The 58,481-nt window shown below is 42.0% G+C and overlaps 10 non-coding genes across 10 annotated transcripts; 6 read left to right on the forward strand and 4 right to left on the reverse strand.

Annotated features, from left to right (window-relative positions):
• Positions 1-7,838: 7,838 nt before the first annotated feature.
• Positions 7,839-7,920, forward strand: trnal-uag (transfer RNA leucine (anticodon UAG)). The gene has a single exon. It is a non-coding gene; the product is annotated as a tRNA-Leu (tRNA).
• A 2,971-nt stretch (positions 7,921-10,891) lies between these two features.
• trnah-gug (transfer RNA histidin (anticodon GUG)) lies at positions 10,892-10,963 on the forward strand. The gene has a single exon. It is a non-coding gene; the product is annotated as a tRNA-His (tRNA).
• Positions 10,964-11,719: 756 nt separating this feature from the next.
• Positions 11,720-11,792, reverse strand: trnaf-gaa (transfer RNA phenylalanine (anticodon GAA)). Its single transcript has one exon. It is a non-coding gene; the product is annotated as a tRNA-Phe (tRNA).
• A 2,131-nt stretch (positions 11,793-13,923) lies between these two features.
• Positions 13,924-13,995, forward strand: trnah-gug (transfer RNA histidin (anticodon GUG)). Its single transcript has one exon. It is a non-coding gene; the product is annotated as a tRNA-His (tRNA).
• Positions 13,996-28,836: 14,841 nt separating this feature from the next.
• trnaa-ugc (transfer RNA alanine (anticodon UGC)) lies at positions 28,837-28,908 on the forward strand. The gene has a single exon. It is a non-coding gene; the product is annotated as a tRNA-Ala (tRNA).
• A 1,313-nt stretch (positions 28,909-30,221) lies between these two features.
• On the forward strand, positions 30,222-30,294 carry trnak-uuu (transfer RNA lysine (anticodon UUU)). Its single transcript has one exon. It is a non-coding gene; the product is annotated as a tRNA-Lys (tRNA).
• Positions 30,295-33,199: 2,905 nt separating this feature from the next.
• On the forward strand, positions 33,200-33,271 carry trnat-ugu (transfer RNA threonine (anticodon UGU)). Its single transcript has one exon. It is a non-coding gene; the product is annotated as a tRNA-Thr (tRNA).
• A 7,281-nt stretch (positions 33,272-40,552) lies between these two features.
• trnal-caa (transfer RNA leucine (anticodon CAA)) lies at positions 40,553-40,663 on the reverse strand. Its single transcript has 2 exons — positions 40,626-40,663; positions 40,553-40,598 (listed from the first exon to the last, which is right to left on the reverse strand). It is a non-coding gene; the product is annotated as a tRNA-Leu (tRNA).
• Positions 40,664-44,242: 3,579 nt separating this feature from the next.
• trnal-caa (transfer RNA leucine (anticodon CAA)) lies at positions 44,243-44,353 on the reverse strand. Its single transcript has 2 exons — positions 44,316-44,353; positions 44,243-44,288 (listed from the first exon to the last, which is right to left on the reverse strand). It is a non-coding gene; the product is annotated as a tRNA-Leu (tRNA).
• Positions 44,354-47,932: 3,579 nt separating this feature from the next.
• trnal-caa (transfer RNA leucine (anticodon CAA)) lies at positions 47,933-48,043 on the reverse strand. The gene is made up of 2 exons: positions 48,006-48,043; positions 47,933-47,978 (listed from the first exon to the last, which is right to left on the reverse strand). It is a non-coding gene; the product is annotated as a tRNA-Leu (tRNA).
• Between the last annotated feature and the right edge of the window lie 10,438 nt (positions 48,044-58,481).

Here is a 58,481-nt window from a genome sequence, read left to right on the forward strand (position 1 = left end):
ACAGGGGGGTGCCATTTGGCATCCTACAATCTGTTTCAATTTTCTCTGGTTGAATGGGTGTGAGGAATCACAGGCTTTAGTTTGCACCTAAGACAGTGGTCTTAGGTGCGAACAGAAAACCTTTCCCATGCATAGTCACTGTCCTGACCTTTTGACTCGGTCTTCCACATGTAGCACAGGCGTAGGCACAGAATCGACAGGCGAAAGTGTAGTCGAGGGACTGGCAGGGGTCGGAGTCTGGGAAGGCGTAGAAGTTGCGTCGGTGTGGATTCAGAAGGCAGAGGCGTAAACGAAGAGACAGGCTGGGGTCAGGATCCGATAAAGCGTAAAACAGGCGAAGGTACAAAATCGAGTGGCTAAAGCGGTAGTCGGAAAAGCGGGGTCGAGGTCCAGGGGAGAAGTCGTAGTAAGGCAAAGGTGTAGTTAGTACGTAAGCTCCGGGAGAGAATCTCAATCGTGAGCAATGACCGGGGGCAGATGAGGGTTTAAGCAGAGGACTGATTGACACGTGCACGTTTGGTACGGGGAGAGCTCGTAGGAATGCGGGAGCGCTTGCCTGCGTGAGGGAGATTCGTGGCAAAACCAACAGAATCAACCTGAACTCACAGAAAAACAAGAATGCCCCCGAGACACCTGCACCCCCCCCCCCCCGGACCACTCTGGTATCAACACCCCCAAACCCATCCATACCAGCTAACAAGACTCAGAATCGGTGCAACCCTCCAACCTGGACCAAGAGCAGGATGGGACAAGAACCTGCACCACACTACGTACACAGGTTTGTATTTTTGGCTGAAGATGAAAATGTCTAACATAGATTGTTTTGGTTCTAGCAAACAATAAAAATAGTTGTTAAAATCCAAACACACATAATGAGATCACTCTCTGTCAGTATGTGTAACATTCTGGGTCTGGGCTCCTCTGTATTTGGGCTAAAGAGAGTTCAACAACATTTATTAAATGCACTGACATCATAATCTGACAAGATCCATTGTTTAGGGGAGACTTGACCACCCACTGTCCCCCTGGTATCGTGAAGCTCATTGTCCTTTAGCTTTCCAAACCAGAATCACTTGGGACTCCGGGGGGATCGGTGTATGCAAAATATGAATTCCTTATGCAAGAAATTGTATATGGTCAATATAGCGATCATAACTTATCAGCAGATGGTAATCTCCAAGGAACAAGTATTAGGTTTATTCCACGCTGAAAGATTATCAAATGATTGATGAACCCAAGTGATTTGAAAGAAATGTTAAACAACTCAAAGCGAGGTTGTATAAGGTTAGGGGAGCTGTCTGGTGTGTAAAACACCTGGTTGCAGCACTGTGGCTGTTGTGCTTGAAGAGGTATTGACTCGTGAAGAGCACGATGTACTATCCCCATGTACCGCCTGTCTAATGGTGCCATATTGAAAAACTCATAAAAAAATAAAGAAAGGGGCCACAACCACAGTAAGGTTGTATGAGGTTTGGGGGCCTGTCTGGTGTGTAAAACACTTGGTTTCAGCAGAGTGGGTGCTGTATTTGAAATGCTATTGAGCCATGAAGACGACCCACCCGTCCCAGTGTATTACCTGTAGTGTTATCTTCAGAAACTCATTACAAAATAAAGAAAGGGGCCACAGCCACATTAAGGTTGTATGAGGTTTGGGGGCCTGTCTGGTGTGTAAAACACTTGGTTTCAGCAGAGTGGGTGCTGTATTTGAAATGCTATTGAGCCATGAAGACGACCCACCCGTCCCAGTGTATTACCTGTAGTGTTATCTTCAGAAACTCATTACAAAATAAAGAAAGGGGCCACAGCCACATTAAGGTTGTATGAGGTTCGGGGGCCTGTCTGGTGTGTAAAACACTTGGTTTCAGCAGTGTGGGTGCTGTATTTGCAATGCTATTGAGCCATGAAGACAACCCACCCATCCCACCTGTAGTGTTATCTTCAGAAAATCATAAAAAAATAAAGGTTCCATAACCCAAAACAAAGCTGGGAATAGTCAGATGACCTGCTTAGTGTGCAAAACACTTACCTGCAGCATTGTGGGTGCTGTGGTTTAAATGCTATTGGTTTGTGAACCAGTGCATTGTGCCACATTAAATAAAAGCAAGAGAAAAAGAGATTCAGAACACAAAGCTGTGTCAGTGTTCTGTGTAAAAAATCGGTTTGAACATCATGGGAGCTGTTTTTAATAAGCTGCTGAGTAAAGAATATTTTAATCTTCCTGCTGTCAGTAGTATTTTCAATATAGTTGACCCTTACCTGAATGAAAACAGGACGTAAAGGAAGGGTTTCAGAAATCAAACAAAGCTTTATTCCCGTGCTTACAGTCTGGGTAATTGGAGACCGCGCTGTTCTGCTTCCTATGGTCATAGGCGGGTTTTTCGCATGAAGCCGTATTGAACAGTATTTCTCGCTTTGTGAACGTGTGCACACAGCGGTCCCCCGGGTTCCAGTTCGTGCGTAATTACGCATCGATGAAAAACCGGAGGTTTAAAAAAAGATAATCAGCTCACCAATAGATTGATGTAAAGGCTGTGGAAATATCCACAAGTCGTGGTCTTTAAAATGCTTTTGGTTTGAAGGCGTTCTGTGCTTCCATTGCGGAGATATGGACAAAAGCATATTCGTGCTTGGTCAAAAAAATGTCATAAAAACGAAAAAGTAAAGGCTGAGAAAGCATCCACAATGTATTTTATACACAAAGCACGTGTTTTTGTAACTCTAAGAGATTTCGTGAAAGCGCTACAGGCGTGCCAAAATCGTTTTCGAACTTCAAGCTAACTTTACCCCGGTCGTCCTAACCTGAAAGAAAAATCTACACCCACTTTATAATACTGAAAATGATTCAGGAAGTACAGCAAAGTTCTAAAACCAGCGAATACATCACATAAAATGTCAATTTTTCAAAAGTAAAATCTTCAGCTTTGAAAGATTACCATCCATATATTTTCGTTTTTCTCTTATTTTACATAACACGCTTTCGAGAAACAAACTGTCTTTTAATTAAGGCTTCATTAGAAAACGTGTATCTTGGTTTGCCAAGTTAAAATCGGCACATCCCAGTGGGTAAAAGATGTAGAATATACGACTATTAAACGCATACCAGACGTGTAAATGTGCTCTGTAACTGGTCTAGAATGAAATTCTAATATAAGTATATCGTTATACGTCAATTAGACATCTATGATTATATGTTTATTATACATAAATGGTTGGAGTTCTATTATACAGATAAATTTAGAAGACTATTATACATATATAGTTAAAGGTCTATTATACATCAAAGAAAGATTTTTATAGGTGTAGGAACTAGTAAATAAAGCCAATGATTTATTTTAGAAATTTATTCTTAAAATATACAATTATTTACACCTGAAAAATATGTATTTCGAATTATACATTATATACAATATTGTAATCAACAAATGTCTAACCATCATAAAAAAACACAACTAGTAAACTTCAGTTACAAATTCTAGTAACATGGCACTATATATAGTAATGACAAACACAAACTAATTACATGAACACGCTAATATTTAACTCAAAACCACATTTCGATTCAAATATAAATTTTAAAATTTACAACTTCTTTATTTTCACGAAAATATTATTAATGTAGCACAAACACTACTTTCTAATAAAGACAGAAGGAAACTGTTTTGTGTCTCATGGTGATCCTCCTCTCAATACTAATGAAATGTTTAATATGATCCCTCGAGAAAAAAAAAGGAGTCAATTTCCGCCTGGAATGATTGATGCCCCATCAAACATTTTGTAATATCCCTGGAAGTTTATACAGTAGAATTCTGGTTCGTGGCTTAAATTCAAGGTAAACAAGACTAAGGAAACGAGTTGGAAACTTGATGTCGAAGTGGGATTTAAATCACCCGGAACATTTCACTACATTGGGCAGTATGTGCCAGCGAGCCTACCGCCATCCCTTCAATAGATCAGTTGGTCGAGCGGAGGAGTGTAGTGGAATCAGCAGGGAGTCCTTAGGTCGCTGGTTCGATTCCGGTTCGAAAGAAGGTGCGTTTTGTGTACTTTAATCAAAGAGTTAAAAAAGCGAATCTGTTTCATTCAGACATTGATCAAAAGCTCAATAAACGACGAAGTAGAGGTTCCTGTTCCGAATTCAGCCCACGTCTGATTGTCTTGTTTTGGCCAAGATCTGATCTTTGAATTCAGGGACTACTCTGTCTACTTTGTACAGTAATTCAAAAGTAGATACAAATGTCACATTTTTATTGTAGATATAAAGGTGTTCTCTGTTTTCAAAGGATAGGTACTTAATTGGCTTTATGATTTGGTTTTGATTTTTTATCGTTGTATTATTAAGTTTGTGCTTTCTGTTTTTTTTATCGTATTGTGAACTTATTTTTTAAACAAATGCTTACAAAGGCAAACACGGCACACATCTGTTTATACCAGTGGTGAATTGTACATTTTTAATAAGTACAAGCTACTGTGCACTTCTGGGAGTATAACAGGTTCGATATAAAGTGGCAAAAATATAAAAGGGGAAAATACCCCAGACTGCGTGTAAAGCCCTCGTTGTGACTGTTTTAGATTAAAATGGCGTACTGTGCACGAAATGTTGCAGAAACACAATCTGATATTTTGATAATTATTATTTTAATAATTTGATCAAATTGAGGCCCAGGATCCAAATCTTCAGTTCTGATTTTTTTAAGTGATATCTTTCCTTCCTGTCGTGGAAGTCACACGATGTGAGCAATTGTTTTTTTTTTACGTTGCGATCCAAAGAGCCTCAGACTCACTGTAACCAAACCAGGATGGATTCTGCTGGGAGCCGGACTGAGCTCATTCTCACTCCCTGTGCTGAAAACAGAATTAGCTCTTCCCCGAACATCGTCTACAGCTGCTGGATTGTGCTCTGCATCTTACTGCTCCGGCAGTTACTTTGACGAAAGACAAATCACTTGTGCGCTTTTAACCTTCTCGCAGCTACGGGCGAGACTGACGCTCGCGATATGAAGGCACCCGCTGGTATACCTTCTCTAACTTTCAGTCGCGACAGACTTCGCTTTTTTTAAAAAAAAGTAGATATAGCCCTGAAAAAAGCATTAGCTTTATCAGTTTTATATTAATCTATTTTGAATCAAAGTTTGATATTTTGTTTTATTTTTTATTGCATTTTACATAATAATAATAATCATTATTGCTTACACTTATATAGCGCTGTTCTGGATACTCCACTCAATGCGCTTTACAGGTAATGGGGACTCTCCTCCACCACCACCATTCTCCTGAATGATCACAGAGAGTCAGGACCTTGGTTTTACGTCTCAGCCGAAGGACGGCACCTGTTTACAGTTTAGCGTCCCCGTCATTGTACTGGGGTATCAGGACCCGCATGGACCGCAGGGTATGCGCCCAGCGACAGAAACCAGACGTGTGTCGGGCTCGGCTGCGAGCAGGACAATGACGTCACGTGGACAAAGTAGAGGAATTCAAAACGGTTCTATAAAAGACCTGTGTCAGCTGTTGGTTTGCAGTCTGGACTCTAAATCCTCCGATCCGATTTTAAATCTCTCTAATACCTGAGCTGCGGCTTCTTCCGAGTATTTATTCGTATACTTAATATGTGTAAGTGTATAGATGAAACCTTTCATAGAGTAACGCTTACGGCCGACAGGCACTGTGTAAGAGCCGGTGTACCAGAGCAGGTGACGTCACTGCCCTTCCCTGTGATAGCAGGACCACAGCCCGTGGGTTGTGGGGAGATCTCTCTTTAGCTCACCGGGCTGGGTTGCTGCAGAGAGACATGGGAGTCCCGGGTTCGAGCCCCCGACGGTGGGGGGCCGACCTAATGCGGTGACGGCGCCCGCCTGAGCCCTTGTTGCGTTACAATATATTGTTCAGTTTAAATCAAAATGCTTTACTAATACAAGAGAGAAGTATAGTATGAAGGATGTGACAAATGTATGATTTCACGGAACAAAACGGTTTTTATTTGCATTCGAAATGAAGCGGAATTTTAGCGCAACACACAAGCCCTTTGTCTTTTTTAGTGATTTTTAAACAGACGTAGAAAACGCGTTTTTTTAACACTATAATAGCAGGGTCAGTGGCGTAATGAATAACGCGTTAGGCCTCGTGTCAGAAAATTATAGGTTCGACTGCCATCTGGCTTGTTGAGTTTATACCACTTACATTCTTTTATATAAATGAACTGCACCTGAAAGCTATAGAAAACACTTTGGGTAAGTTGTCTGCAGCCTCCTGCGTCGACAATTTACCCAAAACACTGTACTGTCTGGAGATCAGCTCCAGCTCTGAACTCAATTGCAATGAAAAACCATGCGTAACAAAACTGGAGAACAGCTGAACTTGTGCTCAGTTCGGTGATGAGGGTTCAGAACTGTCGTTGTTGTACTTAGCACGAACTGCACAGGCTCTGAATCAGACCATGTCAATTAGTCTGATCAGTGTAGGACACGTTAATGTAGAATTATTAATAGGTTTATTAGTTAGTTAGTTCAGGTTTACCCACCTGAACTAATGTAGAATTATTACTTGGTCTGTCTCTTGTTTGTATATAAATGAATGTCTCTGACAACTTAATGTTAGTTTTACGATGTAGGTCAGGAGTTGACATATGCACGAGTATACGAAATGTCTCACTCCTGGTTCAACTCATGTTCTATAGGAGATTGGCGATTCCTCCTGTTTCTCATACAACCATATCAGAACAGAAGCCCGTGTCACCCAGCTGTGATTCAAGATCGACTCGCATCTTTATCCCTTTTTTGTTCATGATCATTATTTTCTTTAGTTATGATCAATATTTAACTTTTTTTAAATGAAATGACAATAATCAAACATGCAGGCAGATTTTTGAAAAGTATTCGGAATTGACAGGGTGCCCCTTTGGAACAGTCGTCAGAAAATGTGAGAAAATGAAAGTTATGTAAGCTCTCACACAAAGCATTGAAGATTGGAATCTGAGTGTAAAAAAGCTACCTGTCTCCCAATGATAGGCAGGGATACACACCATGACTCGAATAGACTCAGCGAACTTTAACACCTATGATATTACGAGTGCTTTGCACGTGTCGAATTTCAAGAAGGAACTACTACAACAGTTTGGACATAATTCAATACCACCGGCAAAGTCCAATGCCGGCAACTTCTGAGAAAATAATGTTCACTCATGGAATTTGGTCTTTGAATGGCTGGCAGGAAAATTCATTTATACTCCTTTTGCACCCTCAGCTGAAACATGTTAAAATAACAACGCAGATTTGTTGGAGAACCTGACAAGAATTATTGGGTTAGTACTGTATGTATTCTTGTATATTTACTTTCATTTTAATATAAATGTAAACATGCATGCTGTATAAGCTATTGTAATTTTAAAATATGTTAGCTGAGGATGCGAGGGGGGCTATTATACCTTGTGAAACACGCAAGGAACTGTAAAAAAGGCTGATATTTGAATAAAATTGGCGATCACAAGAAAACCACAATTTATGTGGTATTATCATCAATATCCTTCAAAATCGACGTTCAAATGAAGGATTTGAAGAAACTATGAAAAAAGCAATAGTAGTAGGAGAGGATTTTGATTTTTGCTCTTCAAGTCAGTAGATCGACGTAGAGTTGCGCCCCTACAAACAGCACAAAGGATGAAACTCACCTCCTTCGTTATTGCTATGTTTGTGCAGGTGAAAGTAGCATTTGTGCTATTGAAAGCATCTCGGAAGATGAAGGTGCAGCCACTTCCACATGTCATGATATCATTAGATCCGACGACAAGAGCTGAAGCCCCCCCAGTCCAAGCCAGCAATGTGAGGAAGATGGGGCTGGAGGAAGGTAGCGTGGCCGAGCAGTCTAAGGCGTTGGATTTAGGCTCCAGTCTCTCTGAGGGCGTGGGTTCGAATCCCACCGCTGCCAAATGTTAATGTTTTAAGACCTGCAATACGATCAGTAAAAGTGCTTTTTGTTAGGCTGCAGGAGGTGTTAAGAGATAAACTTTCTAAAAGACAGGCTTAACATCAAGGCAGAAAAAATATTTTGTTTTCTCAACAGAAATTCTCTTTGGCACGTTCAGCTTTATGTAGGGAACAACATCTGCCAAGATCACTTTTGAGGCAGTGCACATGATAGTGTACCGGCAAGTACAGTACATTCAATATTGGCTGTGGTGGTGAGCTGCTTTTGTCTGTGAAACTTTTAATTCTTCACGCCGAATCGTTGGCAGGGGTAAAGCTTATTAAATCTTTGAACATAGCGCTCCATCAGAAGTACTTTGTTCGTGATCAAAAGAGATCAGAGGATTAACTTCATGAATTCAAATAGCATACCTTACAGGAAAGATTTAAAAGGGGAATTGATTGTGCTTCCTGATGTTGTTCCTGTGGTTTCTTTGGATACAAAGGTGAATGTTCTTTGACGTTCTGCTAGAGTATCCACTGGGTGAGCTTTATCAATTAGCTCGGATAGGTCATCAGTGCTCCGTCTCCGGAAAATAATCAGCACTGTCGATCACGAGTTTACAGATTTCTCCAAATAACAACTATACATTTTAACCCAGCGGTTAGCATTCCTTCAATCCAATAGTTTTACTCTGGGTAAAAAGCAGCGCAATCTACAGAGAGATGATATTCAAATATTTCAACGTTCTTATTGGATTACCTGTATGGAGATATCGCTCAGAATTCCTAATATGATTTTGAGTTCAGTTTTGCTTTACTACTTTCAGAGTCTTTTATTGACCTTGCTGAAGCAGAGAAATGACATAATCACAAATGCGACCTACCTGTGCTGCTGTTTCTGGTTAATAATTATTATTGCGAGGAAAAAAAAACAGCTCCTTGCATTAAGAGCAAGAGCAACCAACGCGCTCTCTTGTTGAGTTGGGTTTTTTCCGTGGTGCTCTTCCTCAGATGCAAAGTTATTTGGCGAGCAAGGACCTCTGAGAAGGAGCCTGAATCCGTCAAGAACTCTGAAATTCTAATATCGCACTACCGTCTTGTGTACAGAGATCTGCTTCTTCCTTTTTGAGTGTTTTGGTGTTTAAGAGCACACTTCCTACCTCGAATGTTAGTTTCAGGAGATGTGTTACCAGATCACAGATCATCTTGAAAAGATTTGGGATGCACTGGCTCAGTTATTTGAAGGAACCTATACCACCAACTCACTTCTGAGAAGCACCTGCACATTTTCGCAATCCTCTCTCTCACCTACAAAGTTATGAAGACACAGACGACCAACAAAAACTAATTTGATTCACTCAATTATTTGTCCATCTCTAAAGCCTGTGTGTATTGACAAGGCAATTCAAAAGCACATATTAAATAAGAACACGATCCTTCTTGTTACCATTCACGTGGTTGGAGCGTTGTTTCGCCCTTTAACATTCTTCTACAATATTTACAAAAGGGCTTTATCACTGGAGTTGTGTGCATCAGTCCATGAACATCAACTGTACTGCTGTTTTTCTATGCGTAATTTAATTGCAAGCAATTAAAAGATTCGGCTGTTAACCGAAAGGTTGGTGGTTCCAGTCCACCCAGGGACGGGGTTCTTTTGCGATATAAACATTGTCTTCAGTCGATTGGATTTCTCAGCGAAACCTTAACCATTTTAATATTTGCAGGAAATGCGAGTGTTTAAAACGTGTCAGGGTCACCGGGAAATGTCCAATAATGCCCAACATTGCAACTCCCCAGAAAACCATATTCACTCAAAAAAAATTATCGTCGAATCTTCATTTACACTCCAGTTGAATCCTCTGCTGAAATATTTTAAAAATACAATGCAGGTTTGTTTGAGAACTTGACAAGCATTCTTACAATAGCACTGTGCAGTTGGATTTTGATATTTTGACATATTTACCTTAATTTTAAACATAAATACTATACAGTCTATTGTAATTTTAAAATATGTTAGCTGAGGATGCAAAGGGGTGAAAGGGAAAGGTCAGAGGGTATAGTAAAAACAAGGTTAGGATTGGTGGAGGTGGTAGGGGTGTTGATGGTTTTTCTCTTGTCATGGAAATATAACTATTAATTTTAAAGGATCACTTACTGACGTCAGACAGCTGCCAATTCTCCAGACGCGTCTCTGGAAGGATAAACAGTTTATCCTCCGAGGTTCGTCCAATTTGCTAAAATTGTCCGGGTCCGGATGGAGTTTCAGCAGCCGTTCGTGCTCAGGTTTGTGATCCCGGACGAGCCCTCAAATTGTCATGGAAATATAAGTATCAAGGAAGCCACAAGAGAGAGTTCTCACCTGAGTAAGGTCTTTATTTCAATATTGCAATATTGGGAGCCCTGCAAAGTGCAACCAGAGACTCAATTTGTTACAAGCAGTACAGGGTTTTTATAAGACGTTGCGCTGTAAAAAAGTTCAGCACTTGGTCCCTTCTAAAACTTCCCCTTTCTCTAAGAGAAAACAGATTACATCATAGAGCGAGAGAAGAAAAACTAGATTTGTTATTCAAAGCTTATCAGTTACTTTCAGCTAATTCTAATGACCCAGACAGCATATATTGTTTTGGTACATTGTCTTCTAAACTAACCTAAACAGTGTACTTTGTTGACGAACTGTTTTCTAAAATTCTGCACGCACTGTAGCACAGCAGTTACATCCTTGAAATATATTATCTAAAAGCACCAATATATTTTTTCAAAGCTCTCTACATTTTTAAGAATCAATTTACTTATTAGATTTCCACTTCACCGGCATCATGCAAGCAAACTACATAAATATGAGAAAACACGCAAGAGAGTTGTCACTCAGAGTGTCGAAGGGTCGATGTATACTGGGGCTCAGTTGAAATGCAACGTCAGGACTTTTCCGAATTATGTCACACGAAGAGAGCACAGCCCTTTCCGCCCTGCCGCATGTGTCTCGGTAACTCGCTGTGATCGTATAGTGGTCAGTACTTTGCGTTGTGGCCGCAAAAACCCTGGTTCGAATCCGGGTCACGGCAGAATAGGGGCGTCTGCTTTTACTACTCGCACGAATGAAGGCAAAAAAAAGCCAATCGATGTGAACGAACGGCGCTTTACAGAGGAGTACTGCCTGACTGGATCGTTCATGAACGACAGAGGCCACTCCGACCTCTTCTCAGTTTTCTTCAATGACTTACTAAGGATCTTCTTCACATTCGCCCATGCAGGGGAAGCCAGTTTCACCAAAGCAAACGCAGGAAAGTGCATTTCAAGCAGAGACCAGGAGGGACTTGTTTACACCGAGAGTGGGTGGAGAATGGAACAATGCGCCCAGCCCTGTTGCTGGAGCCGATTCTTGATGAGCTCTTGGGCTCACTAAGAGGCCCCCGCTGGATGCAAATCTTTCTGTTGTTCTTGCAGGTCCTGCGCTGCTTTTGAGCCAACAGAGCTCGTCCTGGTCTGTCGGCACAGCCCAATTGCAAATGATCGGCTCCGCGTACAGAAGGAACGTGCGTTTGGTACAAGAGTGCACGAAGGCACCGGAAATACATTGGGAACAAATGACCGGTCGCTCAAGACCGCTGTGAAGTACAGGAGCGTGCAAAACGAGGCTGTTTCCGCCCGGTCTCGAACCGGGGACCTGTCGCGTGTTAGGCGAACGTGATAGCCGCTACACTACGGAAACCTGCAGGGACCGCTGCTGGTGTCTCGCTTGCGTTTCGGGCTGAGAAAGGGACGCGTCACTTTAGGCAGGTGGCGCTGGAGAGAGGAACAAAGGGAGCGATGAAACAAAATGCCGAAACCCGGGATCGAACCAGGGACCTTTAGATCTTCAGTCTAACGCTCTCCCAACTGAGCTATTTCGGCGGTGCGCAAAGCCCACAGCCACCTGCTCCAGCCTTCCTGTGTTGTGGCATGAGCGCACCAAGAGTAGCGGGAGAGTGTTGCAGGAACGTCACTCAGAAGGAAAGCCACCCAGCTGCGCCCTCTGAGCTCTGTCCAGCGCATCTTCCTCGCATGGACTCCTGCCTGCGACGGGCAGGAAACAATTAGCAAGACCAGAACGACACCCCATGGGTGTCTCATGACCGCACCTTAGGTTGTGACACGTGCAGGTGTGAGGGGTTGCCGGGCTACTTTGGAGCAGAGCTTGGGCGGAGGGGGGGCGGGAAAGCAGACAAAGAGGTGACACCTCAAGGTCTGCACGATCACAGCTCTCCGCCGCCCCAGGCTTCCGCTCGATAAGCTACTGGACACACCCGCCCCTCCTCACACAGACCGTGGAAAAGCCCCCGAGTGGGAGGGCTCTCTCTTCCTCCCAGGAGCTCTTGGACACGACGCCCAGACAGGGCGCGGGGAGCCGCCGTCTGCAAACACGGCTCCAGGCAGGACTCCACTCCGCAGGAGCCGCAGAGCAGAGGAGATGAGGGCAGCTTAGCTCCTGTGCAGAGACCTGAGCTGTTGTTGCTGTGGATGCTGTCTTTTCTGCACTCGGGGTAGGAGTGAATGTTGAGTTGCCCTTAGAAATGAAGCAGAGCACTTCAACGGCACGGGTGTGTGTGTGTGTGTGCGCCCTGGTGATTCTGGGAGACAGATCGAACCTGGGCTAAAAGAGAGGGGGCTTAGCCCTCTTCCATTTGCTAGTTCAAAGTTGTACAACCCATTTGTATCTACTAGGCGGCGCAGTCGTCGTGCACAAAGAACGCTTTGAAAAGCGTCAAAGGCAAGTCATTCCGAGTTGGTCGTTTGTGTTTTCCGTTCAGACGCGAAATGCTGAAATGATCTCTCGGCTCCTCGGTTGTCATTTCTGCTCCGTAAAGGAATCACAGCACGCGTCGGCTTCCAGCATGCTGGGTCGGGACACGATGCCGGGGGTTGGAGAGAGTGATGTCTTCCTCGTTAGTATAGTGGCAAGTATCCCCGCCTGTCACGCGGGAGACCGGGGTTCGATTCCCTGACAGGGAGTAGCTTTTCTTTCACCTCCTTAGAGAAATGTCTGCCTTTCACTTCTCTGTTTTCTTTCACAGCGTCGTGCACCTTTTCATTGCTCTCGCTTTCAGAGCCTCCGCACGGTACACGACTCGACATCAGGAAGCACATTGAAGTGAAAGCAGGAAGCGCTGCGACATGCACTGTGCAGATCCCGCCACACTAAGAGGTGAGTGGGTCTGTTCGATCACAGCGCTAGGGGAATCCCCAATCCCCTTTTGTGCCTGGCGACAAAAGATGTCTATTTCGGCCCAGTTTCGAACCGGGGACCTTTTGCGCGTGAGGCGAACGTGATAACCACTACACTACGGAAACAGTGGTAAAACGTGCCCAGCGGCCCAGCGCTGAGCTTCGCCAATGCGATTCAGCTGCTTCCAGTGCCTTTATTGGAGTGCGCTGATGGACCGTGCTCTCTCTCCAGAGACCAGCACACCTGTCATGGACGGAGCAGGAAAGGCGGCGCCACATTCTACAGCCCTCTCCACGCAATCGACGAAATCGGGCTACTGAAGTGGAGAAAATCGCCTCTCCAGAAAGTGCAAATATCATCTTGGAGACTATAAATCCTATCGCCGAAGGTCAGCCCTGTCTACCAGAGTAACCCTCCCACAGCGATGATCAGCTCGTCTCACACGCGAGAAGTTTCGGTTGGAAACAAGCGCCCCCTCTTCTCGCACGTTTTGCACGTTCGAGTAGTTTTAATGCGGCTCTTTCGTACACGGTGCTGATCTTTTGGAAAGCAGGAGGCAAAACCGAGTCGAACCGCCTGGGTGAAAACCAGGAACCCTAACCGCTAGACTATATGGCAGCGAACAACCATGCTGTTCCCGGCATCATGCAAGCAAACTACATAAATATGAGAAAACACGCAAGAGAGTTGTCACTCAGAGTGTCGAAGGGTCGATGTATACTGGGGCTCAGTTGAAATGCAACGTCAGGACTTTTCCGAATTATGTCACACGAAGAGAGCACAGCCCTTTCCGCCCTGCCGCGTGTGTCTCGGTAACTCGCTGTGATCGTATAGTGGTCAGTACTTTGCGTTGTGGCCGCAACAACCCCGGTTCGAATCCGGGTCACGGCAGAATAGGGGCGTCTGCTTTTACTACTCGCACGAATGAAGGCAAAAAAAAGCCAATCGATGTGAACGAACGGCGCTTTACAGAGGAGTACTGCCTGACTGGATCGTTGATGAACGACAGAGGCCACTCCGACCTCTTCTCGGTTTTCTTCAATGACTTACTAAGGATCTTCTTCACATTCGCCCATGCAGGGGAAGCCAGTTACACCAAAGCAAACGCAGGAAAGTGCATTTCAAGCAGAGACCAGGAGGGACTTGTTTACACCGAGAGTGGGCGGAGAATGGAACAAAGGGTTTGTGTGTCAATTGTTTCGAATTAATTTCGAACGCAAAGAAAAGTAGTTTTCTTCCAAGAAATCACACATTTGTCGCATCCTCCATACTATACTTCTCTCTTGTAGTAGTAAAGCATTTTGATTTAAACTGAACAATATATTAAATGTTTCATCTATACACTTACGATTAACATAGGCAGCCTTGAACGGATTGCGGAAATGAAATATACAGATGGATTCAGAGTGTGCTTTCCAACTTTTGTGTAACATTTTCCTTTGATAGGGCGGAGTTGTTTTTAAAATCTGGATTGAATAAAAAGGAGTGACGTCAGTGTAAAACAGCTTTCCTTCATGGGGAACAACAGTTGTGTTCCATATTTCTAATTATTTTGGTTTCAAGATAGCAATTTAGTATGAAACATAAAAGCCAGCTGGATAAATCTGTTACACGTCATTTACAATGGTCTTTCAACTAATTGCCCGTGCAGGGATCAAACCCCAACTGTTGTTGCGAGTTGCATAAGGCTCTGCAACATGCAGATGAGAAACTAACCTCCGCTTCTTCATTATATACACAGTGAGCTATATTTGCGAGCCTACTGCCCCCTGCGGGCTCTGTATTTGATTGCGGTACAAGACCGGTCGTGGAGGTAAAGTGAGATGGGTGTGTACATTAAAAGGCTCATAGCGTCCCTGGGAAGGCTCAAACCACCACCCTTTTTGTTAACAACCGAGCCACAAAGACTCATGTACAGCTTAACACTCCTCGGTCTCAGTGAAAGTGATACACTCCGTAAAATTTCTGGAGAATCATTTGTCAATTTCCCTACGGGATTAATAAAGTATTATCTATCTCTCTTAAAGGAAAATCGCCAACAGTGGCCGATATCTATTGGAGTTTTTTTCATTCTATACTGCAATTTCTGAAGGGTACAGGCTTGGGGAATTGGACCTTATGGTGAAGGCTGCGGGCTCAGCAGCAGCAGAACCTGATCAGTATCGGTTGACTCCGATATACTTTGACAACTTAACTTCTGGATTTAGAGACATTTACCTTAGTGTCGGTATACTAAGATGTTTTGGTAACGAGGAAGGAGGGACAAAGCAAATTGGCAGAATGTGTGCTATTTTGTTGACTACAAGTCCTCACATGCCAGAGGGTCAATATTAAAAAAAAACGTAACAGTATAATCTCTTGTACTTCACAATTTAATAGTGTCTGTTACATTGTGTCTCACACCTCAGTCTCAGAATTGTGAGACGAGTTTGTAATCAGGAGGGAGGGCAATAGCAATTCAGCAGAAATTGCATTCACCTTTTCCCAATGCATTCTCACATGCCATTTTCTCACATGCCATGCTCAGAGGGTCATATTTTTAAAATGGTACCGTAAAATGTCCTGAAGTTCAGGATTTTGACAGTCTGTTATATTGCGTCTCACACCTTGATGTCAGAAATATGAGATAATTTTAAAATCAGGAGGGAGGGCCCTAGAAATATAGCAAACATTGCATTTACCATTTGACAATGTATTCTCTCGTGCCATGTTCAGAGGGTCGTATTTAAAAAAACGGTACAGTACAATGTCCTGAAGTTCAGGATTTTGATAGTCTTTTCCATTGTCTCTCACACATCTGTGTCAGAATTTTTAGACATTTTTATAACCAGGAGGTAGGTTCGATCACCCTCTGCTCATCCTCAGTTAACCATTTAGTCTCATATGCCATGTTCTAAATGTCCCATTTAAAACGGCTATATTAAAATTTCTTGTAAAATGCAAGAGTTTGAGACTTTTTATGATCAGAAGGCAAGGTCGTGGAAAATATGCAGGAAGTGCCAGTGAATTTACGTTTTGCCTTTGTCTTATTTACTCGTGGTATAACATGCCAGTTTGTTTTATTGTGAGTTGTGTTTCTGAAATGTGTTTCTTACAAAAATGCAATTTGGACAGTCTCTACTTACATATTCCCCTTTACTGAGGAAATGTACAATAATACATCCGGATAAGTATTTTTTAAAATGACTGTAGAGAGCCATCTACAGGCGAAAGACGACATAACATCACAGCAGTAGCATTTAAGATGGAACGAAAAACACAAAGCAGCAGCTGGCGAATAAGAAGCCAACTTCAGCCTCGTTAATGCAATAGCATTAGGTGAGGTGGAAAAATATTTCTTGCTCTGAATCTTAACATTTTTATAGGAGGTGTTCTAGGACCTCTTGCCTCAGAAAAAAAACTGCCAGTACATCACTTATTTCTACTCCATCAATAGCAGCAGTGTTATCAGTACTGAGCCCTAAATGTAGGTCCTATCATCATATAAAAAGTCGAAAGTATCGACTGCATTCAACTGATAAAATGTATCTTCTATGAGAGTTATATCTTTATCCAAAATACATCGGAAACAAATTTGCACGTTTTTTGGGGGGGATCCTGAAGACTGAGACTCAAAACTTTTTTTTCCTTCTCTCCAGGAGGAAGGATTATTCAGATGCAAACATTGTCCCAAAATCGATGTACTTTTCAATGATATTCAAATCCTCAAATTCTTCATCTGAATGTCGATATTGAAATATGATATCGTACAAATTGTGGTTTTCTTTTTAAAGCAAATTTTATGCTTTAAATTAAATAAATTGTATTTATTATGAATGTGCCAGAATTTTTTCAGTACTTTAGAGGGTTCTGCCATTTTAGATGTTATGCTGTTCCTGTCTGATTTATCAAATGTGTCATTTAAATCTCCCGTCATTTCTATATCAGCCTGAAGGCCTTGAAGTAAAGATTGCAATTCATCCAAAAAAAGTTTCCCACTGGTGATTCATACAAGGAAATGAATGTACATTTCCCCCCCAAATCAACAAATTTAAAATCAAATACCTCCCTCATCTGCAGGTGGAGAGAATAATGTCAGAATAAATACAGGTTTCAAAGTCAGGAGCATTGATAGTCCTATTTTAAAATGACACTAAAATGCTCACAATATATTAAAAAGCTCTGTAAAATAATAAAAAAATTAAAAAAGGTAAAAAGAAATAATACACAGTTATAAAGCTCAGGAATTATCAATGGGAACTTACAATGGGTTGATATGATTTAAAAAATAAAATATTTGAAAAAATCCACTTACAATATGCTAAAAATGGCAAGAATACTTAAAACAGGTTTTAAAATTTAAAAAAAATAAATAAAACAAGTTAAAAATAAATACTAAATGGGTTTAAAATTCAGGAATGTGATTGGTCAGATGCTTACAATGAGTGTTGCTGGTGTTTCGTGTGATTTACTGAAATGAAAAAATATTCAATTTAAAAAAGGCAAGAGCTCGTATGAAAAAAAAGTTCTTAAGTATCTTTGTTGTAAGAGCTGCACCAGAACTAGTGTATTCATATACATCAGAAAAGTAGCTGAACTTGACTGGTTTCTATTCAGTTATATGCATTGGGGATGAAAAGGAGACTTACATGGATTTTATTAGGTTTTAGGAATCAGAACATTTATTTTTACACATCTATGCCTACGAGGAGAAATAACTTCCTGCTTTCAGCGCTTTTATTGTTTCTGCTTGTAACCTCGAACAGAGAAACCTAGTACTGACTCACAGAAACGCCCTGGAGTTTCTGTGTTTCTGGGATTTAAGAGGGATGTACTGTATGAAGACAGTAAAGGGAGTTTTTTTTTCCCGCTGTAGAGTATGAAGGCGGTTTGATGAGTCTGGAGGGAGGAGACGCGCATTCCGCACGGGGAGCACAGAACAACGAGTTTCACCTGCAGCTCGCCGAGTCCTGTCCTATATAACCGCTGAGCCTGGGACACACTGAGTCTCTAACCAGTGTTCGAGATGTAAAGGGTTAAACCCAGAAGTCGAGAGTGGAGTTTTTGTATAAGTGTAAGATTAAGGGAATAGGGTTTTGGTGGGTTTGGTGCACAGCAGAGGTTTCGGTTTAGGTTTACTTTGCTTTTGACACATTTGTAACGGCCATGGCGGCCTGTAGGGTCGGCATGCACCGTTACTTTTGTTCACTTTTGGTGTATAAGGGTGGTGAGGGTTCGGCTCACTCGGGTGATATTTCACGGTTGGACTTTTCAAGGAAGGTGTTACAGAAAGGATTAAGGCATTAGATGTCAAATGCTTAATCACTTTGCTGAAGGGAATTGGTTTTGACATTAGTTTCAATCGGCAAAGTTACTGGAACAATTTTGGATAAAAATAGAGTAGAAAAAAAGATGTGGGCCTGATTAGAATGTTTGAATGGCAGAAGCTGATGGATCTTTCTAATGTGGTGTGAGCCTGGTCAGTACCTGGATGGGAGACCTCCTGGGAAAAACCAAGGTTGCTGCTGGAAGAGGTGTTAGTGGGGCCAGCAGGGGGCACTCACCCTGTGGTCTGTGTGGGTCCTAATGCCCCAGTATAGTGACGGGGACACTGGACTGTAAACAGGCGCCGTCCTTCGGATGAGATGTAAAACCGAGGTCCTGACTCTCTGTGGTCATTAAAAATCCCAGGGCGTTTCTCGAAAAGAGTAGGGGTGTAACCCCGGTGTCCTGGCCAAATTTCCAATTGGCCCTCACCAATCATGGCCTCCTAATAACCCCCCCCTATGAATTGGCTACATTCCTCTGCTTTCCTCCCCACTGATAGCTGATGTGTGGTGAGCGTTCTGGCGCACTATGGCTGCCGTCGCATCATCCAGGTGGATGCTGCACATTGGTGGTAGTGGAGGGGAGTCCCCATTACCTGTAAAGCGCTTTGAGTGGAGTGTCCAGAAAAGCACTGTATAAGTGTAAGCAATTATTATTAATTAATAGGACTGTGATTGTTCGCATGTTTAATGAGATGGTGATGAAGGAAGATGTTGTGACATGGTTGTCTAAGTATTGTTTAGTGAAAGGTGAGCTTCAGAAAGTCTTGGATGATGATGGCATCTGGAACTGTGCATGGAGAGTACCTGTTTCATTGCATGAAGACAAAAAATGGTTATGGTGGATTTAAACACATTCCTTCTTTGATTGGATTAGGTGAAAATAGAGGCCTTGTGTTCTACCAAGGGCAGCCAAAACCGTGCAGGAGATGTGGGGAGCTGGGTCACTTTGTGGATGCCTGTACAAAGGTGGTGTGTGGTAAGTGCAAGGAAATTGGACATGCATATACTGAATGTACAAGTGCGAGGAAATGTAATCTCTGTGAGTGTGAAGGTCATGTGTTTAAAGACTGTCCAAATTCCTTTGCAAATAGAACAAAACTGGGAAGACCATTGCTCTTCCAATAGCCTGCCACCTGTGGAGACTGAAAGTGCTCAAATGAAATGTACAGAACAGAGGGTGCACTCTAAAAGAGACATTGGATTTAGAAAATGATTGAACTCCGAGTAGAAGAGTGAGGGAAGATCATTTTCCGAGTCCTCAGGTAGGTTCTCCCATGGGTTTAGATGTCTCCAATATATGTGATCTTACTGACCAAGCTTTAGAACCAAAGACTCAAGGAGGGCAGGTGGTGAAATATCCTATGGATTGTGGGGGTGGTGGAGGAGGAGACAATTAAAGCAAAAGGGGGGGGGGGGGAGGCCTGTTGGGTAGGTGTCACCTACTGAATGATTGTAGCCAGAGCTTTTAGTCTCCCCTGGTCCTACTTTAAGTATGGCTCTTAATATTGTGTCAATAAATGTGAGAAGCATTCGCTCCAAGTTTAGGGCAAGGACTATACTATCATTTGTGAGGAAGGTAAATGCTGATATTGTGTTGTTACAGGAGTGTGGGTTACCCTTTAAAACTGCTATAAGGATATGGAAGAACTGGGGACATTGGGCCCATCAATCTGGAGTGGGTCCAAAGAAAATAAATCTGACGGTATAGCTGTTCTAATTAAAAATAAGATGGTAGAGGTACGTCAGCACCCTGTAATGAAACCAGGGAGAGCACTGGTGGTGTATCTGGGTTTCATGAATGTCTAATTTAAACTCTTAAATATATATTGTCTGAGTTGCTCACATGACAGATATGTCCTAATTCAGGAACTGAGTATATTTATTGGGATGGGAACCAGTGGTTTTAGCTGGGGATTTTAATTCTCTTTTAGAAAGAGAAGGCAGAATGAGGGGCGAGAGACGGGTCCAATTTGATAAATCATCAATATTATTGCAAACATTATGTAAAGATTTTAAACTGAAAGATGGCTTCAAACTTCATAGTCAGGGGAGGGCAGGTTTCACATGGCACTAGTCTAATGGGACCCAAGCCTCACGCATTTTGTTTTGATACTTGCAAGACCACAGGCCTAACCCCTGTTTTTTTTTCTCTGACCACTGTCTGCTGTCATGTACAATTTTTATTCCAACGGCTGTTACTGTGGGGAAGGGTGTGTGGAAGCTCGATATTTTGCTTCTGGAAGGTGAGGAAGTGACACACAGGTTCAGGGAAAGATATAAGGAATGGCAGTCTTTGTATGACCTGTTTGGCACAAGAGCACAGTGGCCGACCCTGCGCTCTGACCCCCAGCTTCTCTCCCTGTCTGTGTGTCTCATGGAGTTAGAAAGACTACAAGCTGTGCAAACTTCCAAATCTGTAACATAATTTCAAGGGTGTATGATAGATCATTCACAAGATCAAATGGCTGTTTATTATTGTAAGAAGTGTAGTTCACTACTGTTCTTTTGACTCTTGAGCTTGCATTATACAGCCGTTGAGTGCATTTTGAACCTAAGAGATATCCAACTGATTCAACCTGTCTGATGAATGTTAAATGGGTTGTGACTTTTGGCAAAGTTTTTTGCAACATTATTTGTTTCATGAATACCATTCATCTCTATAACAACTTTCCTGTACCCTGAACATATGTTTTAAATTGCTTGATCCCATTTGGTGCAACCTTTCCGTTGTACTCGTAATGTGTTGTTTGCATTAGGAGTGTGTTAAATAAGCAGAAAAGAAGCCCGTTTCTTCTACTGCTTCTGATCTTATACAGTGGTCAGAATCTCTCATCCAAAAGCTGATGAGTGGGAGGGGGGGAAATTAGTGCGTAAAAAAACATTAAAGAGCATAAGGGTTTTCATCACATGGACTTGTTTGACTGTTTAGGATTAATGTTTCGGTGCCAGATCAATTAAAGGACAACAACCAGAAACACTGGTTCTCAGAATGAACGCATTCTCCTTCAATAATCTTTTTTACCAACAGGTGAGTGGAGTTGCCATGGGCACCAGAATGGTTGTTGGCTGGGTAGAAGAACGCTTCTTCGCTTTCTACACTGGCTATGTCCCTGACCTCTACAAGCGATATATTGATGACTGCGTCAGTGCTGCCACATGCTCCAACGATCAGCTTAAGTGCTTCCTGCACCATTTCACCAACTTCCACCTGTCCCTCAAATATATGGTTAACATATCTTCCACTACTCTTCCGTTTCTGGACATCAACTTCTCCATCAACTACCCCAGACTCTCCACTTCTGTTTATTACAAACCCACGGATTCACACAGCTATCTCTTGTTTTCACCCCAAACATACTAAAAATTCTCTCCCTTTTTCACAGTTCCTTCGGCTACAACAAATATGCAGCAACAACATCGACTTCCAGAATCAAACCCTCAAAATCTACTCCTTTTTCATCAACAGAGGATACCCCAGCAGTGTTATTGACAGGGCCTTTGCCCGAGCCAAAAACACCCCTCGGACCATCAACCCAATCAGGAACTCCCACCATAACAACCGCATTCCTTTGGTGCTTCCCTAACACACTTCCTATCCCCAGGACTGTTAACGACAACTTTTCCATCCTACAGGATGATTCCTCCATTGGGGCCCTCTTTTCTGACCGCCCCATCATCTCATATCGCCAATCACCTAATCTGCGCAACCTTCGTTTTCTCAGCTCCCTTGACCGCTCTCAGCAACCATCCACACCAGGTACTTTCCCCTGCAACAGAGCTCGCTGTATCGCCTGCAAGTACACATCCAACACCACACTCATTCAAGGCCCCTCAGGACAATTCTGGATCACCCAGATGGCATCTTGTACCTCCAGCAACCTTATTTACTGTATCTCTTGCAGTAAATGCCCAGTTTCTCTCTATATTGGAGAAACAGGAAGGAGACTTGGAGACCGCTTCAGAGAACATGTCAGGGCTGTGAAGATTGAAGATCTCTCCAAAAACCATTGTTTCTCATTTCACCTCTGATGGCCATGACCACTCTAATCTCTCCTTCTGTGTTCTCAAAGATGGTTTTCTGAACTCATACATTAGAAAGACTACCGAAACCAAACTTATCCTGCAGCTAGGATCACACCTTCCCCCTTCTCTAAACAACAGACTACTATTCTACTAAATTTTCTCCATTCATTGGAAGTTGTATTTCACACCTCTCAACACCTATTCTGACTTCACACCTCTTGATTGCCCTCTCTTTCTGTCCCCTGCTCCCATCTCTCACTCCTCCTCCCTCCCAGCCTTTGTTCTCCCACTACATTACCTTTGCCTACTGCCTTCTCTCTCTCACACCTGAAGAAGGCTCCACAGCCGAAACATTGTTTTCTCTCTTCTTTTTTTTTCAGCCTGGAATAAACCTATTACTTGTTCCTAAACAACCAGAAACAATATCTTCGGACTTTCCAGAGCTGTAAGTAGTCATTCCAAGTTTATTAACTTGTCTCTGTGCTTGTATGTACTCTTCAATAGCCACCGATGTTATTTACAGCAACTATTTTTAAAAATAAATTAGCATTTTTTTGGACTTCCTTTAAAGAATTGGCACATTTGGCAGAGCGGTGGCTCTGTGGCTAAGGATCTGCACCTGTGGCTGGAAGGTTGCTGGTTTACATCCCACAGTCGGCAGAGGAATCCTACTGTCACGGACGTCCAAAGGGACTCACCGTGGGGAGCAGGAGAGCGGAAAAAGACCCATATGCGTAGTGGCAAGACGGGAAAAAGGCCCGGGCTCATTAGTGCAAAGAGTTCAGGAATGCCGTATAGAAACCTATGCCCTCAGGGAGCGGACGTGGGGCGCCCTGGTGCTAGGCGGGTCTCAGGACATCCGAACGTCAATGCTGAGTGAGGACAGAGTGCAAGACCCAGAATATATAGCCCAAGGGAAAGAGAAAGACCAGAAGGACAGCAGACCGGAAACTAGGGACGGGACAGGGCTGACACCTACTCCATTGGGCTCCTGAACAAGGCCCTTAACCCCAACTGCTCCAGGGGTGCCGTATAAATGGCTGACCCTGTGCTCTGACCCCCAGCTTCTCTCCCTGTATGTGTGTCTCAAGGAGAGCAAGCTGGGGTATGCAAAATAGGAATTCCTAATGCAAGAAATTGTATATGGTCAATACAGTGATCATATCTTATTGGCACATGGTAATCTCCAAGGAACAAGTAATAGGTTTATTCCATGCTGAAAAGAGAAGAAGAAAACATAATGTTTTGACCATGGAGCTTTCTTCAGTTATGATTTGATTTTTTACAATCATACCCACACAAACTTTGCAATTTTTAAAAATCTTGCAAACACAACCCAGATATGTTGACTTTAAAAAAAACAAAAACAATTTGGGGGGTATTTTTTTTTAAGAAACACATACTTCCTTTCTAGTTTTTTATATGGCTGTGACTGTCAGAAATCCTCAGTGAAAAGGTATGCAGATCCTGTGCTGATGTAAGTAGTTATTGAGACAGGCGAACAATCCAGAACGTCAGGCGAGGTCCAAGGTCGAGAGGCAAAAGAGAGTCCATAACCAGTAAGCGAGATTCAGAGTAAACGCGAGGTAGAGCTCTCAAAGAGAAGACTCAATACCGAGTAGCGGGTTTGAATGGTTAAAACAGTGCTGCTTGCCGCACGGTAGAGAATGTCCTGGTGGATTAACACATGTTGATCTCCACCAGTTGGCTGGTGGTCTTGACATTGACAGAATGCTGTTTTGTGATTGATGCTATATCAAAATATAGGGTCCCTCAAAAATTAAACACAGAAATAAAAACATTGAATGGACTTGTACATCTGTTGCACTCCTACACTATTAACATCCATTGGGAGTTGAATTTCAATTATGTTTCCACTTCATTCAGATGTGTTCCCTATTTTTCAGATTGTTGGCAATGCCACATGTTAAAGGAGGACAGAGGAGTAGGATGCCAGACCTGTGGTCAAAGAATTTCTGAAGTTTTCTAAGATAGAAAAAAAAAATAGGTGGCATGACAATATGTGGTCAACACTGTCAAACAGAGTCATTGGAGAGGATTACTCCAGCAACAGGAAATGGTTATCAGTGATTTGGCATGAAGATAGAAAAAAAGTAAGAATCCAAGTGCTTAGGGCGCAGAAGGAGGTGAGTATTGGTAAGGATTCAAAACCAGATGACAGTACACAATCTATAGTCCATATTTCAAGTCAAAGTGAGGGACATAGTTTGGAAGGCAACACAGAGCTCAGAAGTTCATCAGAAGATACAGAAGATGCATGGGCTGCACACGGCAGCACAGACAGTGGTGACATGTTTGAAGGAGAAAAAATCTGTGTAGAATCAGAAAAAAAGCCTGAGGAGCACAGTGAATATTCTCAGGGGGCAAGCGTGCCTGGGACGTCACCTCAGGATAAAAGGGGATTAAGAAAGATTGTCTGTGCCTAACACTTTCCAAGTATGTCTGAAGGCTGAACGATGGAGAAAAATACCAACTCTAAAAGGTACATCTAAACTAAGATGACCATGGACCCATATGTTATATAGCGAGGTCAGGAAGATAAATCATTGCTGCCCAATAGCCTTCAAATACCAATACATCAGGAAAGAGAACAGCAGAAAAAAAACTTTCTTATAATTAAAGCAGTCTGTACTTTCAGTTCCTACCTTCAGTACCTTCAGTTCAGTACTTTCAGTTCCTGTAATGTAAAATACACAATGACAACAAGACAAACCAATGGGCAATGATGACATCACAATTGATGTTGTACTAGTAGGGCAAATACAACACAGTGAAAGGGAAACACAATTTCGACAGGCACGTCAGCCTTATCGTTGAAAGATTGCCCGTGCCCTCACAAAAGGAATCAGCAATGTGTACTACAGGCAGCCGAGCAGAACTCCGCTTGCTGAAATTGCAGCAGCCAATTTATTTAGGGCTCACAAGCAAGTATTAAACTTGCTTGGCAAGTTCGGCATTTAATTTATTCTGCGGAAACATCGTATCGGAATGAACTGCCCGAGATAAAAAAGTAATTGCGGCTTCAGATCGTTTTTACAGAGCATTGCGTTGTTCTGTTCATGCTGACTACACGCTTTAGATTTGTCATTTACTGCAAGCGTTGCTTTTCCAGGTTTTTCTGAAATTCCTCGCATTTGAGCCAGCACTAAAATATTTCATTCCCGTCGCTGAATACATCGTGGAAACGGTATTTGCAACGGAATGCTGTCACACATGAAACCTCTTTGTTATTCGGTTCTGAAGTTTGAAAATGAAAATAAAACGGGGGTCACTTCATAGGCTTGAAAGAAGTCCAAGCAGCATAGAAACCCGCGAATTCTCACAAATTGCATTGTGCTGCACCTTTCTTCTGCTGCTGTTATAAATAAGCCTTAAACATTTGAATGCATACCTTACTGCTGCTAATCACATTCACGTGTTTACGAAGCTTTTTTCTGTCCGTTATGTTTTTGCTAAGCAGTTTCTCCGTTTCCCTCGTACTGTGATTGTCATGAGCACAACAAGACTGAAACAGTGTAAAGGCAGGTAAAAAAGACAGGGTAAAACGCCTGACTGTCGGGAGTGGGATTTGAACCCGTGCCTCTATTTGGAGAGTGAAACACAAAGCTTAAAAGACACGAAGCTGTGAATTTGCTGTTTTAAACCGCTCGACTATCCTGAAAAAATGGATGCTGATTGCACCAGTCGCATCCGATTTTCCGTAACTTTGGGATGATAGATACGACTGGACTAACACAATTTGTGGCGTTTAGCATGACATGGAAAACGGTACCGGAGCATTCGGGTCCGGACTACCAGACTCAGAAACAGTTTTTATCCCCGCACTATCAAACTATTAAACTCCCAGCCTCTCTCACTCTCTCCTCACCTCTCACCTATGACCTGAACCTCACAGTGCCTTCTTTCTTACCAAAAACCCAAACACACATTGAAAATCTACCTCTCCCATACATGTCAAAAGCTCACTCCCCATCATTTCTATCCCTTTACTTCATTCTTTTGATGCATGTTTTTGCACATAACCTGTTACCTTTTTGTTGTTTTGCACACTGCCTGTTGTTGTTTTTTGCACATCAGCTGTTGTCTCTGCCTTTCTTTTGTTATACAATTGTATTGTTGTTGTGTTTTTTTATTTGTACTACTTATGTCCGAGAGCTAGCTAAATAGCATTTCGTTATACCATATACCTGCGTATGAGTATAATGACAATAAACTTGAACTTGAACTTTAAACTTGAACTTGAACTTGACATAGTCTTGCAGGCAGTATATTATTTTATCGTTTACTCGTTTAAAGAAACATGGTCTTCTCGTTCCTAAGTCAGATTTTTAGTGCTTTCGAACGTTACTTCCAACCTGGACTGACAGCTCACCCGATCTGTTTGTGATCAGACCATGGAGTCGGGGGCTGTACCAAGCGCACATTCCTTCCCAATGCTGAGGCGATCATTCGGAAGATGGGTGTGAAGAGAGACAAGCTTTGTTGACTAAAAATCGAGGCAGGATATGCACTAATCACTGGCAACAGTTATGTTTTCTTACTATTGAGACTCCCACATTGCTAGTTTTTTTGAAGACTTTGAAACAGGCAAAGGTGGGGTTTGAAACCACAGCCTTCGGTTTACGAGACCGACACCTTACCACTTGGCCATGGCACCTTCAAGCAAATATAGGAATAATGTTGTTCAAATTATTTTTTTTCTGAATCTGGTTTACATCGCCTGGAGGTAGCAACAACAATAAAAGGGATACTTAACAAGGAGATACGCTGTAGCAGTGTGACTCCAACAGATGCTCCTGAAGAGGCTCAAGGTTTAAGCCAGCTCCTTAAAGCGCTCGGCCGTGTTACTTTCAACAGCGGCTCTTCAGCTCTTGTTTGACCTAGTGGTTTTATAACGTGTGGAAACGACCGCAACTTCGTTTTCTGAGATGCTTTCTCTCACGTGGTGAAATCTCGACCTCTTTGGCATCTCTGGCTTTTGTTCTTCTGTAGAGCAGGCTTTTACACCTCTGCTTATAGTGCCCTTGAAGTCATTTTATTTTTACAGGAAGACGCATTCCCTAACGATCTCTCCTGTTTTAGAAATGTTTCATAAGGTGTGTTTGATTCAACGGACAAACAGTATACTAATTGTACAATGCAGATCTATGCGGCATTCGTACTGTCTTTGACTGGGATTCTGAAATGCTTCTTCAGGTATTCAGATTTTCTTGAACCTATAATAAAAACACAGACCTGAAACTCCCTAGCTTCCAATCTCTGATGTTGCTGTCCTTAAACTCGGACGTGATGTTCTGCAGACGTGCAGTGTGCCTTTACTCTCGTTGTTTTCAAAACGACCTCCGTTGTCGGGCACAGTTAAAGTGGAACTGGCCTGACTGCACAGGAAAGTACGGAATGATAAAATGTTTCTACGGCTCAAAATGTCCCCTTAGACCCTCGTCATGTCTCTGTGAGGAAAAGGCAGGTAGAGAGGTTTAACAGATGCCCATGATGTTTCACACGGGTGTTACCTGTTGTAGTGTTTCAATAGATGTGTTAGCGGACCACAGATTATCTTGAAAAGATTTGGGTTTGCACTGGCTGGGATTCAAACCTGACTCAATTATTTGGAAGGTGCCTGTACCACCAACGCACTTCCGAGAAGCACCTGCAAATTATCACACTCCTCTCTCTCACCTACAAAGTTATGGAGACACAGACGTCCAATGAAAGCTCAAGGCTCCACTCAAGGCTTTATTCACTCAAGGCTCCACTCTTTTGTTGTGATGTCATTTTAATTAATATTAGCTTTGATAAGGTGTCATTTTTGCCTCTTAAAGGTAAAGTCTGCTCCTTTCTTCCTGGTATAGAAAGAACGTGTTCCATCCTTGTTTAAAAACACCACTAAAAGTAAATTATTCAGCTCTACCGCCTGTGTGCATTGACAAGACACCTCAAAAGGACATATTAAATAAGAACACGATCCTTCCTGTTACCATTCCTGTGGTTGGGGCGTCATTTTACCCTTTTACATTAAATCATCAGTAGTGCTGTTTTTCTATGCATAGTTTAATCAAGAGCACTTAAAAGATGCAAAAAGCTTACAAATAAAATAGAATTGAAAGACAGTCGAGTAAGGAGGTAGAAAAAAAGCACTCCCCCGTCTGGGAATCAACCACCGTCGCCCATGTAACTGGATGCAAAAATAACAGATTAATTTGTGCACAGTCTCTTGAAGCTTCGATGCCATTATTTTTCCTTCCTAATTTTTTCATTACTATTAATTTACTCTGTAGTAGAAGAAACGCGAAAGTGGGAAACTGCAGGCATTCTTCATGAGTGGTGTGATCAGTGAGCATTTGCACATCTCTAAGTCTGTTCCGTAAACTTTTTCATAGGGGATGTAGCTCAGTGGTAAAGCGCATGCTTTGCATGTATGAGGTCCCGGGTTCAATCCCTGGCATCTCCAGGTGCTTTATATTACAGTACTCACATCGCAATCTTCTGGTGAGTGAGAACTCTTTGCTTGTGTTCAGAGAGAGCCAGGTTTACACAATTAAATGCAGGCACACTCGACGTGCTGCTGAGTTGCGCTGCTGTTTTAAATGTACCTCTTTTAGTTCTGTTAAATCCTAAATTATTTGAACTAATAATTTAGTTCAAATTCAGGAAATCCTGAGATTGCTTTACACTTGTCATGGCTATTGCAGAAAACACCTGTTGAATCTCACCCGGGATTTCCTGAGAGATCATTCAGCGAGCGAATCCTCCTTCTGAACTCCGCATTAAACTGAAAGCTTCACGAACTCCTCACTGCGTGTCCTGTACTGTTACAAGTGCTGTCGTGTAGATGTGAAGCACAGCCATAAACACACTTTGAACTTTTTCCGTTTGTTAAGGAAAATGCAAAAGAGCATGACAAGTATTGAACGTATAAAATATCCATGGCACAACTGGAGAAAGTGCTGAAGGACTACACATCGACTTTTGATGATTACAAGAGATTCAAGAAACACAACCGTCCGCACCTGGGTTTGGATCCTGAACGCTAGAGTTAAAAGAACATAAGCGACAGATATGACCTATAAACTCTCTGAATTGTCTTATAGTTTATGAAATAAAACAATTTCTTAATAAATTCTAACTGTTGATAGACGATGTATTGAATTTTAACAAAATCACAAATACAAACCTTTTCGGTTAAACTGTTATTCACTTACTCTAACGTAAATAAACGTTAGTGTCTTCCGGTGTGTGAGCCAATTTCTCAAAAAAATATTTGTTAGTCTGTCGGGAGGCTGTGCAAGGTGTTAAGAAATAGAATTTCGAAAAGACAAGCTCCCTAAGCTGAACATCAAGGCTGTTTTATCTACAGAAATGCTCTTTAAATTTCAGCACTGTTGCAACTCCCTTTATAAAGGGTGTGCACACGTATACAACCAAGGCATTGAAATATTTTTTTTAATTATTGTTCCAAAAAACGTTCCATTTATTTTCTTTTTAATGTTGTTGATTAAAAGATTTTATTAAATGAGAAAAAAATCTGTGAAAAAAGGTCAAAATGCTATTGAAAAAAATCAGTAATGTGAGGAAAGATGGATTGTGGGAGCCCCATAACTACCCATGTCATGCTGTATTTCTCACTCATTCTACTGGGAGTGGTGCCGTCGCTTCTGGATAAAGTCTGTCAGTGGTCATTCCAGACGGGTCAGGTATGACTGCTCTTCGGAACAAGAGACACGTGACTTGCGAGGATCCCGACAGTGTTGACCTTCCTTCAGAGCCCGGATAGCTCAGTCGGTAGAGCATCAGACTTTTAATCTGAGGGCCCAGGGTTCAAGTCCCTGTTCGGGCGGTTGTGCTGCTCTTATTGTGTCTATTGTGAATGTCATTCTAAATAGTCTTTTATCTTTCACTCTTCTAGCTGTACTGTGGTTATTTTAAATGTCCATTACTTGTATTTACAGTAGTGTATTTAGTGTTTCATTTCACAAACCGAAAATGTTCAAGTAGATCTTGTCACTCTACTCCACGTAATCATCTAAATTAAATCACAGTAGAGTACAGAACACGCAGTGAGGAGCTCACACAGTGAGTACTCTTGAATACGACAAGAGGAAAGGCACACTGCACATCTGCAGAACATCACGTCCGAGTTTACAGTGAGAGCAGAGTTTGGAAGCGACGTAGTTTTTTAATACTCGCTCGCTGAACGATCTCTCAAGAAACCTCGGTGGAGATTTAACGGGTGTCTAATAATCACGTTCAAAAAGATGACGATAAGTTTTTTTTTAACTAGGTAGCCTTAATGGCAACACGGTGTGAGTAGATCTTAAAGCAGCTGCAGAGTACCCGTAATGGCAACACACTGCTTTGAGTTCGGCTTTTCTTATTTCTTCTGCATAACCAGTGGTATCGGAATATACTGATGCGCATAAGAAGCGCTTTCGGTTTTTGATCATTTTTATTGAGCACTGCTCTAAGTACCACAGGCCAGATGGCTGGTGGTCTAAGGCGTTGCGTTCAGGTCGCAGTTAACCCTGGAGACGTTTGTTAAAATCTCACTTCTAATAAAGAGGTCTTTCTCGTTAGAGAAGAAACGATAGAAGCCTTAAGCGGGAAAAAAATCACAACATCTCGCATTTCACGTGTTTAATGTTAACTGTCTCAGTAGTTGCCTCGGTGATTGATGGCTCTTCTCCCTCGCAGGGTGACGGCAAACTTCTTCAGAGAGGGAGTCTCCCATGCACGGCTTTTCTTTATCAAGAGCTGAGACAACAGAAACAGACTTCCAACTGACATTAATTACTTCTTGAGCGTTTAGTTTAAAAGCTGAAAGCAGGTGAAAAAGTCTTTGGAAATGAGGAAATGACTGCTGACAGTAAACAGAGCTGACGCTCAGCTGCAGACAAGCGCTCCTCTTTAGTATAGTGCTGAGTACCCCCGCTTGTTGCGCGGGAGACTGGGGTACGTTTCTGTGACAGGGCGCTGGTTTAATTTTTTAACAACCTGAGTTCACTTAAAAAGTGTGTACTGTGTACTACGTTTCGGACTAGTTACGGCGGTAGAATATGGAGATCATCTCCAGCTTTGAGCTCAACTGCAACAAGAAGTCATGCTAAATGTAGTATAGTGAGTAGACATCGCAAGACAACAGAACGAGAGAGTAGAAGGCGGGAATATATGGTGTAAGGGCGTGATCTGTGTAGTTAATAAAATAGTTAAAATAATATGAAAACGTCTCTTTATTAAGATACACAACATTTATGGTGACCAGAGATGAGTGCTTGACGGACTCAAAGCGAGCAGAACACTGCTGATTTTAGTTCTCTTGCTGGTAGAAACGAACTTCTGAATTTTCGGACTTTTCGTTTAGCTTTCGCCATGGAAGATATGGTAGCCGCGCCGAGAAGCTTTGCTTATGCTCAGCTTTTTCCACCATTTCTACTGAACCTCGGACCTCCGTATTTGTATACGGAATACAAGATATGGATGGAGTCGTACAGATTTTTTTAAATAGCCAGTGGATCTACAGAAGCTCAGGATGCCGTGAGACGGGCTATACTACTGCACTGTATCGGGGCTCCCGTGCAGCGGATTTTCGCCAACCTCCCTGGAGAAAAAGGTACATATGAACAGACTGTAGCTGCCTTAGACGCTTACTTTACACCGCGGAGAAATGTGGTTTTGGAACGGCATAAATTTAGGCAGAGAACGTCTCAGGACGAATCTGTTGTTGCTTTTGTGACTGCACTAAAAGAACTGGCTAAATCTTGTGACTTTGGAGTATTGGAAACTGACATGTTAAGATATCAACTTGTGGAAAAATGTACACATAAGAGACTATAAATTGCTGCAGGAGGAAGGGCTGACTTTAGAAAGAGCTCTTACAGTCGCTAGAATTCATGAAGCAGCTCAAGCAGAATCAAGAATGCTTTCTGACCACAGTGACAAAGTGACACTGAACGGGGCGCTCGCTCAAACTTTACAAACAAAAGCCGAGCAGCCGGACGCAGTCATGCTAGAGATATAGAAGAACAGAGGACGGCTGACATTACTTGTTACAGGTGCGGACTAACAATGCACAAAGCAGATGAATGCGGAGCGTGAACAGCAAAATGTCTACACTGTAAGAAAACAGGACATTATGCACACGTCTGCAGAACATCACGTCCGAGTTTAAGGACATCAACATCAGAGATTGGAAGTTAGGGAGTTTCAGGTCTGTTTTTTATTATAGGTTCAAGAAAGTCTGAATACCTTTGCAAGATGTATTTCAGAATCCCACTCAAATCCAGTACGAATGCCGCATAAATCTGCATTGTACAATTAGTATACTGTTTGTCCGTTGAATCAAACACGCCTTATGAAGCATTTCTAAAACAGGAGAGATCGTTAGGGAATGCGTCTTCCTGTAAAAATAAAATGACTTCAAGGGCACTAAAAGCAGAGGTGTGAAAGCCTGCTCTACAGAAGAACTACAGCCAGAGATGCCAAAGAGGTCGAGATTTCACCACGTGAGAGAAAGCATCTCAGAAAACGAAGCTGCGGTCAATTCCACGCGTTATAAAAACACTAGGTCAAACAACAAGAGCTGAAGAGCCGCTGTTGAGAGTAACGTGGCTGAGTGCTTTAAGGAGCTGGCTTAAACCTCCAGCCTCTTCAGGAGCATCTGTTGGAGTCGCACTGCTACAGCGTATCTCCTTGTTAAGTATCCCTTTTATTGTTGTTGCTGCCTCCAGGCGATGTATTTCCTCGAAGGTGCGGTGGCCAAGTGGTAAGGCGTCGGTTTTGTAAACCGAAGATCGTGGGTTCAAACCCCACCCGTGCCTGTTTCATAGTCTTAAAAAAAAACTCGCAATGTGGGAGTCTCAATAGTAAGAAAACATAACTGTCACCAGTGATTAGTATTCGTGCATATCCTGCCTTGCTTCTTAGTCGACAAAGCTTGTCTCTCTTCACACCCATCTTCCGAATGATCGCCTCAGCATTGGGAAGGAACTTGGGCTTGGTACAGCCCCCCACTCCATGGTCTGATCACAAACAGATCTGGTGAGCTGTCAGTCCAGCTTGGAAGAAACATTCGAAAGCACTTAAAATCTGACTTAGGAACGAGAAGACCGTGTTTTTTTAAACGAGTAAACGATAAAATAATATACTGCCTGCAAGACTATGTCAAGTTCAAGTTCAAGTTTAAAGGTCAAGTTCAAGTTTATTGTCATTATACTCATAGGCAGGTATATGGTATAACGGAATGTTATTTAGCTAGCTCTCGGACATAAGTAGTACAAATAAAAAACACAACAACAATACAATTGTATAATAAAAGAAAGACAGAGACAACAGCTGATGTGCAAAAACAACAACAGGTAGTGTGCAAAACAACAAAAAGGTAACAGGTTATGTGCAAAAACATGCATCAAAAGAATGAAATAAAGGGATAGAAATGATGAGGAGTGAGCTGTTGACATGTATGGTAGAGGTAGATTTTCAATGTGTATTTGGGTCTTTGGTAAGAAAGAAGGCACTGTGAGGTTCAGATCACAGGTGAGAGGTGAGGAGAGAGTGAGAGAGGCTGGGAGTTTAATAGTTTGATAGTGCGGGGGTAAAAACTGAGTCTGGTGGTCCGGGCCCGAATGCTGCGGTACCGTTTTCCATGTCATGCTAAACGCCACAAATTGTGTTTGTCCAGTCGTATCAATCGTCCTAAAGTTACAGAAAATCGGATGCGACTGGTGCAATCAGCACACATTTTTTTTCAGGATAGTCGAGCGGTTTAAAACAGCAAATTCACAGCTTCGTGTCTTCACAGGCGTTTTACCCTGTCTTCTTTACCTGCCTTTACACTGTTTCAGTCTTGTTGTGCTCGCTGACAATCACAGTACGAGGAAAACGGAGAAATTGCTTAGCAAAAACATAACGGACAGAAAAAAGCTTCGTAAACACGTGAATGTGATTAGCAGCAGTAAGGTATGCATTCAAATGTTTAAGGCAGATTTATAACAGCAGCAGGAGAAAGGTGCAGCACAATGCAATTTGTGAGAATTCACGGGTTTTTATGCTGCTTGGACTTCTTTCAAGCCTATGAGGTGACCTTTATTTTCATTTTCAAACTTCAGAACCGAATAACAAAGAGGTTTCATGTGTGACAGTATTCCGTTGCAAATACCGTTTCCACGATGTATTCAGCGACGGGAATGAAATATTTTAGTGCTGGCTCAAATGCGAGGAATTTCAGAAAAACCTGGAAAAGCAACGCTTGCAGTAAATGACATATCTAAAGCGTGTAGTCAGCATGAACAGAACAACGCAAAGTTCCGGATAAAACCCATTTCTATACGTTTCTCTTAGTGTCTGGGCTCCTATTGAATGTAAATGAGGCAACGTGCTCAGCCAGCAGACTCAGCGCTTACTGAACGCAGGTGTCTCAGAGCGGTGTGTCCAAGTCGCAGTAAAAGAGGAGGATTCTGTCGGCGCCGTGGCTTAGTTGGTTAAAGCGCCTGTCTAGTAAACAGGAGATCTTGGGTTCAAATCCTAGCGGTGCCTTTCTTCCTGTCTTCTCGCACCGTTTGTTGTTATAGAGAACATGCTTCTGCATTACCTCAGTCAATATCACCGGGAATGTGAATAGAAATGTAAACATCAATATTTCTGCTGTCTCTTGAGAAACACAAGTATAGAGTCAAAACACAATAAATAATGCAAAAAAATTATTCAGTTAACACCCAGATGTGACAAAACACATTTAAGACTAACATCCCCTTTAAATATGCATTTCCTTAATATCAGTTCTCTTCCCTCCCCAGGACACCTGCAAATTCACTAGAGCATATTAAAAGCTGTGTGTAAGTCTTACATGTGTTCTGTCACATCTGGGTGTTAAATTAATAGATGTGTTGTGTTATTTAATATGATTTGACTCCACGCTTGTGTTTCTCGGGAGACAGCAGAAATATTGGGGATTTGCGGCTACAGAAAATAATGTGAACTTTACAGGCAAAAGTAAGGTTACGTTAAAGAAACAAAAACGTATTGTCACCTTTTTCAACGTGATTTTTTAAGACATTTGTTCGGAATAGTATATTGTAACGCAACGGGGCTCAGGCGCCCGCCTGAGCCCCGTTGCGTTACATTGGTGTCAGAAGCGGGGTGGGATAGCCCTTCGCCGGGGACGGCGATTTAAGCGGGGGAGAGTGTAACGCTTACGGCCGACAGGGCGCTGTGTAAGAGCCGGCGTACCAGAGCGGGTGACGTCACCGCCCTTCCCTGTGATAGCAGGACCACAGCTACTGGGCTGTGGAGAGATCTCTCTTTGGCTCACGGGGCTAGGTCGCTGCAGAGAGACGTGGAAGTCCCGGGTTCGAGCCGACCAGATGCGGCAAGGGCGCCCGCCTGAGCCCCGTTGCGTTACAATATCTTCTCGTGTCTGTGGCTATCTTACAATAACGGTGGTGAAATAGCAGGAATGTGCGGAAAGAATCGGAGATTGAACAGAAGACTCATCCAGTCGATAGTAAGGTTGTGTAGGACCGCACACCCTACGATGTCAGTGTTGAGTAGTGAGGTTTAAAAGCTTCTTCACGAACCAGGAAGGAATACAAACCTAAAGTCTTCTGATCCGTAATCAGACACGTTATCCATTGCGCCATTGGCGTTTGTATTGCATTCAGAGCCGCTACTATTCATGTGTCTTGTATGTGTGTCTAGTTACTACGTCTTTCATTATGTCTGGTTTAAAATAATGTATCTTCAAAACAGACAAAGGGTTTATGAGTCTCCCTGAAATTCAAGAATAAAAAATATCGCGTTTAAAAAGAATACAGAGATGCCAGCGATAGAAAACGGAGCGTCTTAAGTGCGCGCTATCACTGAACTAAACTCCCAATCGGTAAGTTTGTCGGCGGCTTTTTAATTGTGTTAGGAAGAGCAAACAGTCCACAGTGTACATTTTAAAGGTCTAAGCAAAACAATCAGACGTGAGGATTAGGATTAGGATCCAGAACAGGAGCCTTTACTTCTTTATATACTGAGGTTTCGGGTGAACGTCAAAGTGAAAGACAAATTCGCAATTTTCACTTTTTGATTAAGGAACAAGAAAACACCATCCTTCAAACTGGATTCAGACCAGGGACATAAGAAATGCCCACTGTTTTTGTCTATAGTCTTAAGATCCAGCAATTGAGCTATCGAGAGGTCGGAAAGCAAACGCTTTGTCACACGTGTAGCCCAATGTAGTGTAGTGTTCCTCTATTTAAATCCCAGTTCGACGTCAAAATACTCACTCCCATAGTCTCGTTCAGAAGAAGAAATGGACCAGGCTTCCACTGTATAAACGTCCAGAGTTCTTATAAAACGTTTGAAGGGACATCAGTGCAGGCTGAAATTGACCCTTTTTCTAGTGGGATCAGGATCATATAAAACCTTTCTTTTGGATTGAGAAGAGGATCATGGAGACACTCAAAATATCCCTGTCTTTGCTTCTTTCAAGGATGAATGGAGTATTGATCTGCAAGCATCGGTTTATATCAAAACTCTCTGCTACTGCAGTTGCTTGTTTGAGAGTTTCTTCAAATCTTTCAACTGAACGTTGATATCAAGATATATTGACGGTAATATCATAGGGACTTTGGTTTTCTTTTGATCGAAAATTGTATTAAAATACAAGCCTCTTTCACAGTTGTATAATACTTTCCCTTGCATCCTCAGATAAAAATTCTAAATACCACAAAGTTACAACATATGGAATAGCATTTATTTTAAAATGTATTTTAAAATTTGCATTTATTTAGAGCTGTATTTAGAGCTTAGTAAAGATAGCAATGCTAATATTGATGGAGTAGAAATGTAAGATGAATTGATAGCTTTTTCTGAACTAAAAAAGTCCTACAACGCCTCCTGTAACAGGTAAGGACTCATAGCAAGACATTGCTATTGCATTGCGCATTTTGCAGATACGACCAGTTTCTGCTTCTGGGGAGTGCATCTTTTCCAAACTGAAATTAACAAGAACATTTTCAAGATGCGCCATGTCCCTAAATCGTTCATCAGGACTACTATTAATATCAGGTGAAAGCAGTACAAAGCATAAATTTAACCTAAATATTAAGAGACTATATCTGTCAGCTACTGCTGTAAGCCATGTTCAGCCAACGCTAGAAATATTACTGCTCTACTACAGAAGCTAAAGAAAGCAAGTCCGAGAAACGGATCACAAGTCGAAAACATAAGTCGACGAGGATGGGATTCGAACCCACGCGTGCAAAGCACAATGGTCCATCGCCTTAACCACTCGGCCACCTCGTCACGAGAGCCACCCCCCTTGGGCATGATTTTGCTTGGCGACCAGGCTCAGCGCACATCGACCTCAGATGTCTCAGAGGGGTGTGTCCAAGAGGCTGTATAAGAATAGGTAATAGGTTTATTCCATGCTGAAAAAAAGAAGAACGAGAACACAACGTTTCGCCCGTGGAGCCTTCTTCAGGTGTGAGAGAGACAGGGCAGTAGGCAAAGGTAAAATAGCGAGAGAACAAAGGTTTTAGGGTGGGTACCCACCTGTATAAGAATAGTATTCTGCCGGTGCTGTGGTAAAGCTGGTTGAAACACCTGTTTCATAAAGAGGAAATCCTGGATCCGAATTCCAGCGGTACCTTTTTTTCCTGTCTTGTTTTACAGAACATGTAATTTGGGACACTCAAAGAGGTCTTGATTTGGTTTATTCATTTCGTTTGCAGAACAACTTTTTTTTAAAATCATACAGCTTGCGAAAGATGAAATGCGAGCGAATTTTCTGTTCACCAAAAGTATGTAAATGAAAAAAAGCAAGGTGTAAGCATTTCTGTGGTGCAATCGGTTAGAGTTTTCGGCTATTAACCCCCAGGTGGTTTTTTTGATCCCACCCAGGGACGCACTTCTTCCTATAGTAAACATCTTCACCGCAAAAATTTAATTGTTCCGCAAAACCTGAACTATTTTGATATTTGCAGTAGTAAACAATTGAGTACCAGAGTCAACATTACCGGGAATTTCCAATAATTACCGACATTGGCAACTTGCAAGCAGTTAGTATTCACCAATGGAATTATATGTTCCAGTGAGTGGCGGGAGAATTCACTTATGCTCCCGTTGCATCTTCAGCTAAAGTAATTAAAAAAACAATGCAAAATTGTTCGAGAACTTGACAAGCAAAAACAACAGATCGCCGGAGCTCTATTTTAATATTTTCGTATATTTACCTTAATTTGAATATAAATGTTAACATAAACGCTGTTCAATATAATGTAATGTTGTTGTACTTTTAAAATATTTTAGCTGAGGGTGAGAGGGGGGATATTACGCCTTGCCAAACATCTAAAATAACTGTAAAAGGGGATGGCATTTTAATAAAACTGGCAATCAAAAGAAAGTTACAATTTGTATGGTATTATGCTCAATATCCCTCGATATTGAAGGTCAGATGAGGAATTTGAAGAAACTATCAAAGAAACAACGGCAATAGCAGAGGGTGTTGATTTTGAACCAGTGTTTGCACCTCAGTAATCCATCAGTCTTCGCTTGACAGGCTTCCTCAAGATATTCGGTGTTCTATAAAAAAAATCGACAATTAAGCGCAAATGTGACAAGAGGCAAAGACTGCGGCAGAGGAGGAATAAACTCCACACGATGACTGTATGTATACGTCTGTCTAATATTCGGCCCCTGCAGGGGCATCATATTCGCTGAACTGCCTGCCAGCGTGTGTACGGTCTTATACTGTAATTCAAGAATATCAATGGTCAGACGCTTACAACGGGTGTTTGTGTTTGTATTATTTAGAGAATTGAAAAAACATTTTCAAAACTACAGCTCGAATTAAATTAAAAAAAACGTTTATTTGTCTCTTTGCTGTAACAACTGTGCCAAAACTATCCAGATACAGCAGAATTTAACTAGATTTTATTGGATTTTAGGAAATGTATTTTTGCGCATTTCTCTATACGATCAGAATACCTTCCTGTTTTCACCGTGTTTATTGTTTCTGCCTATGATATCTCGGAAAGAAAGACCCAGTATCTGTTCACCGAAATATTTCAGGAGTTTGCTGTGGTTTGAGAGGAGTGTATGAAGGTAATGAAGGAGTGAGGACACGCGCATTCCGCACGGGGAGCGCAGAGCAATGAGCCGCGACTGCAGCTCTCCGAGTCTTTTCTTATACAACCTCTGAGTCCGGACACACAGCGTCTCCAGCCAGAGATTTACAGTTCAGAAAACGGCTGTCTCGAGCAGAAACTGATCTTCCTGCTTTAGTTAAGGTTTGGTTATTGTGGGGGTTTAGCGCTTGTATCTCTCTTCTCTTACTAAACACTACTACTGTAAAGTATATAAATAGAAGCTAAAATGCAGCTAAAATACTTCAGTAAGGCCGAGCAGATAGGAAAGTTTAATAAAAATGTTCTATGATCTATGTTCTAGTTGCCCATATTTTGTAAACTCTCGGTTCGAGCTCTGATTTAATCCTCTCGGCTCCTGCCGCTGTCACCGGGAGAGTGGCTGCATTCCGTAGGGCTACAGGCTGATTTCACAATGCCACATTTAATGAAATACAGGGGAAACCGCAAGGAAAAAGATATTGTAACGCAACGGAGGCTCAGGCAGGCGCCCTTGCCGCATTAGGTCGGCCCCATCCCGACTGAGGCTCGAACCCGGGACTCCCGCGTCTCTCTGCAGCGACCCAGCCCCGTGAGCTAAAGAAAGATCTCTCTACAGCCCGATAGCTGTAGTCCTGCTATCACAGGGAAGGACGGTGACATCACCTGCTCTGGTACGCCGGCTCTTACACAGTGCCTGTCGGCCGTAAGAGTTACAATATGTTTTAATACATCTTCTTCTGGATTTATATTTCGATCTTTCACCTTTGAATGCATACCTTGACCGTAAATCTTTACTCGATTACAGGCACCCCAAACAGTTCTTAAGGGAGAAATCGAAGCCTATTTGACTTTCTGCTAATCACATTGAAGTGTTCACGAAGCATTTCCCTGCCCATCATGTGCCCGCAAGCCTGTTTCTCCGTTTTCTTCTTTCTGTCGTTGTCAGCGAGCACAAGAAGACAGGAAAAATGCAAGAGAGGGAAAAGCTGTCAGGAGTGGGATTTGAACCCACGCCTCTATTCAGAGACCAGAACACCCAAGCAATGGAAAGACAGGAGTCCTTGAGTCTGGCGCCTTAGACCACTCGGCCATCCTGACGAGTTGCGTAAGATGGTGTGTTAAAAGCACCAGTAGTTCACAAAACTGAGAAATGCTTTGCTGGAGAAGCGCCACGTTGCCTAATGTTGCCTAAACGGATCGCGGAAATCAAATATTCGGATCGATTTAGAGTGTGCTTTACAGCCTTTGTGTAATATTTTAAATTGTTTTTAAAAAGTGTGTACTGTGTACTACGTTTAGGACTAGTTAGTGTGGTAGAATATGGAGATCATCTCCAGCTCTGAGCTCAACTGCAACAACAAGTCGTGCTGAACAAAGTCAGAGTTCAGCTGAACCTTTGCTCAGTGTGGTGCTCAGGACTCAGGAATATTGTTGTGGTTCTAATTAGCACGAACTGCAGGGGCTCTGAATCAGAACATTTCAATTTATCTGTTCAGTAAGTTAAAATGCAGGACATGTTAAAATCAGATTATCACTGTGTCTCTGTCCCGTTTGTATATAACCGAATGTTTAAAAGATACCAGTAAGGACACACAACTACTAATGCGGTACTTATTGGAAATAGTCCCAAAACAAGTACGTCCGGCAGCTGGTAGACCCCTGTAATAATTTTGCAGTGACACTTTGAAGATTTACGCTCTATTTAAATATTAATTTACTAAATTTCAGTTCTCTTTTCTCACACTCCCTGGCATAACTGAACTCTCACTCTCGCATACTAAAGGCTTTACATTCATTAGCTGTAATACAGATTCTAATAAAGACAGAATGAAACTGTTTGTTTTGTGTCTCATGGTGATCCTCTTCTCGATCCAAATGAAATGTTTAATATGATCCCTCGAGAAAGAAAAGGAGTCAATTTCCGCCTGGAAAGATTGATGCTCCATCAAACATTTTGTAATATCTCCGGAAGTTTATACAGTAGAATCCTGGTATGTGGCTTAAATTCAAGGTAAACAAGACTAAGGAAACGAGTTGGAAACGATGTCGATCTGGGATTTAAATCATCCGGAACATTTCACTACATCGGACAGTATGTGCCAGAGAGCATCTCCTGACATCTGTTGGTAGCTCAGTTGGTAGAGCGGAGGACTGTAGTGGAAACAAGAGGGAATCCTTAGGTTGCTGGTTTGACACTGGGTCGAAGGAAGGTACCCTTTGTGTATTTCATTCAAACAGTTAAAATAGCCGATCTTTTTCCACTCAGACTTTGATCACAAGCTCAATAAACGACGAAGCAGAGGCTCTTGTTCTGAATTCAGCTCACGTCTGATTGTCTTGTTTTGGCCAAGATCTGATCTTTGAATTCAGGGAATACTCTGTCTGCTTTGTACAGTAATTCAAAAGTAGATACAAATGTCACTTTTTTATTGTAGATATAAAGGTGTTCTCTGTTTTCAAAGGATAGGTACTTAATTGGCTTTATGATTTGGTTTTGATTTTGTATCGTTGTATTATTAAGTTTGTGCTTTTTGTGTTTTTAACATATTGTGAACTTATTTTTGAAACAAATGCTTACAAAAGCAGACATGGCACACATCTGTTTATACCAGCGGTGAATTGTATATTTTATTAAGTAGAAGCTACTGCGCACTTCTGGGAGAATAACAGGTTCGATATAAAGTGGCAAAAATATAAAAGGGGAAAATACCCCAGACTGGGTGTAAAGGCCTCGTTGTGACTGTTGTTTTATTGTTGAATACGGCATACTGTGCACGAAATGTTGCAGAAACACAATCTGATAGTTAAATAATTAGTATGAGGCCACGGATCCAAATATTAATTGCTGATTTTTTTAAGTGATATCTTCCTATCCTCTGGTAGAAGTAACATGATGTGAGCAATTGTTTTTTGTTCTTTTTTTTCACGTTGCGATCCAAAAAGCCTCAGATGCACAGTCTGACAGCAACCAAACCAGAATGGATTCTGCTGGGAGCCGGACTGAGCTCATTCTTGCTCCCTGTGCTGAAAACAGAATTAGCTCTTCCTCGAACATCGTCTACAGCTGCTGGATGGTGCTCTACGTCCTGCTGCTCCAGCAATTATTTGGACGAAAGACAGATCACTTGTGCGCTTTTAACCTTCTCGCAGCTACAGGCGAGACTGAAGCTGGCGATATAAAGGCACGCGCTGGTACACCTTCTCGAACTTTCACAATCGCGATAAACATTTTTTTAAGACCTTTGAAAAACTAGATATAGATATAGATAAAACTAGATAAAAAAACATGAGCTTTATCGGTTTTTACATTAATCGATTTTGAATCAAATTTGATCTTTTTACATTGCATTTTACGTTGAAATGTAGCATGCATACCTAATCCACCAACGGACAGAGCAATATTTTACGTTGCCTTCCAGAGCTTCCAACGTTTGATGGATTTGTATGGGTGTCTGTATGATACCACTACAGCACTGGCGTAGGTGCAAAATCCACTTTCACAAGACTTTTTCAGTGTCTTCTCTCTCAAATGGACCGAAGCACAGGAGCCAATATAAGAGAAAACGACAGATGTTTAAACAGAGTATGTCCCAATGTCTGCGACAACGCATTGTGATTTTGTATAAACGCAAATGGTTTATCATTTAAAAGCCAACATCATTCTTTTTATCCCTGGCGCTAATACGCTACCATACATGCGAGCTGTTGTGTGAAAGAAAATTCATATGTGCGTAGGAAGGCAGAATAAAATCCAGAACTGTGTTGGTGACATCGATAAACAGGGCTCATGTTCACAACAAAACTTTACTGTATAAAAGGTTAATATTCGTAAATATATATATTTTTTAATTATGCAAGGTGTCTGTTAAACCATTCATGAAGGATTTTTAGACAAAAAAACACACCATTATATGAGAACATATATTTACTATATCTGCATTTAACTCACTTTTTAACAATATCAATTTCAAGGCCGATATAAATTGCTGCCCTGCTTTTTTGTCATAAATACACAAGCTTGTTATGTCTTGTGTCAGAAATAAACTGCATGAAATTTGCTAAAGCAACAGATCTTCCTGCTTTAGTTAAGGTTTGGTTATTGTGGGGGTTTAGCGCTTGTATCTCTCTTCTCTTACTAAACACTATCTACTGTAAAGTATATAAATAGAAGCTAAAATGCAGCTAAAATACTTCAGTAAGGCCGAGCAGATAGGAAAGTTTAATAAAAATGTTCTATGATCTATGTTCTAGTTGCCCATATTTTTTTAACTCTCTGTTCGAGCTCTGATTTAATCCTCTCGGCTCCTGCCGCTGTCACCGGGAGAGTGGCTGCATTCCGTAGGGCTACAGGCTGATTTCACAATGCCACATTTAATGAAATACAGGGGAAACCGCAAGGAAAACAATATGTTTTAATACATCTTCTTCTGGATTTATATTTCGGTCTTTCACCTTTGAATGCATACCTTGACCGTAAATCTTTATTCGATTACAGGCACCCCAAACAGTTCTTAAGGGAGAAATCGAAGCCTATTTGACTTTCTGCTAATCACATTGAAGTGTTCACGAAGCATTTCCCTGCCCATCATGTGCCCGCAAGCCTGTTTCTCCGTTTTCTTCTTTCTGTCGTTGTCAGCGAGCACAAGAAGACAGGAAAAATGCAAGAGAGGGAAAAGCTGTCAGGAGTGGGATTTGAACCCACGCCTCTATTCAGAGACCAGAACACCCAAGCAATGGAAAGACAGGAGTCCTTGAGTCTGGCGCCTTAGACCACTCGGCCATCCTGACGAGTTGCGTAAGTTGGTGTGTTAAAAGCACCAGTAGTTCACAAAACTGAGAAATGCTTTGCTGGAGAAGCGCCACGTTGCCTAATGTTGCCTAAACGGATCGCGGAAATCAAATATTCGGATCGATTTAGAGTGTGCTTTACAGCCTTTGTGTAATATTTTAAATTGTTTTTAAAAAGTGTGTACTGTGTACTACGTTTAGGACTAGTTAGTGTGGTAGAATATGGAGATCATCTCCAGCTCTGAGCTCAACTGCAACAACAAGTCGTGCTGAACAAAGTCAGAGTTCAGCTGAACCTTTGCTCAGTGTGGTGCTCAGGACTCAGGAGTATTGTTGTGGTTCTAATTAGCACGAACTGCAGGGGCTCTGAATCAGAACATTTCAATTTATCTGTTCAGTAAGTTAAAATGCAGGACATGTTAAAATCAGATTATCACTGTGTCTCTGTCCCGTTTGTATATAACCGAATGTTTAAAAGATACCAGTAAGGACACACAACTACTAATGCGGTACTTATTGGAAATAGTCCCAAAACAAGTACGTCCGGCAGCTGGTAGACCCCTGTAATAATTTTGCAGTGACACTTTGAAGATTTACGCTCTATTTAAATATTAATTTACTAAATTTCAGTACTCTTTTCTCACACTCCCTGGCATAACTGAACTCTCACTCTCGCATACTAAAGGCTTTACATTCATTAGCTGTAATACAGATTCTAATAAAGACAGAATGAAACTGTTTGTTTTGTGTCTCATGGTGATCCTCTTCTCGATCCAAATGAAATGTTTAATATGATCCCTCGAGAAAGAAAAGGAGTCAATTTCCGCCTGGAAAGATTGATGCTCCATCAAACATTTTGTAATATCTCCGGAAGTTTATACAGTAGAATCCTGGTATGTGGCTTAAATTCAAGGTAAACAAGACTAAGGAAACGAGTTGGAAACGATGTCGATCTGGGATTTAAATCATCCGGAACATTTCACTACATCGGACAGTATGTGCCAGAGAGCATCTCCTGACATCTGTTGGTAGCTCAGTTGGTAGAGCGGAGGACTGTAGTGGAAACAAGAGGGAATCCTTAGGTTGCTGGTTTGACACTGGGTCGAAGGAAGGTACCCTTTGTGTATTTCATTCAAACAGTTAAAATAGCCGATCTTTTTCCACTCAGACTTTGATCACAAGCTCAATAAACGACGAAGCAGAGGCTCTTGTTCTGAATTCAGCTCACGTCTGATTGTCTTGTTTTGGCCAAGATCTGATCTTTGAATTCAGGGAATACTCTGTCTGCTTTGTACAGTAATTCAAAAGTAGATACAAATGTCACTTTTTTATTGTAGATATAAAGGTGTTCTCTGTTTTCAAAGGATAGGTACTTAATTGGCTTTATGATTTGGTTTTGATTTTGTATCGTTGTATTATTAAGTTTGTGTTTTTTGTGTTTTTAACATATTGTGAACTTATTTTTGAAACAAATGCTTACAAAAGCAGACATGGCACACATCTGTTTATACCAGCGGTGAATTGTATATTTTATTAAGTAGAAGCTACTGCGCACTTCTGGGAGTATAACAGGTTCGATATAAAGTGGCAAAAATATAAAAGGGGAAAATACCCCAGACTGGGTGTAAAGGCCTCGTTGTGACTGTTGTTTTATTGTTGAATACGGCATACTGTGCACGAAATGTTGCAGAAACACAATCTGATAGTTAAATAATTAGTATGAGGCCACGGATCCAAATATTAATTGCTGATTTTTTTAAGTGATATCTTCCTATCCTCTGGTAGAAGTAACACGATGTGAGCAATTGTTTTTTGTTCTTTTTTTTCACGTTGCGATCCAAAAAGCCTCAGATGCACAGTCTGACAGCAACCAAACCAGAATGGATTCTGCTGGGAGCCGGACTGAGCTCATTCTTGCTCCCTGTGCTGAAAACAGAATTAGCTCTTCCTCGAACATCGTCTACAGCTGCTGGATGGTGCTCTACGTCCTGCTGCTCCAGCAATTATTTGGACGAAAGACAGATCACTTGTGCGCTTTTAACCTTCTCGCAGCTACAGGCGAGACTGAAGCTGGCGATATAAAGGCACGCGCTGGTACACCTTCTCGAACTTTCACAATCGCGATAAACATTTTTTTAAGACCTTTGAAAAACTAGATATAGATATAGATAAAACTAGATAAAAAAACATGAGCTTTATCGGTTTTTACATTAATCGATTTTGAATCAAATTTGATCTTTTTACATTGCATTTTACGTTGAAATGTAGCATGCATACCTAATCCACCAACGGACAGAGCAATATTTTACGTTGCCTTCCAGAGCTTCCAACGTTTGATGGATTTGTATGGGTGTCTGTATGATACCACTACAGCACTGGCGTAGGTGCAAAATCCACTTTCACAAGACTTTTTCAGTGTCTTCTCTCTCAAATGGACCGAAGCACAGGAGCCAATATAAGAGAAAACGACAGATGTTTAAACAGAGTATGTCCCAATGTCTGCGACAACGCATTGTGATTTTGTATAAACGCAAATGGTTTATCATTTAAAAGCCAACATCATTCTTTTTATCCCTGGCGCTAATACGCTACCATACATGCGAGCTGTTGTGTGAAAGAAAATTCATATGTGCGTAGGAAGGCAGAATAAAATCCAGAACTGTGTTGGTGACATCGATAAACAGGGCTCATGTTCACAACAAAACTTTACTGTATAAAAGGTTAATATTCGTAAATATATATATTTTTTAATTATGCAAGGTGTCTGTTAAACCATTCATGAAGGATTTTTAGACAAAAAAACACACCATTATATGAGAACATATATTTACTATATCTGCATTTAACTCACTTTTTAACAATATCAATTTCAAGGCCGATATAAATTGCTGCCCTGCTTTTTTGTCATAAATACACAAGCTTGTTATGTCTTGTGTCAGAAATAAACTGCATGAAATTTGCTAAAGCAACAGATCTTCCTGCTTTAGTTAAGGTTTGGTTATTGTGGGGGTTTAGCGCTTGTATCTCTCTTCTCTTACTAAACACTATCTACTGTAAAGTATATAAATAGAAGCTAAAATGCAGCTAAAATACTTCAGTAAGGCCGAGCAGATAGGAAAGTTTAATAAAAATGTTCTATGATCTATGTTCTAGTTGCCCATATTTTTTTAACTCTCTGTTCGAGCTCTGATTTAATCCTCTCGGCTCCTGCCGCTGTCACCGGGAGAGTGGCTGCATTCCGTAGGGCTACAGGCTGATTTCACAATGCCACATTTAATGAAATACAGGGGAAACCGCAAGGAAAACAATATGTTTTAATACATCTTCTTCTGGATTTATATTTCGGTCTTTCACCTTTGAATGCATACCTTGACCGTAAATCTTTATTCGATTACAGGCACCCCAAACAGTTCTTAAGGGAGAAATCGAAGCCTATTTGACTTTCTGCTAATCACATTGAAGTGTTCACGAAGCATTTCCCTGCCCATCATGTGCCCGCAAGCCTGTTTCTCCGTTTTCTTCTTTCTGTCGTTGTCAGCGAGCACAAGAAGACAGGAAAAATGCAAGAGAGGGAAAAGCTGTCAGGAGTGGGATTTGAACCCACGCCTCTATTCAGAGACCAGAACACCCAAGCAATGGAAAGACAGGAGTCCTTGAGTCTGGCGCCTTAGACCACTCGGCCATCCTGACGAGTTGCGTAAGTTGGTGTGTTAAAAGCACCAGTAGTTCACAAAACTGAGAAATGCTTTGCTGGAGAAGCGCCACGTTGCCTAATGTTGCCTAAACGGATCGCGGAAATCAAATATTCGGATCGATTTAGAGTGTGCTTTACAGCCTTTGTGTAATATTTTAAATTGTTTTTAAAAAGTGTGTACTGTGTACTACGTTTAGGACTAGTTAGTGTGGTAGAATATGGAGATCATCTCCAGCTCTGAGCTCAACTGCAACAACAAGTCGTGCTGAACAAAGTCAGAGTTCAGCTGAACCTTTGCTCAGTGTGGTGCTCAGGACTCAGGAGTATTGTTGTGGTTCTAATTAGCACGAACTGCAGGGGCTCTGAATCAGAACATTTCAATTTATCTGTTCAGTAAGTTAAAATGCAGGACATGTTAAAATCAGATTATCACTGTGTCTCTGTCCCGTTTGTATATAACCGAATGTTTAAAAGATACCAGTAAGGACACACAACTACTAATGCGGTACTTATTGGAAATAGTCCCAAAACAAGTACGTCCGGCAGCTGGTAGACCCCTGTAATAATTTTGCAGTGACACTTTGAAGATTTACGCTCTATTTAAATATTAATTTACTAAATTTCAGTTCTCTTTTCTCACACTCCCTGGCATAACTGAACTCTCACTCTCGCATACTAAAGGCTTTACATTCATTAGCTGTAATACAGATTCTAATAAAGACAGAATGAAACTGTTTGTTTTGTGTCTCATGGTGATCCTCTTCTCGATCCAAATGAAATGTTTAATATGATCCCTCGAGAAAGAAAAGGAGTCAATTTCCGCCTGGAAAGATTGATGCTCCATCAAACATTTTGTAATATCTCCGGAAGTTTATACAGTAGAATCCTGGTATGTGGCTTAAATTCAAGGTAAACAAGACTAAGGAAACGAGTTGGAAACGATGTCGATCTGGGATTTAAATCATCCGGAACATTTCACTACATCGGACAGTATGTGCCAGAGAGCATCTCCTGACATCTGTTGGTAGCTCAGTTGGTAGAGCGGAGGACTGTAGTGGAAACAAGAGGGAATCCTTAGGTTGCTGGTTTGACACTGGGTCGAAGGAAGGTACCCTTTGTGTATTTCATTCAAACAGTTAAAATAGCCGATCTTTTTCCACTCAGACTTTGATCACAAGCTCAATAAACGACGAAGCAGAGGCTCTTGTTCTGAATTCAGCTCACGTCTGATTGTCTTGTTTTGGCCAAGATCTGATCTTTGAATTCAGGGAATACTCTGTCTGCTTTGTACAGTAATTCAAAAGTAGATACAAATGTCACTTTTTTATTGTAGATATAAAGGTGTTCTCTGTTTTCAAAGGATAGGTACTTAATTGGCTTTATGATTTGGTTTTGATTTTGTATCGTTGTATTATTAAGTTTGTGCTTTTTGTGTTTTTAACATATTGTGAACTTATTTTTGAAACAAATGCTTACAAAAGCAGACATGGCACACATCTGTTTATACCAGCGGTGAATTGTATATTTTATTAAGTAGAAGCTACTGCGCACTTCTGGGAGTATAACAGGTTCGATATAAAGTGGCAAAAATATAAAAGGGGAAAATACCCCAGACTGGGTGTAAAGGCCTCGTTGTGACTGTTGTTTTATTGTTGAATACGGCATACTGTGCACGAAATGTTGCAGAAACACAATCTGATAGTTAAATAATTAGTATGAGGCCACGGATCCAAATATTAATTGCTGATTTTTTTAAGTGATATCTTCCTATCCTCTGGTAGAAGTAACACGATGTGAGCAATTGTTTTTTGTTCTTTTTTTTCACGTTGCGATCCAAAAAGCCTCAGATGCACAGTCTGACAGCAACCAAACCAGAATGGATTCTGCTGGGAGCCGGACTGAGCTCATTCTTGCTCCCTGTGCTGAAAACAGAATTAGCTCTTCCTCGAACATCGTCTACAGCTGCTGGATGGTGCTCTACGTCCTGCTGCTCAAGCAATTATTTGGACGAAAGACAGATCACTTGTGCGCTTTTAACCTTCTCGCAGCTACAGGCGAGACTGAAGCTGGCGATATAAAGGCACGCGCTGGTACACCTTCTCGAACTTTCACAATCGCGATAAACATTTTTTTAAGACCTTTGAAAAACTAGATATAGATATAGATAAAACTAGATAAAAAAACATGAGCTTTATCGGTTTTTACATTAATCGATTTTGAATCAAATTTGATCTTTTTACATTGCATTTTACGTTGAAATGTAGCATGCATACCTAATCCACCAACGGACAGAGCAATATTTTACGTTGCCTTCCAGAGCTTCCAACGTTTGATGGATTTGTATGGGTGTCTGTATGATACCACTACAGCACTGGCGTAGGTGCAAAATCCACTTTCACAAGACTTTTTCAGACCGGGGTAAAGTTAGCTTGAAGTTCAAAAACGATTTTGGCACGCCCGTAGCGCTTTCACGAAATCTCTTAGAGTTACAAAAACACTTGCTTTGTGTATAAAATACATTGTGGATGATTTCTCAGCCTTTACTTTTTCGGTTTTATGAATTTTTTTGACCAAGCACGAATATTCTTTTGTCCATATCTCCGCAATGGAAGCACAGAACGCCTTCAAACCAAAAGCATTTTAAAGACCACGACTTCTGGATATTTCCACAGCCTTTACATCAAACTATCAGTGAGCTTATTATCTTTTTTTAAACCTCCGGTTTTTCATCGATGCGTAATTACGCACGAACTGGAACCCGGGGGACCGCTGTGTGCACACGTTCACAACGCGAGAAATAATGTTCAATACGGCTTCATGCGAAAAACCCGTATATGACCATAGGAAGCAGAACAGCGCAGTCTCCCATTACCCAGACTGTAAGCACGGGAATAAAGCTTTGTTTGATTTCTGAAACCCTTCCTTTACGCCCTGTTTTCATTCAGGTAAGGGTCAACTATATTGAAAATACTACTGACAGCAGGAAGATTAAAATATTCTTTACTCAGCAGCTTATTAAAAACAGTTCCCATGATGTTCAAACCGATTTTTTACACAGAACACTGGCACAGCTTTGCGTTCTGAATCTCTTTTTCTCTTGCTTTTATTTAATGTGGCACAATGCACTGGGATAGGGGTATTCTGTTCACAAATCAATAGCATTTAAACCACAGCACCCACAATGCTGCAAGTGTTTTGCACACTAAGCAGGTCCTCTGACTTTTCCCAGCTTTGTTTTGGGTTGTGGAACCTTTCTTTATATTTTTTAGGATTTTCTGAAGATAACACTACAGGTAATACACTGGGATAGGTGGGTCATCTTCATGGCTCAATAGCATTTCAAATACAGCACCCACACTGCTGTACCCAATGTTTTACACACCAGACAGGCCCCCGGAACTCGTACAACCTTGCTGTGGCTGTGGTCCCTTTCTTTATTTTGTAATGATTTTCTGAAGATAATACTACAGGTAATATAGTGCCATAGGCGGGTCGACTTCATGGCTCAATAGCATTTCAAATACAACAGCCACACTGCTGAAACCACGTGTTTTACACACCAGACAGCCCCCAGAACCTTATACAACCTTGCTGTGGTTGTGGCCCCTTTCTTTATTTATTTATGAGTTTTTCAATATGGCACCATTAGACAGGCGGTACATGGGGATAGTACATCGTGCTCTTCACGAGTCAATAGCTCTTCAAGCACAACAGCCACAGTGCTACAACCAGGTGTTTTACACACCAGACAGCTCCCCTAACCTTATACAACCTCACTTTGAGTTGTTTAACATTTCTTTCAAATCACTTGGGTTCATCAATCATTTGATCATTTTTCAGCATGGAATAAACCTATTACTTGTTCCTTGGAGATTACCATCTGCTGATAAGATATGATCGCTATATTGACCATATACAATTTCTTGCATAAGGAATTCATATTTTGCATACACCGATCCCCCCGGAGTCCCAAGTGATTCTGGTTTTGGAAAGCTAAAGGACAATGAGCTTCACGATACCAGGGGGACAGTGGGTGGTCAAGTCTCCCCTAAACAATGGATCTTGTCAGAATATGATGTCAGTGCATTTAATAATGTTGTTGAACTCTCTTTAGCCCAAATACAGAGGAGCCCAGACCCAGAATGTTACACATACTGACAGAGAGTGATCTCATTATGTGTGTTTGGATTTTAACAACTATTTTTATTGTTTGCTAGAACCAAAACAATCTATGTTAGACATTTTCATCTTCAGCCAAAAATACAAACCTGTGTACGTAGTGTGGTGCAGGTTCTTGTCCCATCCTGCTCTTGGTCCAGGTTGGAGGGTTGCACCAATTCTGAGTCTTGTTAGCTGGTATCGATGGGTTTGGGGGTGTTGATACCAGAGTGGTCCAGGAGGGGGATTCAGGTGTCTCGGGGGCATTCTTGCTTTTCTATGAGTTCAGGTTGATTCTGTTGGTTCTGTCATGTATCTCCCTCACGCAGGCAAGCGCTCCCGCATTCCCTCGAGCTCTCCCCATACCAAACGTGCACATGTCAATCAGTCCTCTACTTAAACCCTCATCTGTCCCCCGGTCATTGCTCACGATTGAGATTCTCTCCCGGAGCTTACCTACTAACTACGCCTTTACCTTACTATGACTTCTCCCCTGGACCTCGACCCCGCTTTTCCGACAACCGCTTTAGCCACTCGATTTTGTACCTTCGCCTGTTTTACACTTTCTCGGATCCTGACCCCAGCCTGTCTCTTCGTTTACGCCTCTGCCTACCGACACAACTTCTACGCCTTCCCGGACTCCGACCCCTGCCAGTCCCTCGACTATGCCTTCGCCTGTCGATTCTGTGCCTACGCCTGTACTACGCCTTCCTGGACTCAGGCCCCTGCCTGTTTACTCTGACTACACCTGCGTCTCGCGCCAACCCTACCAAGGGCACCGCATTGGATCCCTATCCTCAGCAGTCAGCCCCTGCGTGACAGGTTCTGAGTGTCTTGGTTACATCCGTTTGTGTGTATAGATAAAAAAAAACAATTGAAGAGCACCCCCACACCCCCCATCTGTCTCGGTGGAAGTTTCCATGTTCAAAAAATCCTAAAAAGATAATTAAAGTTGCACACAACAAAGCATGACTGTGAAAGGTCAGGAGGCCTGCCTAGTGAGCACAACACTTGATTACAGTCAAAAAAACCATTAAAAAATAAAGAAATGTTCCACAACTCAAAGCGAGGTTGTATAAGGTTAGGGGAAATATCTGGTGTAAAACACCTGGTTGCAGCACTGTGGCTGTTGTGCTTGAAGAGCTATTGACTCATGAATAGCACCCCCCAATCCCCATGTACCGCCTGTCTATGGTGCCATATTGAAAAACTAAAATTCTTATTAAAAAAATAAATAAAGGGGCCACAACCACAGAAAGGTTGTATAAGGTTAGGGGACCTGTGTGGTGTGTAAAACACTTGGTTTCAGCAGTGTGGTTGTTGTATTTGAAATGCTATTGAGCCATGAAGACTACCCACCTATCGCACTGTGTTACCTGTAGTGTTATCTTCAGAAAATCATAAAAAAATAAAGAAAGGGGCCACAGCCACAGCAAGGTTGTATGAGGTTCGGGGGCCTGTCTGGTGTGTAAAACACTTGGTTTCAGCAGTGTGGCTGCTGTATTTGAAATGCTATTGAGCCATGAAGTCGACCCACCTATGGCACTATATTATTACCTGTAGTGTTATCTTCAGAAAATCATTACAAAATAAAGAAAGGGGCCACAGCCACAGCAAGGTTGTACAAGGTTCGGGGGGCTGTCTGGTGTGTAAAACACTTGGTTTCAGCAGTGTGGGTGCTGTATTTGAAATGCTATTGAGCCATGAAGATGACCCTCCTATGGCACTATATTACCTGTAGTGTTATCTTCAGAAAATCATTACAAAATACAGAAAGGGGCCACAGCCACAGCAAGGTTATATAAAATTAGGGGGCCTGTCTGGTGTGTAAAACACTTGGTTTCAGCAGTGTGGGTGCTGTATTTGAAATGCTATTGAGTCATGAAGATGACCCACCTATCCCAGTGTATTACCTGTAGTGTTATCTTCAAAAAATCATAAAAAATTAAAGAAAGGGGCCACAACCACAGCAAGGTTGTACGAGGTTCGGGGGCCTGTCTGGTGTGTAAAACACTTGGTTTCAGCAGTGTGGGTGCTGTATTTGAAATGCTATTTAGCCATGAAGATGACCCACCTATGGCACTATATTACCTGTAGTGTTATCTTCAGAAAATCATTACAAAATAAAGAAAGGGGCCACAGCCACAGCAAGGTTATATAAAGTTAGGGGGCCTGTCTGGTGTGTAAAACACTTGGTTTCAGCAGATGGGTGCTGTATTTGAAATGCTATTGAGCCATGAAGAAGACCCACCTACCCCAGTGTGTTACCTGTAGTGTTATCTTCAGAAAATCATAAAAAAAGAAAGGTTCCATAACCCAAAACAAAGCTGGGAATAGTCAGATGACCTGCTTAGTGTGCAAAACACTTACCTGCAGCATTGTGGGTGCTGTGGTTTAAATGCTATTGGTTTGTGAACAGAATACCCCTATCCCAGTGCATTGTGCCACATTAAATAAAAGCAAGAGAAAAAGAGATTCAGAACGCAAAGCTGTGTCAGTGTTCTGTGTAAAAAGTCGGTATGAACATCATGGGAGCTGTTTTTAATAAGCTGCTGAGTAAAGAATATTTTAATCTTCCTGCTGTCAGTAGTATTGCGAATATAGTTGACCCTTACCTGAATGAAAACAGGACGTAAAGGAAGGGTTTCAGAAATCAAACAAAGCTTTATTCCCGTTCTTACAGTCTGGGTAATGGGAGACCGCGCTGTTTTGCTTCCTATGGTCATATACGGGTTTTTCGCATGAAGCCGTATTGAACAGTATTTCTCGCTTTGTGAACGTAGTGTTATCTTCAGAAAATCATTACAAAATAAAGAAAGGGGCCACAGCTACAGCAAGGTTGTACAAGGTTCGGGGGGCTGTCTGGTGTGTAAAACACTTGGTTTCAGCAGTGTGGGTGCTGTATTTGAAATGCTATTGAGCCATGAAGATGACCCTCCTATGGCACTATATTACCTGTAGTGTTATCTTCAGAAAATCATTACAAAATACAGAAAGGGGCCACAGCCACAGCAAGGTTATATAAAATTAGGGGGCCTGTCTGGTGTTTAAAACACTTGGTTTCAGCAGTGTGGGTGTTGTATTTGAAATGCTATTGAGTCATGAAGATGACCCACCTATCCCAGTGTATTACCTGTAGTGTTATCTTCAAAAAATCATAAAAAATTAAAGAAAGGGGCCACAGCCACAGCAAGGTTGTACGAGGTTCGGGGGCCTGTCTGGTGTGTAAAACACTTGGTTTCAGCAGTGTGGGTGCTGTATTTGAAATGCTATTTAGCCATGAAGATGACCCACCTATGGCACTATATTACCTGTAGTGTTATCTTCAGAAAATCATTACAAAATAAAGAAAGGGGCCACAGCCACAGCAAGGTTATATAAAGTTAGGGGGCCTGTCTGGTGTGTAAAACACTTGGTTTCAGCAGATGGGTGCTGTATTTGAAATGCTATTGAGCCATGAAGAAGACCCACCTACCCCAGTGTGTTACCTGTAGTGTTATCTTCAGAAAATCATAAAAAAAGAAAGGTTCCATAACCCAAAACAAAGCTGGGAATAGTCAGATGACCTGCTTAGTGTGCAAAACACTTACCTGCAGCATTGTGGGTGCTGTGGTTTAAATGCTATTGGTTTGTGAACAGAATACCCCTATCCCAGTGCATTGTGCCACATTAAATAAAAGCAAGAGAAAAAGAGATTCAGAACGCAAAGCTGTGTCAGTGTTCTGTGTAAAAAGTCGGTATGAACATCATGGGAGCTGTTTTTAATAAGCTGCTGAGTAAAGAATATTTTAATCTTCCTGCTGTCAGTAGTATTGTGAATATAGTTGACCCTTACCTGAATGAAAACAGGACGTAAAGGAAGGGTTTCAGAAATCAAACAAAGCTTTATTCCCGTTCTTACAGTCTGGGTAATTGGAGACCGCGCTGTTTTGCTTCCTATGGTCATATACGGGTTTTTCGCATGAAGCCGTATTGAACAGTATTTCTCGCTTTGTGAACGTGTGCACACAGCGGTCCCCCGGGTTCCAGTTCGTGCGTAATTACGCATCGATGAAAAAACGGAGGTTTAAAAAAAGATAATTAGCTCACCGATAGTTTGATGTAAAGGCTGTGGAAATATCCACAAATCGTGGTCTTTAAAATGCTTTTGGTTTGAAGGCGTTCTGTGCTTCCATTGCGGAGATATGGACAAAAGAATATTCGTGCTTGGTCAAAAAAAATGTCATAAAAACGAAAAAGTAAAGGCTGAGAAATCATCCACAATGTATTTTATACACAAAGCAAGTGTTTTTGTAACTCTAAGAGATTTCGTGAAACCGCTACAGGCGTGCCAAAATCGTTTTCGAACTTCAAGCTAACTTTACCCCGGTGTTGGTCGTTTGTGTTTTCCGTTCAGACGCGAAATGCTGAAATGATCTCTCGGCTCCTCGGTTGTCATTTCTGCTCCGTAAAGGAATCACAGCACGCGTCGGCTTCCAGCACGGTGTGTCGGGACACGATGCCGGGGGTCGGAGAGAGCGATGTCTTCCTCGTTAGTATAGGACCTGTCACCTGTCCCCACCTGTCACGCGGGAGACTGGGTACATCAGGACGCGCATTGAAGTGAAAGCAGGATGCGCTGCGACATGCACTGTGCAGATCTCCCCACACTAAGAGGTGAGTGGGTCTGTTCGATCACAGCGCTAGGCGAATCCCCAATCCCCTTTTGTGCGTGGCGACAAAAGAAGCCTGTTTCCGCCCGGTTTCAAACCAGGGACTTTTCGCGTGTGAGGCGAATGTGATAACCACTACACTACGGAAACAGTAGCGGCCTAGTGCTGAGCTTCGCCAATGCGATTCAACTGCTTCCAGTGCCTTTATTGGAGTGCGCTGATGGACCGTGCTCTCTCTCTCCAGAGACCAGCACGCCTATCATGGACGGAGCAGGAAAGGCGGCGCCACATTCTAAAGCCCTCTCTACGCAATCGACGAAATCGGGCTACTGAAGTGGAGAAAATCGCCTCTCCAGAAAGTGCAAATATCATCTTGGAGACTATAAATCCTATTGCCGAAGGTCAGCCCTGTCTACCAGAGTAACCCTCCCACAGCGATGATCAGCTCGTCTCACACGCGAGAAGTTTCGGTTGGAAACAAGCGCCCCCTCTTCTCGCACGTTTTGCACGTTCGCGTAGTTTTAATGCGGCTCCTTCGTACACGGTGCTGATCTTTTGGAAAGCAGGAGGCAAAACTGACACGTAAAAACCAGGAATCTTAACTGCTAGAGCGAATGGGAGGGCGCCACCCCGCTGTTCTGGGCATCATGCAAGCAAACTACATAAATATGAGAAAACACGCAAGAGAGTTGTCACTCAGAATGTCGAAGGGTCGATGTATACTGGGGCTCAGTTGAAATGCAACGTCAGGACTTTTCCGAATTATGTCACACGAAGAGAGCACAGCCTTTTCCGCCCTGCCACGTGTGTATTGGTAACTCGCCGTGATCGTATAGGGGTCAGTACTTTGCGTTGTGGCCGTCCTGATGTACCCCGGTCTCCCGCGTGACAGGTGGGGATACTCGCCACTATACTAACGAGGAAGACATCGCTCTCTGCTTAGTGTGCAAAACACTTACTTGCAGCATTGTGGGTGCTGTGGTTTAAATGCTATTGGTTTGTGAACAGAATACCGCTATCCCAGTGCATTGTGCAACATTAAATAAACGCACGAGAAAAAGAGATTCAGAACGCAAAGCTGTGTCAGGTTCTGTGTAAAAAATCAGTTTGAACATCACGGGAGCTGTTTTTAATAAGCTGCTGAGTAAAGAATATTGTAGCATTTACAGGTTCTTTTCAGAACAAAGGACGAGTGGAGACGCGATTAACAAACAAGCATTAGCTTTATTCGTTAACAACCACACAAAACCAAACACAGGATCTACACGCACATGAGGAGACTGACGGAACACGTACACATCGTTAGGGTGGTAATTACCTAACAACACACTATACTTTTACAGGACATTATTTACACAGGTAGGGTCAGCCGCTGGTCATCGTGCTGACCCTCAGACTCTCCCCGGCTACCACTCCCAGCATGCCCAGCGGTACTACGAGCGCCTGGGGGCGCTTCCTCCTCACCACCAGGCGAGGGTGTTACAATATGGACTCCCAGGAGGCTCCCATACTTCGGATTCTTGCGTTCTTATCACAACATACTGATGCGCAAACATATTCATTACCATATTTCAAAGCATTGGAATAATATATGTCGTACAGCAACACAAAAACAGGAAGACAA

Source organism: Lepisosteus platostomus, chromosome 5 (genome assembly GCF_059453375.1).
Source record: "Lepisosteus platostomus isolate fLepPlt1 chromosome 5, fLepPlt1.hap1, whole genome shotgun sequence".
Classification (NCBI taxonomy): domain Eukaryota; kingdom Metazoa; phylum Chordata; class Actinopteri; order Semionotiformes; family Lepisosteidae; genus Lepisosteus; species Lepisosteus platostomus.